The following is a 72,089-nucleotide window of genomic DNA, read 5'->3' on the forward strand; positions in this document are numbered from 1 at the left end:
GAAAAGCATGTCACTGATAATTTTATTGCGATAGCAATTATATGGACACTTCAACCGGATTTCTGCCGTCGGCGTCGCCGTCGCCGTCGCCGTCGCCGTCGCCGTCGTCGTCGCCGTCGCCGTGAGGTTCCGTATAGATAAAATCTTCACCGCGCGCCGTATGCCCGAGCGCAAGCGTGCTGGGACGCACGCACTCAATCCCCCACGCGCAAGCAACGAAGCGGGAAGCCAGCGCCGGAGGGAGCGGGGGGGGGGGCACTTCTACTGTGCCAACAACCGCGCTCGTCGCTCGGCCGCACGGTCTCTTATCTCTCCCGCGCGCAAGCAAGGAAGCGGGAAGCCAGCGCCGGAGGAAGCGGGGGGGGGGGGGGGGGCGCACTTTTTATTTGCCAACAACCGCGCTCGTCGCTCGCCGCACCGTCTCTTATCTCCACACGGCTCTGACCTTTATGAGCCGTGCATTCGCGGCTCAGTTGCTGTTGAAGCGATAGACCGCACGTACCTTCGCCCGCAGCGGCGTATGCTTGCTGCCAGCGTTTTGACAGTCGTTGTCTGCAGTCATTCAGTGTGATCTCTTCATGTTTGTTTGTGCGCGCTCACACCACGCTTGTTCATTCAGTTAGTAATAGTCGGGTCATATTTTCCAACGCACGCTACACATGTAATGCTGCCCGGATCGGCAGTGCAGCGCTACAGGTGTGTCCCTTCGCACGCGCGCTGCCCACGGGAAGCGCTTCTCATCAACACCACCGTTTCACACGCGCCTTCTCGTGGTCATCGAGTCTCTCTTCATGTCGGTCCACTTACGCCGCAGCACACCTGCTTACTTAATCAGCTCATGTTTACTACAATTCATATTGTTACCAAAGCCGCTCACCTTACTTCGTATGACATTGCTGTGTTGCTATCGCATTCATTGCTTCGCCGTTAGGGCGAAACTGTGACATTTTTTACGTAATAAACGCCACAAAGGCAACCATTTTGATTAATTCTCTAAATAACTATTTTTTGTGTACCCGCTCACCCACTGCCCTCCACTGTGCTCCATTCGCTCAAACACTGACGCTCTTAACGCAAGTGGCTCGAGAGCAAGAGAGAGCGACTCACTCGAAAAATTGTAGCTCTCTCCGCATCGCTATCTCTGAGAAACGGGAAATCTGCGCGCACAAGGAAGAAATGTGACAGGCGCTTTCAGAAACCAAGAATAAATGTTTATTTTTCTTTCTTGTTCGATTTAAAGGCGCCGATGTCATGCAGCACGAGGAAGTGTCGATCGAGAACGAGGCTGTATCGGGCACTGTAAAATTTTCCGTAGTCGCTGCCCTTGCCTTTGCCCGCGTGACACGACGTGTTTATTCTAGATAGCTGTCGCTTATCCATGGTAACTCTTTAATGCGTGTGCCGCGCAGCCAGCAGCGTGTTGTGATGCGCCGCTGAAAGTGACCTTGTGTTCTGTTTCCCTATACGAAAGGCCATAATTCGCGTCATCGTCATTAACACCCGTTTCCAAGTCAGCAGCTACGCGGAAGCGTAATTTGGCGGTGAATAAACATGTGAGCCCACGTTCGTTTAGTCGGAATGTAGACCAATCGTACGCGCAGTCAGGCAAGGGCTCTGTAAACGCAATCCTGGAAACAGCACTGTCTGAGTCTTGGATGTATAGCGTTTTAAATATGCGGCTCATTGGTGCACCACCTAATACCGACACATGTACGTATATTTTTGGTGGTGTGGATCGTTGACATGCTGCTTTCATTTCCACTGTACTGAAAAAAAAAACACGTTGTTAGCGCTGCGCAAGAAATAATTATGCTCTGCTTGAGAACGTTGCAACCAATGATACACTTTTTATGCTTATTCTGACCAATCTTTCTACCATTGTTGTCTACCAATGTGTTAAAGTTTCTCTCGGCATTCTGCTTTTCTTACCTTTTTTTCAGAGATGGATGGCTGAATTGCGCCATTTTTCCAGGCATTAAAATGTCGCTTCCACACGTATGTTCGGGAAGCGAATTTTGCTGTATCGATCTTTACTGAATAAACAAATGCGTGGTGTAGCCAGAACTTCGTTATAATTAGGCTTTGGAAGTTTTGGTAGGAACTTTTACAAATCAGCTCAAGCCGAAAAGCAACGAGTTTTATACATTTTCAGCATTTCCAGGGCTCCTAACCAGGTTTAAGCATTACAAACAGACAAACGCGGTGCGCAGATCGCGCGCTGATGATCATGTCTGGAAATTATCCGACCGCTGCATGGTCTGGAAAGGAGCTGAAATTTCAAATAAAAGCCCTCATGCTCTTCCGGTCGAGGGAGCTCAGAGTCAAGGTCACGCGCGCAAACGCCTCTACGTAAGACACACTGCCTGCAACGACATTCATGCGGACGTGTGACATCGGTTAATCAACTAATGCTGTTGTTGTTAATTTTTCTATGTGTCCAAGTTGAAATTTATTGTTATTCATCACACGGGCATGAACAGGTGCCCATTATTTATGGAGCAACAGGACGTCCTAAAGTAAAACATGCTAGGGGGGCTTCCTATTTTAGTGCATACATAAGAATATTAGTGCAGCAAGCAGTACTGGTACGGACATGAAAAGACGTAAATGAAATATGGAGAGACAAAAATATAAAGAAAAAGTGCGCAATTAAACAAGTGGTAAAATAGCGAGAAGAAATAACAAATTGACGCTTTGTAAGAAATACATTCAATACTAAGAAAATAAGATTGCCTGCTAATGAACAAAATAGTTTACGGTGTTCCACATATCAACAACAGCAATAACGACTACTACTACTACTACTACTACTACTACTACTACTACTACTACTACTACTACTACTACTACTACTAGCATTATTATTACTACAAAAGCTTTACAGTGTAATGTATAAATACAGTGTATGTATAATGTACAGTGTAATGACTTAAATCTGATGCGGCATTCTGACTCCGGTATAGGAGAACGCAGGGAGAGAACCCAGGTGGCGGAGGCTGTGTGAGGCAATGGGAGAGTAGCGCGTGTCTGGGCACCACCACTGCGCGACATTTCAATTTCTCATTTGTTCACTTTTAATGAACCAAATTTTAAAAAAATAATTGGGGTAGAATGATTCTTGGATGGTGCTTTTCACATCATAGTGCGCTAGCAAAATTTCAAATGGGGCCTGGTTACGGGTCCTTTAAATATGTTACCAAAAAGGGTACCCTATACTTCAGGAGCCACCTCAAGAGGCACCGAGAAATTTCGCTAATCAAACAGCTTTCACTGAAGCAACTTCAATTGAGTTGCGAACCTAGATTAATAAAGCAACATAACCCACAAACTACAAACACCAACACTTTTACGGCGCTAAGCAGTTATTAGATGGGAACAGGGTTATCTCTGCAGCATCACATGCCGTAACATCACGCTCGAACGTATACGTTCGCTTTACGAGAATGGTAGTAGATAAGAAGGTTGGACTTACACGAACGGAGCGACAGGTGTGCGTAGACAAGACACTAGAGAGATAGTCGAGAGGTGTCTGATTATACTACGTGAATATACTTTAATGAGGCATAGTTGGCGAAGACGAAAGGACATGCGCGCATACAGAAGGGAATGTGTGGCGAAGCGTGGAACAGAAGCACATTTGTGGAGTGGAGCCAATACACTTTTTGAAAAAAAGCATCTTCTGGAAACTGACGACCGCACTTGCCATTAGAGTGCACTGGCTTTCACCTGACGTCATGTCTCAAAGCACACAATCCACCTGTTATCTATAAGGTATTTGCGTAGACCGGACCTCGCGATAAGGCGCCTTCTGTTTTAATTCCGTCAAGTACGTTAGAGGGGCATGTACAACACTTCCGTTCACCCTTTTCTGTTGGCTTCAGTCATTTCTACTCTTTTGCGGATAGGTTTGGGTAAGGAAGGACACCACCGCATCATTAAACTTGTAACACGATTTGTTGCTGTTGTCGTTGTCGTTGTTGTTGTTGAGAGAAGGGAGAAAGCACGTAATTGACGTAGGCACCAGCGCGAAGTAAAGTTTAAAGATATTGAAATATTGAAGGATTATTTCTGGCGATGAAAATGAAGCACCGGTCTCAACTCAGAGCGCTTGCAAAGGCGAAAGCAAAGAGATACAAACGAAACATGCACGTAAACGACTGGCGTTGGTGTGACCCGTTAAGACAAAAGAGTCAAGGTTCTTCGCGACATCTTCAACTGGTCGTTTCAGAGCACTCTCGGATCACTCGAATGAGAGAGAGAGAGAGATAGAGAAAAGGGAGAAACGAAAGAAGCGAGGTGAACCAGACGCACTTCCGGTTTGCTACTTCTGCTTCGACCTGGTTTGATGGAATATACGAGCGCATAGTAACAGTATGATAGAACTGTAATTCAATTGAGTTATCTTAAAACCTTCAAAGAGGAGGAGGCGTTTACCATGTGTAGCAGCTGCAAAGTGAGGCCATGAGACAATGCGAGTTTATTTAAAGAAAACTCCGCATTTTAAGAGAACTTCTTCCAGGCCAGGCAACCGGACTCAGTACCACCGTCTGATTTAAGCAGTGGCTCTGTCAACTGGGTTTACTCGGGGCCTGGTAGTTTCTAGTGGAACGGCGAGTATTAACACAATTCTGCAGCACTGTGCTGTCGTCAGTTGGGTGACGATTTTGCTTCTATGCATCTCCACGGTCATGTATATTTCCACAGAACCCATTTGATTAATTATTGTACAAGCATCCGTGCTTCTTGTTGTAGATTAATATTGTTATGGTGTAGTAAGCTTCGCTGTCAACTTGTACTTCCTGGCCCAGTCAGTACTACGACCGGCTGGCCCAGTCAGGTGGTTCTCCGGGGTTAGATTCCCAAATCAATCGTAATTTTTTTTCTCTTTTTTGAGGGTATGGCATGGTTCATTTTATAGCCTTGCGCTACATTAGGTGGAAAATGAATTGCACTTCACATATTAAAGCAGAGCTGTAATATTACGCCTTTCAGTTTGTTCTGTGACTGTTGCATGCAGAACAATCAAATTAGCTCACATATTTACATTTCTTACGCGAACGGCAGTTCCTTGGTGAAAGTAGCATAAAAAATAGTCTACTCAAGGTCATCTCGCTGGAATCACTTGGCACCCGCTTACATATTGGGATCAGGTACAAGTTATCGAGGTGTTGAGGAAGTAGTGATAACTCAGCAACCGCCATACAAACACATGCAGCCTCACTATAATTTGCTCCGAGGTATACTACGATCTTATGAACTCGTTTTTTTTGGCAGCACGTGCAATTGCATATTTAATGACGGAGGATATTCAAGCAGCACGTTCGATTTATGCATGTTTGCTTTAGTTCAGCTACTTGCTAAAGTAAGACACGCCTTCACTGCTGCGCAGCTCCTGAGACAGCATAAGTGATGTGCCCTATCAGATAGCAGGCATCAAAGCGAAGTTTAGATCGAAGCTAGGTACAGATGTGCCCTGTTATATATACCAATGGCACCAAAACCGCCGCATTTGTGTCCGCTCAAACCGGAGTCGGCTTAGATCCGAGTAAAAACGCTAAAAAGCTATTTCTTCGTGCTTCAAAAAGAAGAAAAAAAAAAAAAGAAAAGATGTTTAGGAATATCTGACAAAGAACGGATCATGGGAAGGGGGGGGGGGGCTAAGTTCAGTCAGTGCTAAATTATCCGGGTCATAAAATATTATCAGTAATCTGTCTAAAACACATTGGCGGCCTAGTTGTTTAGGATTCATGCTACATTTACAAGCGCGCCCGGACGAGGACAGAGATGTGCGTGTCTGTTTTCTAAAACAGTGGTCACTACTGAGAAAGAAACAAAAAGAACGGCCCAATGTACTGGAAATATACTTCAATACGTCCTGACTGTTGTGTTAGTTGATCGATCATGTTCGGCATAGCGCAAATTTTTTAGCGCTACGTTTTCCATTCAATTTGATGGATATATAGAAAGATTGATAGATGATGTTGGCATACTCTTGGCGTCTCCAGCGATCCTTGTGGACAGATGCAAGCCACCAGTACGAACCCCTATGCAAAATAGATCCATCGTGTGACTTTTACATGCCACGAGGCCTCAATAGACGATATCAATCATGCCTTCACTGCATCAGACTCAACGTCGCCTACACAAACTCCTTCATGTACAAGATGCAACTCACGAACTCTCCAATGTGCTTTGAATGCAATGCCCCTGATGACCTGCCACACGTTCTGTGCTAATGCTGCCGCTATGCGTCAGAGAGACAGTCTTTGAAGGCGGCACATCACCTTCAACGGATCTCCAGCTTGGAATTGCGGCACATTCTCGACCCATGGCAAATCACCGCCTCTGCGTTATGCGCCACTAAAGCGCTGCTGAGGTTCTAGTGGGTGACGACCCTTCGTGAAACTTTGTAAATATCTCTACAGTGTATATATACAGGGTGACCATTCTTAAGTTTTACGGAATTTTTAAAAACAATCTGTTGCAGATAACATAATTCTAATCCTTGAGCTGGAGTACTCAGAGAGGCGGACAATACTTGCACGAGAATTCACAACACAAATTAAACTATTGAACAAAAATGCACTAATTAACTTCATAAGTAATTACTTTACGGCACATATTGCAATTTACTAATTGTAGCAGGTGAGCTTACAAGACGAATCCACTTGAAACGAATTTCCGGAATGACACCAGTTTCGAGATATTATTTCGCAAAGTGTGGGACGAAATACGTGGGCGTTCCAGGTACTTTTGTGATTCAATGCATAAAAGAGCGTTTTCTTTTAAAAAAGTAAGTGGAACAATGCATTTTGATGGTGAGTTTGATGGCGCATATCTCCAAACTTGTGTCCTTCTTGAAATTCATTCCAAGTGGATACGCCTTGCAAGGTCACCTGCTACAATTCGTGAAGTGCAATATGTGCCGTAAAGTAATTATTTCGAAGGTAATTACAGAACTTTCGTTAATTAGTTGAATATGTGTTTCGATTTCTCGTGCAAGTAATGTGCGCCTCTGTGAGTAATCCATCTCAAGGACTACAATTGTGTTATCTGCGGCAGGCTATTCTAAAAAAAATCCGTAAAACTTGAAAGTGATCACCCTGTATAGTATATGTGTGTATGTGTGACTGTATGTGCGTTAAGTGTTTCTCACTGTATATATGATAATCATCACCCAGCACACGGAGTAGCATGGTGAAGAGCCAGGCTAACATCTCCAGCATATCATTAAAACATGTTTCTCTCTCTAGTACAATGGTCAGCCATTTTGAAAACATTCGTCATTGAGCGCTTCTTCGAATCATGACAGTTTAGCGCAGCTGTAAGCGACGCGCCAGTGAGCAGTGCGCTTCCTCTGCTGCTGCACTTCATGGCATTGAAGTAAGCGGCGGCTCTTCCCCTGAATTTCACTTTCTAAGAAAGTACAAATATTAATTAAAAATACCTTTATTCCAAGCACCCAAAAAAGCTGAAAGCAGGAATTAGTGACTGATCAAGCAGACAATTCATTACCTTAGCGTACATCGTTAATATCCAAGCGCCACTTTGAAGTCCACATCCTTGAGCGCCAATATCATTCTACTCATTCTACTTCCAGCGTTGATATAGGTCATTAGCTTTTGCGAGCAACAGTTAATCTTCACAACAATGAAACCATTTTCGCCAATATAACGAATTATTAGAAACACCGTTAACAGCCACGCTGAATTTGCTTAAAGAAGCGTTTATGTTGCGTTATGTAGGCCAAATAACCAACCTGCATTCTGACTTCGCTCAAGAAACTTGAACTGCCTTTGGTTAACCTCCCTGTCTTTCCATGCATCATTACTCTGACCCTTTCTCTCGCCGGTGCAGTAATAAAGATATAAGAAACACAGAGGTGGTATTTAACACCAGCCTCTTCCACCCACTATCCCATTTTAATACGCTTACATACACTTATATCTTAATACACTTACAAGGACATAACTTTAGCCATGTTAGAGGATGAGTTATTTTGATAAAATTCATGTCACGCACACGCATTTCCCCTAACTTGTATTTTTATTGCGAAGGGCCTCAGTATAGTTTCGTGAGTTCAGTTCGTCTGTTGTATCAAGTAGACGACGTAACCTAAAGCCTGAATGCAGTGACATCGCTTGCGATGCTCAGCCAGGTGACTTCAAAAATTTTTCTGGGCATAGTCAAACCCAACCGCCAATAGCCAACCGGCTTAACCGGTTTATTAGCCACTCCGGGTAACCACTCTTGTAATTAACCGGTTGTTTGGGAAGCGTACCACATTGGTCGTCAAGTGACCGATTAGCCGACTACTTGGCAGGTTAACCTGTTAATCATTGAGCGCTATATGTGGTGGTTGATGATCTGGTGCATCTGGTGCTGTCGCGTTAGTCCAAAGCGTATTAATAGCTATTCGTGGTGCGTCCGGTGTGCCCTATATAGGGTGAAAGACTAACGTAAAGGAAACCATTCCTGCCTGTTTACCAACGCTCACGATTTCAATGGCGCAGCGCAATCGGGGCTGCACCCGCACGCTTCAATCCACGCAGGCGCCCACTTTGAGAACGGAGGAAACATATTAATTCTTACGAGGCGCTGACTATGCCTAAAGCAGATACGCGCTCCACGTGCTGCTCCCGGCGCTTTCGGCGTACTCCGCGTGCGCGCTTGCACGCCAAGGACCTTACGGGGAAGGCGCGCTGCCAGATGACCCTTCACGTCGTCCGCGGCTTCCCCAGGCCACACTTCAAGCGCGGCGCCTCACTCCTCGCCCCTTTACGGTAAGGACGCGATGAGGCATGCGCGCGGTGGCCGATGGCCCTTTCCCTTTGACCGGGCAGCCGACGAAGGCTATATAGGACTGCTCACAGACCCCGAACCACCCGTATAAACTGACGCGACCCGATCATCTCCGACATTCAGGCGTTCCCAGGAACCAGCCACTTCGCTCTCGCTTCACCTACGCCGGCAATGATGACAAACTTTCGCACGTGTTCGTGATGCAACGCTCTTGGTGACACGCTTCTTTCGGATATGCATTTCCCGTTGAAGTTTCACTCGCTACAAGCTTGGATCGAGAGATGAAACCTGGCCATTGAAGTGTTCCCGGCACTTGATTTTAATTAGGCAGCTGGAAGCGATTGAGTCGGCGTGAAGCGCTGAACTACCAAGGAACGTTCTTCATACCAACGAACGTGTTCCAGTAGACGTGACTGAACGTAGCAGTTTGAAGCCATGAAGGTGACGCGTGTACTAGTCCTGTGCGCCACAGTGTGCTCCGTAGCCATACCATGTGCGCGTGCAGTCACCGAAAACTCATCGCCAGGGGTAATAGACAAAGTGAAGGCATTCGTTGGCAAGATGTTGAACAGCAAAGACAGTGCTCTAACTCAGCGACTACTTGAGGCAGATATTTCGACTTCCTGCACGGTCGGCCTCTTGAAGTTGATGCGCGGCATCCGAAACTTAGACCCGTGGGTAATAAGAAGTAAGCATTGCCACTTTGGTATCCTCTTTTGATTTATTTATTAATGCTGACACGTCTGATGAAGTTGCCTTTTTTCTTTGTTGAATGTTGGTAAGTCCGCGTTTGCGTTCAAGTGCAATACTATTTTGTCACAGCAATGATTGTTACCAGTAGAAAAATTGAATAATTGTGCTTGGCACTGGGAAATCGTACTCAAAATGCATGAGCTAAGAAAAAAAAAGGGACGTCAGCAAAGCTCAGCTATTTAAATGTAGGGCTAACTTATCTGGTTTTTCAACTCTATTGTCCTGTTTGCTTTAGCTCGTATTGAGGATGAATTGAAAGATAACGGAAAGTGGTGAACAAAAAGCTACGGGACATATTTCCGTCAGTAAGACTTTAAAGCCACTTTTAATAACAACGAAAGAAGTCCGGTGTGCGCCCCCTTCTGTTGTAGTGACTGCCAAGGAAACATTATTTGGAACATAGGGTTTCCTTGAGTCGCAAAGTAAGTGCCAAGAGGAAAATTTCAAGCCTCCAATATCGCTGAACGCACGTTCAGCGACAGTAGAAGCTTGATAAAGCTCAAATAGACATAAACAGGCTTCAAGAAACATGTTCTGTGCGTAACGCGAACTTTCCCTGCAGTGACGGCCACACCGCCCATTACAGTGAAGGAGGTCTCGCCGCGCAGAGACAAAAGAGCACAATGATCATCAAAATTTGGCTAGAAATCAAAAGAGGGAGACTATTTTTTTTGTAAATATTTAGACAGCGTCATTGCAAATATTTTAGTTACATTTCAGCAAAAATTTTATTTATCTGGAAATGCGATATTCGAAGCGACATGTCAACCACTCTACTCATTTAGTAGATACACACCAGAGGCGCCCATCATTTAGCTTTCACAGCGTGTCTTTGTTCGGAGAAACGCATCTGGCTGGACCAAAATAGGTTTAATTACAGTGCCTAACAGTGTCTTACAACAGGCGTTCACAACATGCTACCTAATTCTGACTGATGGTTGTGTATGTGTTAAAAACGATACAGTGGTACCACTCGATTTTTTAGCTCAAGAAGATTTAAAAAATGCCTGCTTCAGTTAATACTGTTCGACCCCTTCAGGTGGATCACCGGGAAGAGGTGGGCATTCATTATAAGTTGCAATAATTTAGGAAGATGTCTAGAAAATCCAAATAATTCTAATTTTGTTATCTTAAGACACATGGGGAAATTGTAGAAATGAAGCCGGTGAGTAATGAAGTCATATTATTGAGCACAGATTTCGAAACTAGCGTCACTTCCGAAATACCTGCCTGCCGCCTTTTATTGAGAATTGATTTATAGAATAAATAATTAATTTATCTGTAAGTTCTCTTGATTTAAACTGCCGATGTGGAATGGTCTGTGGAATGTTCTGATCATGAGTGTTCAAATAAGGAAATTTCTTAGTGGAATCGAACACAAATAATCCAGAAAAACAACCTTTGAATATCGCATTGAATATCGAATATTATCTCATTACTAAAAGAAAGTGAAATATAGGTTTGCATGAACTCCGTTTGGTAAAAGAAAAGCCTTTCTTAAATTGTTTGATACAGGCATGTAATGCCGCACGAAAGGGGACGTCCAGTCAACTGAAGAGCTTGTAAATTATAAACCGCTACATTCAGTTATCTAGTTCGACATGACAATGACAGCAACGAACCAAAGAATCAAAACGTCACCAGATGCACGGAGAGTGTTGTGCTCCTTGAAGGAGATAGATAAGCATTATACCACAGGCACCGTACAAGGGAAGCGAACATGGTGAGACTGGGTAAATAATAAATTGCGTTGCCTAAATCGACCCAACAAATTTGTGAGCTGCCTAAAGACGATGCGTCCTTATTGAACAGAGATTCGCAGGAAGATTGAGACTTGAAGGATGTGTCAGGCTGGAGGCAAGGTTTCGACAATATTTTAGAGCTGGGCCAATATTCGTGAGTTCGAATGCGAATCGAATTGTCCTCGCTTTTCGATTCGTATTCAATTCGAACATTCACTATTCGAAGTTGTAAAATATTCGTTCCTGTTCGAGTATAAGAGATAATAGCATTTTTTGGAGTCTCGAGGTAGAGAGGTCGATGACAGTGAGGGCTGTACGATGGATTCTTCTGCAGCAAAGCCGCAGGTGTTGCCCAGAAGCAGTGGTTCCTGAGCAAACGAACTCTACAGAAACTTCTGCTCAATAATTTCCAGTCATACAATAAGAATGCTTCACACTTAGGCAGCCTGCATTGGAAGTGATGTTTCGATTTAGGCAAAAGATTTCATTATTTAACCAGTCTCACCTTATTTGCATCCCTTCAAAACAATGTGTGGCGCTCTTCGTCAACGAGCATGATATTCTGGGTGCATCACGTGACGCGCTGTTTCCTTTTTTCATTAGTTATTGTCATGGTGCACCAGATAACTGAAAGCAGATGTTTCTCATTTACAAGCTCCTTAGTGGACCGGACGTCCAGTTTCGAACGACCTTACATCAACGTATGAAATAGTGTAAATAAACGACATTTATTTATCAGGTGGTCTCCGCGCAAACTTTATATTGCACCTTGTTTAGAAATGATGACATATTCGATATTCGATTCGATATTTGAAGGTCACCTTTCTCGAGTATTTGTGTTTCATTCGAATCGCAAATTTCACTATTAGAATTTTTCTAGGGACCTATTTTTGTCTCCGACGAAGTCTGACGTCGGAGACGAATACATGTCCCCTTAGCGAAACGTAGGCTCAAGCACGACACACCCCTTGTTCGACCACTATTGATCATCCTTAATGACACCCTTAATGAATAACTGAAAATTATAGAGCCGATGGTAGCTACTTACGTTTGTTCATCAACTGGCGCCTCTGCCAAGTAACCACAGCTCTTCCGCAGCAGAAACATTCGGAACTGTTCCTACTCCCGCCGGTATTCGTCCCCCCAAACTTCACTAAGATGTGCTATCCCTTATATACGAAGAGAAATGAATATTCGACAATTTTTAGCAGTAAATTCTCGAATCTGATATGAATCGAATGGCCTTCGCTATTCGATTCGTATCGGATTCGAGAATTCACTATAGACATTGTCGAATGTTCATTGCTGTTCGAGCATAGACAACAAGGTTTCGCCTGGCCAACCTCTTTTGAGCTAAATTTGATCGGTAAAGTTAAGGAAGAAGGGTCAGCATGAAAATTGCAGAGGACTCTCCGTGACTTACTTGACCACCATCTTTTGAGATGCTAGCCAAGGTCAGTCATGCATAAGCAGCAGCGTGCAATATACAATGATGTCTATCTTCACATCCCCTTGATAATTGTTCAGGAAAGGTGCCGCAGCAGGCATTTGATACGTACACGATTACTTTTTATTCTTGCCACTTAAATTTTTGTCACTTTGTTATGGCAGGTACGTCATGTAATCCCACTAGACAGGTAATTTAGATGTACACCCGTGAGCAAAAGTATACGGACCAGTGATTGCGCGATAAAGCTGATTTTCTCCTCTACCTGTGAATGTAACTTGAAATCAAAGACTGCAGTTCAAACTTGGCATTGCGAACTTTCCAGTACACTCGTTGATTTCAGTTTATGCCCGTTAATGACGAAGAAATTCAGTTTTTCGGTGACCCTGTGGTCCGTGTACTTTTGTTCATGGGTGTACAGTTCTACAGGGCTGATCTTCAATGTGCGCTTTCTTGAAGGTGCATATATATCATCATCTGTCTTCCTTTATGACCGAAACCTCGTGATAAAGTTAGTAACAAGAGATATTTCATATGCGCATAAAGAATATAAAATAATAGAGCGAGAACAAAGAACACAAACAGTCAAGATGCCATATAAGAAAGTTCAAGGAAAGAAATTCATGCATATTTTATAATGAACACCCGTTTAGAGATAAGTAGCTACGTTATTTACAACCAGCATGGGGAGCAACATGTCTCACCAATTTGCATAAGTTGCCCTCATTCGTGAGAGATGTAAGCAGAGACAATCTCTTAACAACGCGTTCAACCAATTGGATGACCGGCCTCTGGCGGAAGAAAGAATTCTCCACCACAGACTGGACTTAACGTCATAGAAGAAGGCCGTGCAGGCGCTTCTGCGCTTCTTGCAAGCCACCGGCCTATCTGAACGACTGCGATTAAAACGCTCTTCCGGCGTGTGGGTTTTTTTCTTTCTCACTCTCTCTCTGTCCATTTTTGTAACCCCTATTTCCCTACCCAAGTGCAGGGTAGCCAACCGGATTCTAATATCTGGTTAACCTCCCTGCCTTCCTCACCATCTCTTTCTCTCTCTTGACAGTTACGGGACCGCAAGGTAAAGAAGTGTACACCTTTTACCTACTCGGGGCACAATATAGTCGTGAAGGTGCGCCACTCATAAATAGGAGTCCCATGACCAATGAAGCATTTTATTTTATAATTTTTTTGTTCGTTTACCTAATAAGTACGCACATGCAGAGGGGCAAATTGGCATATCGCCTAATATTGTCCCCAAATGCCTTCCTCAAACATTTGGGGAGAATATACCTAGATATTGTTTTTCACCACACATCTTTAGAATTCATGCCTCTAGCATGGCCCTGGACTGAGGGTTTTTATAAACTGACAACCACCAGCACCGAATAGTAGTTGGACAAGTGGTGTATGCCCTAAAAAAACCTCACTTGGACATTATTTTTCTTATTTGAGTAAATTCGCTTGTAAGCTATAGTGAATATTGCCCACCACCTAACGTCCTCTAAATCTGTGCGCAGCAAAAGAATTTTAAAAAATTGTCATTTTTATTTTTCTCCTGGATCATTTTTTGGCGTTGATCTGAACACCACGCAGCGCGTTATATGCGTATTTGTCGAGGCCAAAGAAGCAGTTATAAATATTCTATGTATCAACGCAATAGTCTTGCCATATAGTTTTGTTTTTGGAGGCCTTCTTTATTGATTGTTGGCAGTGTACACGTAAACATTTTGACAATACAAATATTCAGATATGTTTTATCGCGATAATAAGAGGATAACGCACGAAAGTCAGCTGCGTTGGCCAAAGCCACCACCATCACTCCCCCTTCTTCGCTTTCACGCTTCGACAGATGCAAACGATTCAATTTCCAAGTTATTTTCATGAGTACTGCATATCCAAAATTAACCCTTGAAGAGTGTGTCAGATATCGTTCATTAACTATCAGTCGTACATGTGATGGTGTGGATGTAAACATATGTCAATGTCCGTTTCCGAAGTAAGGTTTGTGTTAAGCACAACGACATAGCTAGGCGTCTGTCTTGTGTGGACGAACTGTCAAAACTGTGAAATTGTGAGAATTCGAAGAAGAATGCAAGAATAGGCTCGTGGCTGGAGCAGGGGCTCAGGTGTACAGATCGGCTGCTGCTCGAATGGTGCGTTCAACTGCGCAAATCACTAATGGGTTGGTTGTGCCAACTACCAGTACGACACCGAAAGAAAGCGCTTATACTGCCACAGGGCTCAATTGAGAGGAATCAACAGCGGCAACAACATAAATTAGGAGCACGTGATCAACCTTTGCTTAGTTCCTTGTTGCCCCTTCACCGTTTTTGTGACGTCGCTCACTCCTTCCGCGAAGCGACTTCTCAATGAGCATATCAGCTAGCTTACGTCAAGCTCCCAGCGAAGAACGGAGGTCACTACATTGCTCATTTCAAAATGATTTTCAACCAAATGTTGTGTGGCACGTGTTCTCCGTTCAAGTGAAAGCTCTGAAGGAAATAAATTCTCTAAGGTAGCCGCTACAATTTCTCAATTTTTAAAATTTGTATTCCCCCCACTTTTTCAAGTTCCACCTTTGTTATACCAGATAACATCAATGCTGATAACTAAATCAGCTCGAATGCGTTACGATTGTAGCGCGCCGGCAAACCCCAAGGCTGCTGGTGAAATCGAATGTATTTTTAAAGGAAAAAAAAACCGTTCCTGTATTTTCTCCGAAGAATAACAAAAACTAAGCTTCAGGGATCACCGAGGGGTCCCACCTTCCTTAAGAAGCTTCTTAGTAATACTTATTTTTATTGCCGCCACTATTTCAAAGACTCATTAACACCCGAAGCTTCTGCAGAAACAGCGTAGATTATCACATGACGTGCTGTGAAACTCATCGCTTACCTCCGCCGTATGAGCACGTCAAGGTTTTCCTCAATCTGCACTGGGGGCAGCGACACTGAGATTTCCGGGGGCAGTTAAGCCGTCGCTTTATTGATGCCGCATTGCGCCCTTGGCGGAAAGGAAAACTCTTGTAGCACGTGCTAAAGAAACGGGAGCTTATGCTGCGCACTCGCTAACGATGTCCTTCTGGCGAAGTGCCGATCTGCAAATGCTTCGGGCAATAAAGAGCGCAGCGTGTTGGTATGAAAAATAAGTAAAATGTGGTGGCGTACACAATAATACACGATTTAAAATTTCAGATCCTGGCTTTCTCAAGTGCAGCTAGAATCGTTTGCAGAGGTGAACCACGCTTCATTGTCAGCATTATTTGATCTGAAAGTGATTACAAAATATAAATTTTGTAAACGTTCTCTGGTATTCATGGAATGCAACATTTATTCAATACCCACGATGCCCATACTAAACAGACCAGGTGCAGACGAGACACCAGTCCCTTTCTAATTATATAACCAGTTATTTTTTGCTGAGCCTGTCCTTGTGCAAATGGACAGTTTCAAGAGACGCCGCCGTGGCCTAATGGTTTGTCAAAACATCCCAACAATTCCGTCAGCGCACTTCAATGTTCGATGCTGTAAATGTGCAACGGCGGAAATTGAAACTGTCCATGAAACGCCCCCCCCCCCCCCCCCCCCCCCCCCCTGTCTTTCGCTCCTTCGCTTTTCAGGGCACATTTTTGTATAGTTTTCATCATTGATTCATTTACGTACGCGTACGTGGAAATAACTGTTCTATTATTTTTCATCCAAGCTACCGTGTATACCAGCTAACGTTAGCCACGCTGTTTAAGATTTAAGAAAGATATAAGAAACGGTGTGCAAGTTACAATTGTAAGATTTATGATATTCGGTCGTCCGAGGCCAGACGACCGCGAACACCTTAGGTCTTAAAATCGTATCTTGCATCATGTTCTTCAATCCTTTTTTTTTGGCGTTGAACAGCTTGGCTGAAGTTAGCTGGGGCACCCTACATATAATTTACTACAAAATATGCACTTCAGTTCTAATTGCCTGAGCCCATGCTAGCGGTCATGTTAAGGGCTGAGCTGGAGTCATCAATGTCGTTGTATTACATTTCAAGCGAATAAAACATTAATTCGTTCATTCGTTTTCCGCATGCATGAGACTACAATAAAGACAAAGCTTCTCCGATACGCAGCCGCAAGTGCGTTGTATTCTCATTCCCTGCCCCAGTGTTCGACGCTTCCGGCAAGTATCCTACAGGCCTCTTCCAAGGAACTTTGGCAGACCTGGGGGCGTTCGACGAGTGCGTCGAGACCCTCGTGCGCGACGATTTCGGCAACGAGAAGATTCGGGGCCAGTACTGCAACATGTACATTCCTATGACCAACGACACGCAGCCCGTGGAGTACGTAGCACCGGCTCTTCTCATGTCGCACCCGAGGGTAAGCGAAGAACTCCACCAGAGCACTGCGGCTCTTTCTTAAAGACGACTGCGACCGCCGTTGATTGCGCGGTGAACGCCGTTGTGTGTTTCGCTTGTTGCTCGCTTTGCTTCTTCCTTTCCTGTTCCATTTCCTTCATGCTTCCCCTTCGCCCAGTTTAGGGCAGCATGTACGGCGTGCAACCCCGTTATCACCTCTGCCTTTCCTTCTCCTTTTCTCTCTGGCTTTTCCGTCCCGCAAATAACTGAGGGACGCATCATAACGGCTGGCTAGAACACATCTGTTCGCTATACTAATGCTACAGTTGGACACAGAAAATGGCTTTAGGCAGACTACTTACTAACAGCCACTAATGCGGATCTTGAAGGAAACGACAGAAAAAATAAAAATAAAGCAAAGGTGAGTACGTCCACAAAAGTATGAAAGCGACTGCTCTATGAGACGTAGTCTGTGCCACCTAAGACGCTAACGTGTCCTTTAAATTTACATCATAATAAAAAAAAATGTCCAGTGTGTGCATTAGACTTAACGTCCTTTGTCAGAAGCCTGCATGTCCCAGTGGCTGATGATGCTTCAAGGGCTATAAAATTAGGGGCACAGAAGTATGAATAATGACTTTTTACCGAATATTTCATTCACAGCACAGTCGTTCATTTATTTTACCGGCGCGGGTAATTTTTGTCTATTTGTATATATGCTTGTAACCATGCAAATAGGCCGTGCAGTGTTTATTAATCAGTAATGCACAATTATAGTGATAATATATCATAATCGTCCATGTGGCGAAATTCTGTAAGCAGGCTTTTCCACGCATTTGACTTGCCCTCACCAAGAGAGAGAGAGAGACAAAAGAAATAGAGAAGGCAGGGATGTTAACCAGAAAGTGCCTGGTTGGCTACCCTATACTGGGGGAAGGAAGTGGTAAACATCGCCAAGTGCTACATAGATTCATAGAACTCTAAAAATGTCTGCACTAAAAGTGGCGGTGTTCTTTCATTGAATAGAACTTACACCGCTGCCCGATTTCAACGCAGTTCTCGCTGTGTATGCACTTCAACAAGTGCGCAGGGTCGGGCCCGTATCTTGACCTTTGTGCACGGCGGCGAGCAACTACCCATAGACTACCCATAGCACACATGCACCCGCCATGGTTGCTTAGTGGCTATGGTGTTGTGCTGCTGAGCACGAAGTCGCGGGATCGAATCTCGGCCTCGGCGGTCGCATTTCGATGGGGGCGAAATGCAGAAAACACCCGTGTACTTAGATTTAGGTGCTTGTTAAAGAGCCCCAGGTGGTCCAAATTAATCCGGAGTCCCCCACTACGGCATGCCTCATAATCAGATGGTGGTTTTGGCACGTAAAACCCCATAATTTAATTTTAATTTTTTATAGCACACATGCGTGTGCGATGGGTATTCGCTTTCCTCACATATCAGCAAGAGGAAAGCGGTGAATGCAATGTAAGAGAGATGGAAGCGTTGAATGTGTGCACGTGCGCGGACGGTACCACGCAGTCAAAGGCGCTCGCACATGTCAGTCATTTTCTAAAAGCACAAAAATGCTTTCACTGTCTTTTAGGTCAATGATCCGTGGGTACCATGTTCCCGTAGTGGCTATAGCACGGCACAGGCCGGTTTTCAAGGCTCGGGCCCGGCCCGAGCCCGAAAGTACTATGCTGTGGCCCGCCCGAGCCCGGTCTGGTGATATTAAACCTGGTCCGTACTCGGCCCAGGCCCGAAAGATTCCGGCCCGCTTCTGTTCAACACATTAGCCCTTGGGACTATACGATGCTAGGTCGAGTTCCCGATTATTGTGAAGATGCTGTCATGTGATCAACGGGCGCCGGGCGGACTTCAAGTTGAATCAAAGCAACTTTTGGCCCGGCGTCCCATTTTGCTGGCTGCTTTAACAGTGAGAGACAAACATTTCATTTCATTTCATCGCTAGCCGAACGTGCACAGATTATTATTCGAATAGTTGGTATGAAAACCCACATTTAAAATGGACAGTTAGGAAAGTAGGGAGGGATCAGGGTGGCAACAGCCACCTGGAGTGGCACAATGCCTGCTTACATTTAGGGAGGAAGATATAGAAAAATACATCCGTTGATCACCATGCTCGTGCTTTAAAGTGGGATATGAATGGCCGTACTACCTTTTCTAAATAGTTGTGCGGCAATATACTATAGCGAAGGCATAGGTGAACACTCCAGTACACACTGCCCGCCATTATAACTCACTTTTGAATTTAATATAATCACTGGGATGTACAGTGATAGAATTTGAGCTAATAAATTTTGCGCGAATGTAAATATAAATATGCTGGTCTTTTGGCTTTCAGGTATACCGCAATACACCGCCACCAGAAGCTTTTTTTCATCAAACAACAATGATTCGGGTCTTCCTTTTTTTCATTGGTGATCCGCAAGGCTAACGCTCAAGGCTAGCGCTCAGCTTTGCGTCGGTCGTCACTGTCTGGCATGCGTAATCATGCAAACGGCAATTAAACTTCGCAGTTCCGCGATATCTCAAAGCACGGCATACGCTAGAAGAATTCTGCCAAGTGGAACTTTGTAGAAACACGACTGCCTCTAACTTTTCAATACAAACGTGCCCGCTTACTGCAGCCACTCAAAAGTTAATTATTCAAATTTTGTTAATTGCAGTGGTAACAGCGATAATTATAATCTCACTTTGTGTCCCCCTCGCTACATAACCCTACTGTAGAGGTGGTCTTTGCGTACGTCTCAGTGCCTAATTAAAATAAACCTGTCAACTTAACTTTGATCATCCTGTATACAAGCTTTCGACCTTGTTCACCTGACAGCCTATTACGTAACTTTGTATACAAATTTTCGAACTGAGACATACGTTGGCAGCTGACAGATAACGGTGGTATTTCCGGCAACCGACATGCTAGATGGGCGAGTGTTAGCTCGGTGTATAGGTATTGCCGCCATTTTGATGCATTCACTTACTTTGTTACCTTCCATTTACCAGCCGTGGTGGCTCTATCAGCTAAGCGTTGCGCTGCTGATCGCGGGATCGAATCCCGGCCGCGGCGGCCGCATTTCGATGGAGGCGAAATGCAAAAATACGCGTGTGCTTGCGTTGTAGTGTACGTTAAAGAAACCCAGGTGGTCGAAATTAATCCGGAGCCCTGCACTACTGCGTGCCTCATAATCAGAACTGGTTTTGGCCCGTAAAACCCCAGAAAGAACTTCCATTTAACAGTCCTCGACCGAGTTGTGCTATAAGATTAGACAGGAATACAGGAACTAAACATAAGCTTAATAGGCGGATTTTTAAATTACCTTTTGTTTTCCCCTTTCTTATGCTACGCGCCATTGCTTTCTCTTTAGAAAGCTGTTGCTCTGATTACGACATTTGCACACCAGCTATTTATAACGCCTAAAAAGTCTGTCAAAAATTATGAGTGTTTCTTTCTTCTCTTCTTTTGGAGGCGTGAGGCTTGAAAAGATCCCAGAAAAAATTCACCGACGGTTAAGATTCTTCCTAATGCGTAATTTGAGCACAGCTCTATACGTGTCTTCATTTCGCGATATATTGGCTGGTGCGGACAATATGTCTCGTGCGGCACGTTCCAAACGAAGCGAAGTGTGGCGCGACTGCCTCGCTAAGCGGGAGATCGCGAGAGGCAGCAAGTGGGTCACGCGTAGCTGCGACTCACAGCAGCCGCCGCAGACAGACCTCCGCTCATGCAGCGCTTTGTTTCCATACATGGTATCGTTGGACGCGCTCGCCGCATGCCATCGGTGAACAGACGACGGCGCGCTACTCTGGCGCCATCTCGTAGCGGTCGTCGCCCGTCTTGCGCGGCACTACGCTTATCTTTCTCGCTTTCGCTATACCCTCCTCCTACGCTTTCCGCTTCATGGTTACACTGCACCTTGCTCCTGCGATTTCCTCCTCGTGTTCTCTTCGCTATCGCAGTATTTCATCGCCCGCTGCGCTCCGCGTTTGCTCTTTCACTAGAGTGTTTGATCTGAGTGCTTGCTGTCCCTCCGCTCAGACCGGCATATGCTAGCAAATGCCACACAACCGCTTAGCGGAAACGCTTGTGCGCTTGCGCACAACGCTCATACCGTCAACGGAACGAAGATCGCATCCCTCGCTCCGCTAGAAAGCCGACTGAGTGGAGCGTGACAGCGTGTCTACTTGGCCTCTTCGTCGTTTTGCAGCCGAGTTGATAGCGCGTCGCTCGCGTCTCGGCAAGACGCGCTTATCAAATGCGAAATCTACGCAGTTCCCTGCAGTATCTCAGAGCGTGAAATCTGAGCGGAGCGGAGCACAAGGGGCGCTCTGCTAAAACTGTCAATTCTTCGCTGTGCTCGTTCACTCGGTTACGCCGAAGGACAACGACGACGCCGACGCTCAACTCGGGAACGGAACCCTAAGAGATGTCGTTTGCGTCGGTTATGCATAAGTGTCGCTGCACACCTGACGAAGCATTTGTTATGTTCAACCATGAATCTGGTACAGAATCGACACACATATTGTTCCTAAGTGCTGTTTGCCATTGGCCAGCCGCTTTCACTAATACTATGGCCAACATCACCGTCGGTTGGCGTCTGCTGTTACGACTGATGCCAGCTAAAAATCTTTTTTTTTTTGAACATACGGGCTCTGATTTTCTGTGCGATTCGGGTCTTTCTTTTCCCTTTTATTCAGATAGTGGAGTTCACTATTGGCAGTTCACACGCATCAATGATCCAAGGTGCCCGTATAGGCATCTGCTTCATCAGTGACTGCAACGAGGAAGACATTCAGGCTGTCATCAATGCGAGTGAGTGTATCCGCCCTGTTAAGTTCTTTGCAAACCACTGCAGGGAGCCTCGATTTTAGAGCGAGAATGCGTTCGCAGGACGCCGAGCTTTCTGTGCTCTACTATTGTGCCTTCTTGTTTCGGTTTTCCTCCAGTCTTGGAAGCAGCTTCTCCTGCCTGTGCTAGTGCCACGGCGGCCACATTTCGATGGGGGCGAAATGCAAAAACACCCGTGTGCCGTGCATTGGGTGCACGTTAAAGGGGTACTGAACCTCCCTTCGGGCTCGGTAAAAAAAAAAGAAAAAAAAAAAAGAAAACAGTCCGCGAATAAAATTGACCCTTTTCGCGGCGATCCTGTACGCGCTGCCATGTTTGATCACGTGGTGACGCGTCCATTGCTTGCCTCAAATGCCTCCGTTGCCTCCGTGTTTACAATAAATGTGTATGACGCTGGTGCGGCTTAGCAAACCTCTGTTTCGGGAGATATCGTAGACGGTTACTGCGTGGACGACACGAAGCTTTGCCCACAGCTTCAAAGAACATGCAAAAGCACTTTCGGAGCTGATTAAGTTACGTCGAAACGGCGCGAGCAGCGCATACGGTGCTTGCTCTGAAAGCGGGGCTAAATATGAATTCCAAACTTTACGCTCATGAAATGGATCAGGATTAGTGTGTTTTGCGCTTTGTTCTTTATTTGGCAAATATTTTGAAGCAGCTCATATTTCTGACTCAGTAAAGTTCGTCGGTGCGGTCACTCTCTGATTATTTTCTGCCTAATCACTCGCGGTTGTGCTCAGTTTCGTTAGATTTGTTCTTGCTGCGCACAAGGCTTGAAACGTAGCTGTTCTGCACATTATAATACCTTGTAGCGAAGATGTATTATCGCTAGTAACTCGCTTACTCTTGTGGACCATCACGAAACATTCAGCTTCGACCATTCGTGCGCCATCGGTGTAGTCCGTCATTTATTGTGCGCGTAAAGTGCACATATATTCAAGTGTGCGCCCATTCACTTATTCTTGACACATTGGTGAAAGAGTGGGCGTAAGTTTCCGTGCCGGTTGTGGTAGATGGGTGTAGATACTGTGCGCGAAACCTACTATGACAGGAAGCTAGGCTACCTCCCTTTATCATTGTTTAACGAGCAGTACTCACTCTTGCCAACGTACCGGGGCTGAGGCCCTTTCTTTGAAGGTTAGCGATACAACGCTGGCGGATGAGCAAATTTGTGTATCGTCGAGGAAAGCCGTACATCTCGAAGTGCCGGAAATACGTACGGACAGTTGCAGCAGCGGTCCGCGAACTTGGCCCCACATATTTATTACATTCCTTAATATGCCAGTTACTATTTTTGCAGCCAACTACTGCACGCGTCTTCAATCCACATGATTCAAACCAGCATGAGTGGAGCACAGTGCGTTAGCGAAAATTCAGTTGGATTTCCGAAAGCTGATCGCACAGAAGCAAGGTAGAAGCGGTAATGGTTTCCTTTTCGTGCGCTGTCGCTGAGGCAATGTATGGCGCGCCGCCGTAAGCGCCATCTCGTTTCTCTAGAACAAACTGCTCCGCGAAAAGGGTCAATACGCTGCTGTGAACATCTCAACCAAATTTTGCAGTCGCGCGCGGCGCGTGGAGCTCGCAAGCGGAGCGCAGTCACCTTTTAACAGCGGAGCTGTTTAAGGCCGAGGTTAAACCGTGCCGAGCATTGATCAGCGCCAGCCACAGGTGGTTGGAGAGTGGCGAGAGAGGAGGTGCATAGAGAGACAGACAGAGAGCGAGAGAAATAAAGAAATAAATAAAACAAAATGAACTTTCTGGGCTAGGTGGGATTCGAACCCGGGTAACCACGGTTCGTGGGTGAGCGTCATAACCACAGCTCTTTACACCCTCGCCTGCAGAACATGCATTTATGGGAACCATATGGTTGCATTGTACCGACGAGTGTAACACAACTTGCTATGGGCAAGAGAAAGAGAAAATGAGAGCGAAAGAGAGAGAAAGAAAGAGAAAGGAAGGGAGAAAAAAAAAGCAATATAAACTTTCTTGGCGAGGCGGGATATGAACCCGGGTACTCGGGGTCCGCAGGATACCCACTACGTTATACCCCACGTTTGCAGAGCTCCGCTGTTTTCTCCGATTTCACAAGCGTGGAACTGGCTTAATTTTTTTCTTAAACGCTCTCTTTTCAACAGAAGCGCCTGCTCCTCAATCTCTTCTGGACTCTTTATTTCGTAATATAGCAAATTTCCATACGCGCTTGCTATTGGTCAATAGCTGACATCAATCAAGGGCCGCGATTTTGTAGCGATGCCTTATGACTTATTTTAGAATAGTCTTATCATCCACCGCTCACGGCCGGCTGATCCCGTTGATAACGCGAGCGGACCGTCGCTCTGACCACTGGCAAAGCGCGATAAGCGCGAAAAGGCATTATTACTTTAAAGGCATCGCTACAAAATACCGGCCAAGAAGGGTGTTTGCATAAGTGCGCTTCTTCCTACTGTTACTGCATATATTAACGCGATAGCATTTAGGGCCCCGTGTCGCAGAAAATCCGGCGTTGGCAACCGGCCTGTGATCGCGGGTGGCGGAGAAAATCATCCAACCACATCGACCGCGCAGTCGCCGTCGGATTGTTTACCAATCGGCGTCGGATTGTAATTTGAATGTACGAGAAAACCTAATTCTGCTACGAGGAAACTCAAACACAAACCCCTTTTCCAGCATTTCTACCAGACCTGCGCGCGTCGGGGCAATGGCAAATAATTAATAAAATAATAAAAAAGGTGCTAGGGCCTTCATATTTTAATATAAGACCACTTATATTGCCCCTGGAAAAACGTCTTTCCAGCAATGCATTTCAATTTAAAAGTGAAGCCAACTTTAAGTGGATAGGTGTAAGCTTAGTCTTTGTAAGCTGGCTTTCCCACGTTCAGTGTTGCAGTGAATGAAGCCTACTAGCCGTAGGCGAACGATGCAATGCGAACGAGTCCCGATAACGCTATCGCGTTCTACTCTTATTTATTGACGCTGTTTAATAGACAGGCTGAAGTAAGTGAAAATTTGCTTTCGAATTTCGATAATAATTACGTATTTCCGGAAGAAACCGACTATCGTCTGCTCACGCTCGGCTGTGGCCGCCCGCGTAGGAATAAATGTTTGGCCACCCCGCTGATCGGTGTCGTAGCTGCCGGGTCTTGGTATTTTCGGCTAGTTTTGAACACCTAAGTAGCCTCGCAACACTCGAAACTTAAGATCGGACAGAACGCATGCTTGCCAGCGCGCGCTCACGTGATCCTGGCTGATCCTGGTTAGACGCCTCGGCAGACTTCGCTTCGTATTGATCTATTGATAGCGCTTCAAAATGCGCAAGCAGGACGTAGCTGCTATTCGTCGGTCAAGCTGGTGCAGGACAAAGCCGGTCCGCACCACGTAGCACGGCTAGACTGGAGCATATGAGCGTGAGCGCGCACTCAAGCCCTGTCGTGCACAAAGCAAACGCTGCGCATACGCGCTGCAGTTGCATGTAGCTGCGCCGTGCTACGTAGCGTAGATACCGGGGCCGCCGCGGGGTGCCACGACGAGTCCGCTGGCTGAGCGCACTGCGGCTCGCTGAGGACGACCGCGTTTGGCTAGGGTACCTCGATGCCACGCCTCTCTGTACAGGGTGGTGACACGTCCGGCTGCGTCGTCATTTTGTGCAGGAGCACTTAAAAACGAGCTATGACGGACAGCGGGAATTTAGGTTCTGCGCTCTCTGAAAGTGTAGAAATCTCAAAATTTCCCATTTTGTGCGACTACGTGCATTTAAATATTTACAGAAACGGAGGTAGAACGCTTACAGTAAAGCAATACTAGAAGAAGTTTCGAGCCCAGCAGATACCTACTCTATTTTACAGCGCTTTCGCTTGCGCTGTTTCAAAAGCAAAGTTGACGCATATGGTGTTTACAAAATATTTGAGAGATTGTCCTTCAAAAAGACTGACGCAATTTTTCACCGTAAAACTTTAGCTGCGTAATGCCGGGAAAAGATATAGGATAAAACAAAGTGAATACGGCAGCGTTACCAATAAATGAAGGTACTGTATTCATAGAGATACAAATCGTGTGTGTGAAAGGTAAGAATGATAGAGCACATGGCCGAAAATAATCTCATATTAGCAGAGACACACTCTGCAAGTGTCAAAAAGCAAGCTCGAGGTCGCGGTTTCGATCACCCTGGGCTACCGAATTTCAAACCGGGCATTTTAAATGCAAGAACGCTCGTGTACGTAGATTTAGGTGCTCGTTAAAGAAACCCACGTGGTAAAAATTATTTCGAAGTCCCTCACTACGACTAATAATCAAGTCGTGGTTATGGCACATAAACCGCATAATTTATTCGTTTTAATAAGTCAAAAGCAAGTCACAATGTACGATCTTTAAACACTGATAAATGAACACCGTCATTGTAGCCATCTAGCCTAAAGTATAAGCCCATGCGTGCGGCTTGTGAAAATCTCCGGCCTGTAGTATAGTATAATATTTTAGGTCTGTATAAGTATAGTGCCTAAATATTTTTCTGAAAAACACTTTTGCCTTTCGTTCTGTTATGCAACGACTCATGATTAGCACAGCAAAGTGAGAAAGAGAAGCATAGTGACCCATCTCACTAAAAGAAAGGGAATGTTTATTGCCAAATATATAACTGTCACCAGTAAAACCAGAGGAGGACAGCCCGGAAACTGAAATGTAGTTCAAGGAAGCTCACCAACACGTTCACCTGCCTGAAGCCACAGGAGGCCATGAACATCAACTTGATAGCATTGACAAAGCAAAGCTCAAGTTATATGCTTCTTATAAACATCAAAACAGGTCAGTTGAAGTTTACACCTGCGGTGGTTTTACTTCCATATTTCATCCCCCTCGTTACATCTGGCAAGTACAAACAGTGCAAGTATAAAGACTGAGCCGCAACAAGACAAAACTCCCCATAAACGTTTTTCTAACATTCGGATGCTCAGAGCATGGGATTGTTGGAAATGATACATTGAGTTTGAGCAGGCTTCTCATTACCTTGATTAAATTATTTAGACGGCAAACGCCTATATAGTGCATCAGAAAATTTCCTGAGGACCGTTTCACACGAACACACAAATTTAAGCACCATGGCTTAGATTACCACGGTTTTCGTCCACTTTTTGGAGCGTTCTGGGTCGCGGGAAAATCTAAGACATAGGTGTCATTTTTCCGTTGAGCTGGTACACAAGGGCGCGCAGCAAACGGGCATGACGGAGTATTTTTAGCTATGAAACTGGTCATGCACCTTTCATCTCACGTCGCGAGCCCGAATAGTCCACATAGAGAACACGTGTGCAGCGCCGTGGAAATTACAAACACCAGGTAACACGACCGCGCCACACTGACTAATGCACGCACATGTATACGGCCGCTTCAACATATCTGACACAATATGAAGGAGCTGCGGCATGGGCCTGGTTAAAGGGTGTAACCACTCTGAAGGCGGGAGGCGGCGCTGACATCGAGGCACCTACGTTTGGCTAGTGTCTCTGTATAAGCTCCCTGCGGGAGCATATATAGAAACACTACGTTTAGCGCGTCGTAGGCCCCAAAATCGTAAGTAGTGGCGTCTACGTGAACATCCAAAATCAAATTCGAACTTCGCGCCATGGTGACGTTCAGTAGGCGGAGCGTTGCGGGCACGCCCCGCTCCACCGTAGGCTTCGAAGTGCAAGTCATTGAAGAAGTAGCCGAAGCAGAGGATGCTTGACTGCCAATAACTCCGCATCTGCTGAATGCATTGAAGTACTTTTTGCGGTAACGTATTTCTGACTTACTCGATTTTAACTTCAAGTGCATTTCTCGACTTCGGTAAGGAGTGGTTCAGGGCTCCTTTAAAAAAACCCCGGTGGCTCAAACTTAATCCAGAGTCCCCCACCACGGGGTGCCTCATAATGATATCATGGTTCTGGCATGTAAAACCCCGGCATATAGTTTAACTACAAGAAAGTGAGAATGGTGGCACGAAACTCACCTTATTCGTTTTTTCCCTGCAGTGCTCGGAGGCTTGCTCGACATAAAAGTCAAGGATTGCGTCACCAACGAACCAAAGCCCTGGACAACCACAGAGATCTCAATTGTGTAAGCGTTGCTGTTTCATTCCCAAGGCGATGAAGTACGCTCTCCCCATAAGGATCAAGGAAGTCTTGCTTACTGCTACACTAACAGCGCACACTGCACTGCAACAATCACGAGGCAAAATTGCGTGTGATAGCACGGAAGAACAGTTCTTGATCTCGCGTGTCACTGGGCATTACTTCACTGTTCGATGCCTCCACGGTAGCCGATGAGTAAGGGAGCAGTTACTGTAACCAATAGTTGCCGGCAACGGTAGTAAATGGATACAGACAACGATGTCCAATTGATCCAACTAATCAATACGGACGATAGCTACTCAATTCAAGCAGCAATAGACAACCAGCACTAGCAATATTAACCAATGTGTTCAGGTGACAAGAACCAGGTAGAACACACAATGATAGGCAATCAGTGTCGGTGGCGACAAACAACCAGCGATGAGAATGACAGCCAATCAATTAATTCATTGATAGTCAATTACTACAAGTAGTGTAGACACAACAATATGCAACCAGTGAAGGCAACGCCAAGGCGCCTGACTGTCATGAACCGTCCTGAGCTGCGATTTGCTGAATTCAGCCGCTCACCATCTGAAGCCAGTTTAAGCTTTCTTACAAACCTGCGTGACCCGCCGTGGTTGCTCAGTGGCTATGGTGTTGGGCTGCTGAGCACGAAATCGCGGGATCGAATCCCGGGCACGGCGGCCGCATTTCGATGGGGGCGAAATACGAAAACACCCGTGTACTTAGATTTAGGGGCACGTTAAAGAACCCCAGGTGGTCCAAATTTCCGGAGTCCCCCACTACGGCGTGCCTCAAAATCAGAACTGGTTTTGGCACGTAAAACCCCATAATTAATTACAAACCTGTATGGTCTTTGTGAGGCAGTGTCTGACTACATAACAACAAAGTAAAACTACTTCAACATGGCAGTTAACTAGTAAGAGTGCAAGAAATATTCATCCCGATGATATCTAAGAAACGTTGTGATTCTTACGTTCCTCTTCTCTCTTAGGGCTTTCTTGGGCGTCCTTGCGATAGTGATCGCCACTAGTAGCACCTTTGACTACTACTTAACCAACAAACAAATCAAGAAAGGTAAGATTTTTTTGCAGAGCTTTACACAAAAATACCTGAATGTTATTTCTTCGTCAAAGCTTTCAATAAGCGCAATTGACGCCTTTAGTGATAGATGTTGCAACGTGTAATTTTTTAGCACTTAGCGGTTGGCCTTCATGTATGGGGCGCTCAAAATTGTGCGTGATAACTAGAGGCAGCATCATCATCATCCATCAGCCTGCAGAGGCCTTCGTCCACTGCAGGACGAAGGCCTCTCCCTGTGATCTCCAATTACCCCTGTCTTGCGCTAGCTGATTCCAACTTGCACCTGGAAGTTTCCCAACTTCAACCCCATCTAGTTTTCTGTCATCCTCGACTGCGCTTCCCTTCTCTTGGTATCCATTCTGTAACTCTAATGGTCCACCGGTTATCCATCCTACGCATTACATGGCCTATACCCAGCTCCATTTTTTCCACTTAATGTCAACTAGAATATCGACTATCCCCGTTTGTTGTCTGATCCACACCGCTCTCTTCCTGTCTCTTAACGTTAGGCCTAACATTTTTCGTTCCATCGCTCTTTGTGCGGTCCTTAATTGTTCTCGAGATTCTTTGTTAACCTCAAAGTTTAAGCAGCGGTAGAATGCAATGATTGTACACTTTTCTTTTCAACGACAGTGGTAAGCTCCCAGTCAGGATTTGGTAATGCCTGCCGTATGTACTGCAACCCAATTTTATTCTTCTGTAAATTTCTTTCTCATGATCAGGGTCCCCTGTGATTAATTGACCTAGATAAACATACTCCTTTACAGACTCTAGAGGCTGACTGGCGATCCAGAATTCTTGTTCCCTTGCCAGGCTATTGAACATTATGTTTGTCTTCTGCATATTAATCTTCAACCCCACTCTTACACTTTCTCGGTTAAGGTCCTCAATCATTCGCTGTAATTCGCCGCCATTGTTGCTGAGTAGGACAATGTGATCTGCAAAGCGAAGGTTGCTGAGATATTCGCCGTTGATCCTCACTCCTAAGCCTTCCCAGTCTAAGAGCTTGAATACTACTTCTAAGCATGCAGTGAATAGCATTGGAGAGATTGTGTCTCCTTGCCTGAGCCCTTTCTTGACAGGTATCTTTCTACTTTTCTTGTGGAGAACCAAGGTTGCTGTGCTATCCTTGTAGATACTTACCAAGATATTCACGTATGCCTCCGGTACTCCATGATTACGCAATATCTCTATGACTGCTGGTATCTCTACTGAATCAAATGCTTTTTCCTAATCGGCATAATGGCACCGTAAACATACCTAAGCATGCATGGGGACTGAAACCTCTTTACGGTCAAAGCTCCTCAAATCTGCTAAAAGCTCCCTACCTCAGTGCTCCATAACAGATTTTCTAAATGACTCAAAAACTGCGCATAGTTACTATGGGAATTAACGTGGCGAGTTGGGCGTGTTGGTACATAATAATTACAAGAACTGCAGCGCAATGAAACACAAGGACGACACAAAGAAACGACAAGGACGAGCGCTGAACTTACAACTAGTTTTGAGGAGGTGCTGGGTGCCCCCAGCACCTCCTCATTTCGGTGGCAGAGAGCCTGCTAAAGAAAATGCGCCGTCATCCGCAAACGTGTGAAGCCAGCGCACCGCGCAGGCAGAGGGTAGCTGTGATACCCTATGTTCAAAAGCTTTCACACAACCTGAAAAAGGCGGCCCAGCGGTACGACGTGAAAGTTGTATTCACCGCACCTAACAGGCTGTCCAAGCTCTGCCCAATGACCGACCAAGAGGCAAGGAAGCAGCAAGCCTGCGGCACAACGCATAGGCGCCCTCCCCCCTTTGTTGATTGGGCAGAACGCGTAGTCTACGAAATCCCTCTAAGATGCGAAAAGGTGTATGTTGACCAAACTGGGAGATGCGTCAATGTTAGGTTAAGGGAGCATGCTAACTATGTGAAAAACGCACGTGAAGGGAAAGACTTTCAAGGTTTCCTGGCTAGCCATTCTTTACAATGTAAGGATTGTTCACCTGACCTGCATAACACGACTGTCATTATGAAAAGCAAATCGCGCTTCACTCGAGAAATCGTTGAAGCTGAACGGATTTCCCGGCTAGGGCAAAGGTGTGTTAGCGTGCCATCGTTACAACTCTAAGATAAAGAGATGGCGTGTCTATGCACCTGCAGCTAATGACGTCTGTGTTAGACAGTGGATATATACAGGGTGTTTCAGCGAACACTTTCAAAATTTATTTAAAGTTGCTTGTGGCAGATAGCCTGATTCAAGTTAATGAGCTGGTCTACTCGAAGAGGCGGACATTACTTACACAAAAAATTGAAATGCATACTCGACTAATCAACAAAAATTCATTAATTAAGTTTTTAACTAATTACCTGATGGCCCATATTGCAATTTACAAATTGTAGCCGTGAAGTTCGCAAGGCGGATCCACTTAATTGGAATTAATTCTCAAGATGACACCAGTTTCGAGATATTATTTCCCAAGCTTTGCGGAGAAATGCATTGGCGTTCGAGTTAATTTTGTGCTTCAATGCATAAAGCGACGTTTTGTTAAGAAACTAACTGCAACGCCAACGCATTCCTCCGCAAAGCTCGGGAATTAATATCTCGAAACTGGTGTCATCCCGAGAATTCGTTCGAAGTGGATCCGCCTTGCGAACTTCACGGCTACAATTTGTAAATTGCGATATGGGCCATCAGGTAATTAGTTAAAAACTTAATTAGTAAATTCTTGCTAATTATTTGATTATGCATTTCAATTTCTTGTGCAAGTAATGTCCGCCTCTTCGAGTAGACCAGCTCATGAACTAGAATTGTGCTATCTGCCACAGGCAACCTGTAAGAATTTTTGAAAGTGTTCGCTGAAACACCCTGTATGTGAAATTCGCTACAATGAAACTTGTAAGTTCAGCCCTCGTTCTTGTCATTTCTTTGTGTCGTCCTTGTGTTTTACTGCGCTGCAGTTCTTGTAATTACTATGGGGATGTTATATGCTGTGCAATGGCTATTTATACCTGCAAATTTCTGTGGTGCATTGTTATATCTGTAGAAAGTGAATCTCAGATGTAGTTCAACGTGTGGATTACATCGTGTGTGGCTCGTGGTGGATTACATGAATGCACAATGTGTCACCTCGTTCCAGATTTTTATATTTTCTTGCTTTAAAAATATTTAAATGAATGGGCACACATTCGCCGTATAAATTGTGCGCATTGTGCAGTACAATGTGCTTGTTCGAACTATGCGTAAACGAATTCGACTTTAATTTTTATCCTAACCTTAAGAACATTTTTTAAAGGCAGCCTGTGTTCGCTTTGTATTGTAAGGCTAAGAAAAAAAATTGTTTCTCATTTCTGATACCAATGTCTCCTACATTGCTAAATAATGTTGTTAATGTTGCTAAATAATTTCATGTTAAAGGAAAGGCGCTATTAGTGAGAGGTCCAATAATTATAACCGACATCGTAATCCATAGGCGCCAATGTTCGAAGCATGAAGTTTCCTGAACAAACAACTTTTAGCTTTCAAACAAAGGCATCTGTTTCAAGGAAAGGTTTTTCAAACAAGCATTTCAGTTCTCCAAAGGACAGTTTGTGGAGAGCAGTACAAGGAAGCAGCTTTAGGGAGAGTGCTACCAATCGGCCAATTTCGGACGTCAGTCACTGCGTGAGGAAGCGGTAATAAGATGTTAAAATTGAAGTAGACACTGCTGCTAGGTACTGGGGTGTAGTTATTCTTGCTTGTTTATCACCTCTATCATGAAAAATTAAATACCCGATAGTACTGTCGAGTAATTCTTCAGCAAGTGCCTTTCAGACGCATGATTTTTTTAAAGGTGACTGTGACAAGGTTGTGCATTACAACATGCTTATAGTAATGTCGTCCAAGTGTAAAGAAATGCCTCTTCCTGCAAAAACTGACTGCAGATATATTTTTCTTCAGGACCTTTACAGAGAGCACTGTGTGCTTTTTCATTAGAAGCAAATATACAGCTGTTGTTGAACGTAGAAAATGGTAAAGAATCGGAAGCCAGCACCTACAGGTTTCTTCATGGCATACGTATCTTGGCCATATTCTCAATTGTTTTTGGTCATTCATACAGCTTCTTCGACCACTTAGCTATGGGTAAGTACAAAGTTATGCCTTTTAACTCTGTCCTTTTCAGAATTCTAATAATTATTTCTTTCAGGCTTGCAAAATAAACTTTTGTTATATTCTTCAGAATAAATTTCAGAGGTTTCACTTTAAATAGTTACATATTTATGACATTACGGTTAACCATTTGCTTGAGCGGAACGAAAAAGTAAGCGAACATCAACACTAGCATTTGCGCTTATAAGTGACGTCACATATCAGGGCAAACGTTTAGTATTGAGCGTATTCTTGATCCTGTAAAGCCTCAAGAAAAGTAAGGTTGAGACTAGCCTTCATTGTAGAATATACTGAAAGTGAACAACAGAATTCCAGTAGGCTTTTATTACACATGCTCCAAAATGTGTTTAAGCAGTAAGAAATAGAGATGCTATTTAACGTTCAATTTTGCTTTTTGCTTTTTTCACTGCGTCATGAAGCAAGCGTGAAGAAAAGCATGTTTTCAGTTGAGCAGAAAACATTTATACCTGACGCCGACACGACGAGGCTGCGTAGCAAGATGTTTTTGTATCAGAAATTGTCGAGGAAATTGAACAACTTCAAAACTCTAATTGTTGCGATGTGCAGAGAAAATGGATGGAGAGAAAAACCTCACCTGAACTAAACCTCTTTTTATCTCAGCCAGAACAATCAACATTCTTCGTTTTGCCGACAATCTGGGATTCAGCTTCATTATAGCGGGCTACTGGAGCGTGGACGTCTTCTTCTTCCTCAGGTACGAATCCGCCACCAAACAATGCGTGCCGCAAACTTCGCGGAGACATCAGTAACAACACAAAGGTTGTCGAATTCACCTTTTCAAGAGGTCAGAGCTAATTTTTTCACAAGAATATTTGACAACAACGTCAAGCACACATATCCTGCAAAACACCGAACGCTGTTTCCGAGCGGATGGACGCTCGCTCGCTCGCTCACTCACTCACTCACTCACTCACTCACTCACTCACTCACTCACTCACTCACTCACTCACTCACTCACTCACTCACTCACTCACTCACTCACTCACTCACTCACTCACTCACTCACTCACTCACTCACTCACTCACTCACTCACTCACTCACTCACTCACTCACTCACTCACTCACTCACTCACTCACTCACTCACTCACTCACTCACTCATTGTTACCTTAACAGAATACAAATACAGGGACACTATGACTGCGGAGGTATACGTACCAGCGTGGAATAAAACAGCGTGCTAGTAAAGACACTGTGATCAAGCTATAGTGTAGCGCGGCCGCAAGCCTATTCGCCTTTTCGCTCACGCGACAACAGCAGCGATAGTGTGGAACCAAGAAACTTCTGGTCACGGGCCTTATCAGTCTACTGTGCAGGATCACATACGAACTCCTGCTAATCTATATCACCACCATCGCCTTTCTTGCTCGCTATATTTAGCGGACTACGTCAGTGAGCCAAACTGGAAGCCGTCCAGGGTTAATGTTTGTAAACAGCGAAATCATCTACTGCTTTGTTTATGTGGGGCCGTTTCTCGCTGCGTTACTGAACACTGAAAACTCAGAGGTAAGCCGCACATCACTATGGTGCCGAAATGGGAAGCAAGTTTATTGCATCACATATATCTGTCCACAACACGGGCCTTAATGTGGCTATGTTTCCTTATTCGTTTTCGCCGCTTTACCCTCTCTTCTTCTGCGTCACCACAAGGTTATATAGGTGGCGGCTAGCTTTATCCCGCAATCCCATTTCCTAATGTAACCGTTGTCTGGATATGCAACATTGGCGTTTTATGAACCTTTTATTTGTCTTTACAGCGGATTCCTAATGGTGTACAACATTGATAAATTATCGAGGACGCGCATAAACCGATTTTATATCTGGATTGTAGCAATCATCCGCCGACATTTAAGGTAAACACTTCTCCCTTCTTCCTGTTGGTTATTAGTGCACGATGAGCGCCTTTTACTCTGAGCTGAGCATCAGCTAAGAGAAAAAAAAAACGGCTGCATGGTGACTTTGATGGACTTATATTCCAGAACTACCACCCCGGTGTTTTTTGTCCTCATGTGCTGTCATCTGGGACCAGTGGTCGCATCCGGTCCTAACCTAAAGCCATTGATGGAGAAAATTTATGATGAGTTCAGTAGGGAGTGGTGGCGAATTTTGCTGCAAGTTCGAAATGTCGGTGACCGTACGAAACAGGTAGGAGCATTTGGCCAGCAAACGAGTGCACAATGTTGTCGATTATGAGGCCGCGTCCCAAACGAGGTCCTAGACCACACTCGTTTACTTTTACTTTATGAATACTACTCTTTCTTAAAACAAAGATGCAATAAGGCTAAGTGCATTTCTTTTTCGTTTGTACTCGCCATAAAAAGTGCTGTGTTCACCTGACTTCAAACCATGTGCCTTAGTGTTTTAGTATTGTGACAGCCTTTGTTGGAATACAGTGCAGATGTCATGAAAGTTTGGGAGTGATTTCTGTATGCATGTTTATTTGTATTGTGTTCTAGAGATGCGCATCTCGGACAAATTAACTCATATTACGCTGATTTAATCAATTCATCGCGTGCGAACTTTCTTGTGCGCATACTGGGCGTGCGTTGATATCAAGCAAGCTCGTATAACCTATCGTGGGAATTCTTATTTTTTTCGTTTGTTTCTTTTGATTATTTAGCCCTTCGCATCCTCTGTACCATTAAACGAAAAGGAGTAGCCGGCATGACTTTCGTGTGATTAAATCTCCTTGAATATCTTCATTTCAACAAAAAAGAAGAAAAGAAGAAGAGAGCAGAAAAAATCACGCGATTCGGCCCGCCATTGTAGCTTCTCCCTTTGCCTTTCTTTGGCATTTTCTTTTTCTGCCGGTATTGCACCGGAAACACTAAAGCATCCGTACGTTAAACTAAGGAAAACTACAAAACATGGTTAAATATAGTGAAAGCGGTGTTGTATTTACGCTGTTGCATTAGTTGTGATGCTGTGGCGAATGTCAGTCAATACCTTGGCTAAGCCCCGGTTACGTCTCAGCGTCCATAGTGCAGCTGCGACGTGGCTTTCTTGCCATAAGAATTCAGCCTATTTTAAAGTCTAAGCGAAGCACAATGCTTATTTCTATACCCAGGAGCTGAAAGAGTACAGCTGAAGTTGCTGGTACATAGCACACAGCAAAAAATGTATTGTTTTGTATTCTCGCGTACCAGATGGGCATTAGTCATGTACATCAGTAATTAACGGTAAATAAATAAAGAACTCTTGGTTTAGAGGCTAACAAAGAAGCTGGAGATCAAGTTAAGTACCACGCAAAGGGCGACGGAACGAACAATGTTAGGAGTAACGTTAAGAAACAGGAAGAGAGCGGAGTGGATCAGAGAGGAAACAGGGGTCTACCCGATATTGACAATAAGGGGCCCCTCAACAGGTCTCGCCATTTTGAGCTGACAAGCGCGGTGGACACAATGCGCGCTAATGATCATGTCTGCTAAGTATTACATCCATACGCGTCGAGGAAAGCGCTTTAATTTCAAACCAAACGTTGTTTGCCCTTCTCCTCGCGGGCGCCGCGCTCCCAGCCGGAGAGTCGACGTATATCGCGCAAGTGCGCCTGTGTACATGGCGGTGCTGTGACATCACTCATAGTGACCCATGACTTCGAGAATTATTCAAAGGCAACATCAGTTATTTATTCTGTTGCTTCAATAGACGAATTAAAGGTTAGAGAAATAATAAAACATACATACCGAATGTCTGCGCGTTATTCTTTTATTTCGTACCGTAGCAAGAGAGATGTACTTCGTTTCGTCTGTTTGTTCCCACGTCGCGCAATCGCGCACTCTGAGAACGAAACCATGTCATTTTCTGCCATGTTCCAGCGCCGAGATCATGCTCTTCCATCCTCTCACGCCTGCCTTATTGCTCGTTATTGTGGCACTGATCAGGTGCTCTCGTGCAGAGCGCGCAAAATCGGCCGCTGTGCCAAACGAGACAAACAGCGCTTGTCTCGTCACCAGAAGTGCACCACTCAGCAAAAACGTGAGAGAGGAAACAAAGATAGAAGGAGGGGCCCGTAACGCATTCGTCACGCGATAGTCCGGCTCCGGTATGGGAGAATGCAGGGAAGGAATTTCGCTTGCGAAAGCTAGACGGGGCAAGTGGAGAGAGAGTCTATGTTGGCGTTAACGCTCACCTCCTGTGAAATGATGGGTTCGCTGCACTTCAAATATTACTATCTGTGCTATTAATGAACTAATTTGAAAAATTGTTGCGGTAGAACACTCCTTAGAGGGCACGTAACAACTTCCAGTGTATAACCAAAATTTGCTATGTGGCCTGGTGAGTGACCCTTTAAGAGAAAAAAGCTGGAGCTGGGCAAGTCATGTACCGCGTAGGGTAGATAAACGGTGGACCCTTAGAGTTACAGAATGGGTGCCAAGAGAAAGGAAGCGCAGTAGAGGACGGCAAAAAAAAAAAAAACTAGGTGGGGTTATGAAATTGGGAAATTTGCAGGCGCAACTTTCGAATCAGCTAGCACAAGATAAGAATAATTGGAGATCCCAGGCAGAGGCCTTCATCCCGCAGTGGACTTAAAGAAATAGGCTGATGATGATGATGTGATGATGATGATGATGGTGAAATAAACTAGGTGATACGCGCGAAGTTGTGGCTGCAGCTCGCGAGACGGAGAGAAGTGAAGGACAGAAAGAGGTCACTTGGCGCTTGTCCCGTTTGCTACCCTTCACAAGGGGAAGCGGTTTATGGGATGGAAAGATAGAAAGGCAGGAGACAAGAAAACAATTGCGCTCGCGTCCGGAGCTGCACATGAAGTCCACAGGCAGCCACTAGGGTTAGTCCACTTGAGGAACTACAGCAATTGTACGCGCCACTTTTTCAGCTAGCGACACATGTGGCCAGAAGTAGCTGCTAACAATATACAACTGGTTGCAAGGCCTCCGCAGTTCTTAAGACTTGGTGCGCATTAGCCGAGCGCCTACACACGCGGCTTGTGTTGCGGGAATACCTCTCATTGCAGCACACCGAGGCCTAGAAACGATGCATGTGGCTCTGTCATCATAATAAAGAAATCAGTCTCTGTTTAGGACTTATTCGTCAGAAAATGTGTCACATTCCTACTGTTCTTGGAAGTAATGGACCTTCTCCAGCAAAGCAGCACAGCTGTCCAATTAGGAACAAATTGAACATTGTGATATGACTAGCTTAAATTTCATCTATTTTATTTGAATTTCAGGTAATTTCTCATATAAATATCATAGCGGAACTGTGTTTTCATTTTCTAGGAATTTCTAGGCTTGCTGTGGTTTATATCAGTGGACTTCCAACTCTTCATGGTCGGAATGCCATTGGTGTTGATACTTAAACGGTGAGTACCTTTCACAAAGGTTGCATTTACATTATTCCAGGAAAGAAGTCTTCATAATTGATTGCGAATGTTATGTCTCGTAATTTATCCCTTGTCATGGTAGCACTTCCGCAACCATTGAGAGGGATGCCCTTAAATGCGCAATAAGTGCTGAGTGCATTGACATTTCACGCCCTTAAGGCTGATGACGGACAAACAACTACCTTCATTTTTAAGAGTACCAGCCATTGGGCAGGCCAAGTTTGTCACGATGCAAAAGAGATTCGAAGGCACCAAATTGGCCGGTCAGCCAATTCTGTTACATTCGGTGAAAATGTGCTATATACGAGTAACTTAGTTCAGCATTTCAACTGAGCCCATAGGATACCACACATGGACTTGTGCAATTCAAACACGCTGATGGCTGACTGAAGCACTTCAAAATTTCTTAGAGCCGGACACGAGCAAACTAAAAAGACACAAAAAATTGAACAGCTACTTTAGCATACAAACACATACTGGGTGTTTCAGCCGACACTTCTAAACATTTTGAAGGGTCACATGCCTGTGGCAGATAGCAGAATTCTAGTTCATGAGTTGGTCTACTCAAAGAGGCGGACATTTTACTAATTAGGTTTCTCACTAATTACCTTATTGCCCATATTGCAATTTACAACTTCTAGCCATGGAGTTCGCAAGGCGGATCCACTTGGAACTAATTCTCAGGATGACACCAGTTTCGAGATATTAATTCCCTGACTTTGCGGAGAAATGCATTGGCGTTCCAGTTACTTTCGTGCTTCTATATGCATAAAACTACGTTTCGTTAAGAAAGTAAGTGGAATCGACGCCTGCTCCAAGCAGCTCTCAAATCACTTAGCAATCGAAGCTCGAACACAGTGAACGCTAGGTGTTTGCTGTAAGAGCTCACAGTGACCAGCGAAGAGCATTTCGCGAAAATTCCGAGACACTGCAAATTTCCGGGCAATACAACGGCTGATCGTTGCGCAACAAACGAATGAAGGAAATGCGTTTTCTTTACTTCTACCTCGAACTATTTAGCTGCACTGTCCTATAAGAACTACATTCACTTATTGAAGGAGACTGGACTGTATGAGCGCTTGTGACAGTGGACCTTCCTCTGCGACTGACTCTGTGAATGACTGACTCTTTATTATTTTTTATATTCTCGCTCCTTATCTATTCTTCCCCCTTCCCTCTCCCCAAGCGTAGGATAGCCAACCGGGCACGTCCTTAATTGGTTAACCTGCCTACCTTTCCCTTCTCGTTTCTCTCTCTCTCTCTCACATAGAAACGGATAAGTAAAAGTACGTGGTTTGAGCATAACTCGAGAGTTCTAATATCTTTCATACAATGATTCGTTTAATAAAATGAACCTTCGTTTACGTTATGCAGAAGCTCAGAAGCACTTGTTTACTGCTTGTGCCTAGGTTATGCTTGTGCCAGACACTTATACGTACAAAAATAAAAAAGTGGCAGCGCAGAAAATTGACATTATGTTTTTGGTCAGGATGATCGAGACACACGCTGTCGTCCTCTTGAATGTCTTTGTCGTGGTAGACCAAGACACCTAGATAACTGCACTTAACACTCATCAGTAGCGAAACTGCCCCTACTGTCGCAGCTAGTAAACAACAAGAACAACCCTATAGATTCTATGCCTTTCATCCTGGAAAGCTTATCTGGCATGTAGTCAATAAGCACAATGCAAAAACGTATGTGCTTTGCTTTAAAAAAAATCTAGAAACATAGGCATCCTTGGCTGCTATTAGAAAAGACATTCTGACGTGCCGCTGTCTGAACTGCATTGCACATTGTCCATGCACATGTGTTTCCCGTGTACATTTCTGAGTTAAAGTTTGTAGACAATACGGAAGAGAAAGAAAGACATTTTCCTCTCGCGCAGTCGTGCAGCCTGGAATTGGGACATGCGCTGTATTGGTCAAACACGCACACGTCTATTGTGCGACTGGACTAGGCTGAAAGACTAGGCTGCAAAAAGCTCGCGAGTGTATTCGCATGCAAAGCAGTTTGTTCACACGCTCGCGAGTTTGTCCACATGCAATGCAGCAGCCGGCGCTTTATCATCTTTAGCACCAACATTTATCTTTTATGACCAAATTTTATCTCACGTCATTAAAAACGGTAAGAGGAAATATTGGCGTTTAATGCTGTCCTTTGAGTTTGCTAGTAATTCAATGAACAATATATCTTCGGGAAGAAAAAAAAGGAAAAATGCACAAAAAATTCACAAGGAAGTTTTTACATTGGCGCTTTTGCGAGTGAGTTCTAGGTGACTGGTCACCTGCCTAACACCAATGCCCTGCTTTACTTTTCAGTTACCACTGGGGCAAAATCGCAGCCTTTGGCATATTGGGGACCATAAGTTCGGTCATAGCCGCAGGGCAGTTGCATGGTACCAATTATCCCCCCTTTATGATGCCCATCATCAGCGACATTAGGTGAGCGGGAACCTTGACTTTTTATTCCGAGGACTTGTAGTATATTATTTTCTTAGTAAAACGGACTGCTAGGCTAGTTCACACATGTTCAGAGCTAAACATCTAGCACTAAAACAAGACATCACATGAGAAACAAAAGAGGACAGTCGCCTCTCTTGTCCTGTCTTGTTTTCGGGCTTGGGTTTTAGCTATAGAGCATGGTATTGTCATATATGTTGCTACCCAGCACACACCAAATGTTTCGCAGATACCCGAGAGATGCTTCAGCCGCCATTTGAACGCATACTCTGGGTGTCTATACTGCTCTATGTTACAAAGGAAAGGGCGGGCGCCTACTATAGAGCTGTATTTATCGCGAAGTCAAACTAGGTCAATCAGAAACTGCCACACTAAGCGACTTCGAGTGTATTCTAGCAAAATATTGCTACTGCGTCAAAAATACGTAGATACATGTAGACGATGGTTGCTCCAGAGATCCTAGCAGTCCCCTTGGTACTTAATGTATCTTCTTCTTTTTCAGCATAGCGAACAGCTACTACTACGACGTTTACGTGTGGCCTTTCCACCACGGAATGTGCTATTTCGCGGGCTGCATAGTTTGCTTGCTCATCCAGAGATACCGCCAAGTAAAGATTTCAAAGGTGATTGTCCACATTCCGGAAAGTGCACCCCTGAAGACCCAGACAATTACAGCTGGGTAGCGGAGGGCGATAATTCTATCGCAGTAATGGCTTAAACTCAATTGAGAAGCAAACATTCACATGCGCGAACAGCAGACTACTTTTCTTCCATACATCCATCTTTGCACTTTTTAAGTATGTGATATTACTTCCCTAAACAAGCATCATCATATTTTTGTCACTCCGACACCTATGGGTGACTTCACAAAGCTTTTCGTTTGTAAGTGCGCTCTGTCATTAGCTCGTCAATTCACTAATATGTCGAAGATCGCGATTGGCTAGCAGATTCCCTTGCAAATAGCTTTAGCTTAGTATTTCTGTGAATACACAAAAAAGCTTCTTATGCTAGAATTCTTCGGAAGAGAAATTTCCAGGCAATCACAATGCTCGACACATTACTAGCGAAGGCGTGGCAAGCCAATGGCGAATATCACTTGCGAATGAATAGCTTTGTGAATCCAGCCCTCGGTCCCTGACGCTTTAATCTGAACAGCACGAAATACAAGGGACTGTTCGTACTTCCTAAAAGTTTTTTGCGCAACTCATTATTTTACCACCCAGTATACCGTGTGTCCCAGCTGTCGTTAGCCAAGATGTCTAAAGAAAATTTTATGTAAGAAACACGGTGCAAGATACGATTATAAGACCTATGGTGCTCGCTCGTCGGGGGTCTGACAAACGAACTCTGTAGAGCTTATAATGGTATTTTGCACCGTACTCTTTTAATCTTTCTATTTATTGCGATAGCAATTATATGGACACTTCAACCGGATTTCTGCCGTTGCCGTCGCCGTCGCCTTGAGGTTCCGTATAAAGTTCCAAGGGCGATAAAATCTTCGCCGCGTGCCGTATGCGCGAGCGAAAGCGCGCGGGGGACGCACGGCGGAAAGCAAACGCGACCGTCGCGCGAAAGGCCGGGGGGGTATGGGAGGGAGGGAAGCGGGGCGACGCTGTGCTCCGGCACCAAAGGCGTATATTGCAACCGGGCGTAAGGGGAACTTGCTACTCAATCTCCCACGCGAAAGCAAGAAAGCGGGAAGGCTGCGTGGGAGGAAGGGGGGGGGGGGGCGCAGCTTCTACTCTGCCAACAACTGCGCTCGTACTTTGCCCGCGGCTGTGGCGGTCGCCCGCACCGTCTGTTATCGCCACACGGCTCTGACCTTTGTATGCGCTGTGCATTCGCCGCTCAGTTTCCGTTGAAGCGATAGACCGCACGAACCTTCGCCCGCTGCGGCGGCTGCGCTTGCTGCCAGCGTTTTGACAGTCGTTGTCTGCGGTCATTCAGTGTGATCTATTCATGTTTGCTTGTGCGCGCTGACACCACGCTTGTTAATTCAGTTAGTAAGCGAATGTGTCCAAGTTTATGCAGCCGATAAAACTACTATCCCTACTCCGAATAGCTCTCTACTAATTTGCTATCGCAATTGATGCTTCGCCTTTCGGGCGAAACTGCGACATTTTTTTATCAGCTTGGCTAACGTTAGCTGAGACACGTACCCTATACATTACCGCAATGTCATAGATGCGCTTGAAGCTAGTTTTTTTAATTCATTGTAATAAAGACATAGGCTGTGTAGCACGGATACTATTTTCGTGTAGGCTTGAGGCGTCGCTTTAAAATAGTTGCATCGAAGTAAATAAACAAAACATGCAATATTCGCCAGTGCGTCTCGCCGTTGGAGGTTTAATACGGGGCACTTTACTTTTTTTCTGTTTTCTCACAGCTGAAACAGTTTTCCATGTGGTGCCTGTGTGCAACCTGTGGGCTCACGTGCCTATTTATCAAGTATGACTGGTGCCGCGGCCGCAACCCAACTGAGGAATGGGTCACCCTTCTGGTGTCCATCGCCAATGGCTTCTGCTGCGCCGCATTCCTAGCCTGGCTGGTATTCGCCTGTGCTACTGGCAGAGGAGGTGAGCCTGAACTGAAGTTCTGGTCAATGGCGCCTTCAGTGTCGATTCGTTCACTGGGATAGTTTGTAGTGTCAGCATGCTGGCGATAGCTTGTATTTTTGGCAGCGTACAAGAACGATGCAAAGGAAGCAAAATTATGGCTGATAGGGAAGTCAAAGTTCAAGTTTATTTGACATCACACGTGCAGATGATCACAAGATCAGATCATTTGACATCACACGTACAGGGACACAGACAAAAAGCCTTTAAAATTTGCATGACGAACGTTTGTGCCCCCTAAGAAGGCAGAGAAAAGAAATTAGTGGTTGCACGGGTAATAAATACATGTAGATACACATTTTCGTTCTTCAGCGCAGAGGCTGTATGCAATTTCTAGCAATATAATAATGTATTCGCTCTAACGTTTGTACAGTATACAAACGAAAATTGCTGAACAAGACAATGCATAGTATACATACAGCAAAATTAAATCACAATGCGTGTCGACAGGAGACAATTGTATCATAAACTAGTAAATAGTAAGAAATTAGTTGTACCTTTCATGGACACAGTGAGATCAGAAGCGATGACAGCATGTATTGTCAAATTTGAGTACCGTAGTTAGTTCGTATATGAGAGATGCGCCATGTCTTATGGTGACGCGTTGTGTAGTTCGCAGTGTTTTTTGTTAGGCTCGACAGCTGCTCAAGGAAAGGGTTATTATTGCACTTTCCCAACTCAAAGTGTTTCCATAAAGTATGATTGTACAGTGAATTTATTTTCTGCACGTAAAGTTTAGTAACGAGAGCTTCTGTATGAGCGTCAAATGGTGAGTTTCTAATAGCGTGCATGACGTTTTTCTGATCTACTTGAAGTTTCTGAAGATTTGACGCAGTTGTTTTCCCCAGAACCAAAAAACAATAGTTAATATGGGAAAGAAAAAGTGTATTATAAATCAATTATTTTATGTGCGCTGGGTAGCAACGAATGCAATCTTGTTAGCACTCCGATCACACGAGCAAGTTGGTTAGTAACCAAGTCTACATGTTGATTCCAAGCCATGTGCTCCTGAAAAATAAATCCTAAACTTTTAATGGAAGGTACAGCTTCAGTAATTGTATTACCTACCATAAGGTCACTGCTAACGATAGCATGCTGATGCTTTGGTTTAAACAGCACAGCTTTAGTTTTGTTATAGGGCTTGTATAGGGTGTTCATTTTCAAGTTTTACGGAACTTTTAGAAATCGCCTGTGGCAGTTAGCCTAATTCGTATCATTGAGCTGGGTTATTCCATGAGGTGGACATGAGTAGCACTAGCAATCGTAACACATATTCAAGTAATAACAAAAATTCACTAATTAACTTCTTAGTTAATTTCTTTACGACACATATTGTAATTTACGAATTGTAGCTGGTGAGCTTGTCAGGCGTATCCACTTGGAATGAATTTCCAGAATGACACCAGTTTGAAGATATCTGCCATCAAACTTGCCGTAAAAATCCACTTACTTTTTTACCAAAATGCTGTTTTATACATTGAAGCACAAAAGTAACTGGAACGCCCATGTATTTCGTCCCACACTTTGGGAAATAATATCTCGAAACTGGTGTCATCCTCGAAATTCCTTTCAAGTGGATGTATCATCGTCTCGCAAACTCACCGGCTACAATTCGTAAATTGCAATATGTGTCGTAAAGTAATTAACTAAGAAGTTCCTTAGTAAATTTTTCTTAATTAGTTGAATATGTGTTTCGATTTCTCGTGCTACTAACGTCCGCCTCTTTGAATAGCCCAGCTCAACGATAAGAATTATGCTACCTTCTACAGGCGATTTTTAAAAATTATTGAGAAATAGCCTCCTTAATTTAATTGAAAATTAAATTAAAGAGTATGCTTAGGGCACTCCCCACTCGTGCAATATGTACAATACATGGGTGACGTGATCAACCAGTTTGCTGATATCGGTAGAAATAAATAACAGGGAGGTGTCATCTGTACGTAATTTATAAACTGCGTAGTCTTATCCAGCTTAACAATGTCATTAATGTAAATATTGAAAACCAGAGGACCAAGGATGCTTCCTTGTGGAACTCCGGTTTTAATAGCTTTTAGACGGGACATTGGGCCACGTATACCAACTGCCTGCTGGCGAAATTCTAGGCAAGATTTAATTAGTGACAAAGATACACCCCTGAAGCCATAAATCTCCATTTTTTAGTAACATGATATGATTAATGCGGTCACATGCCCAAGAAAAATCTACAAATATACCTAGAGTTAGCACCTTGTCCTTCAATTTTCTGTTAAATGTGTTGTTTCTGCATTAGGAGTGCGGTCTCAGTTGAGCTATTCTTTCTAAAACCAAACTGGGAGGCCGTGACTACAATATATGTTTCCCGCAGAACGACGGTCATCCTATTGTGAATTAATTTTTCTGGGGCCTTCGAAAATATGGGCAAGACAAAAATAGGCATGTACCTGGATAGATTGGTTGCGTCACCACCTTTAAAGATATAACGCTGACTTTTGCTATCTGCATGCGTTTCGAAAGCTGCCCGTACTCGAAAGGTTACACGCGTGTTTATGGATGGGACAGAGAATATCTAAAACACACTTGATGGGCCGTATCTGCATGTCATTTGTATCACAGCATTTCTTGTTTCGCAGTGACAAAAACGTGCTATAAATCTCTTTTGTATTTGTTAGTTTTACGAAAGCACTTTCATGACGCGTCGGTTGAACATAGCGTAAGCTGTGTGGATTAGGACTCGCATTACCAAGAGATATAAAGTAATAGTTAAAACCGTTGGCTAATTAACTCCCGGAAAGTTGCTCTCCGTCAAGCATTATATCTTCAACGCATCGTTCCTGCTGCTTCCTTCGGCCGAGAACACTATTAGGCCTTCGCCATACAAGGTCCCTTCTTTTCATGACTTCTTCATTGAATAAGTTATGCAAGTAATTCCTTTTAGTTTGTGTAAGATAACTAGTCACCCTATTGCAAAAAACCCTAAGTGCCTTAGGGTTTTAATACCTCTAGTCACTAAGTGTATTCGTGTATTCTGCGGTGATGAAAGAAACTGTATCACTGCAAGAAACATCACTTCGTTTTACAGTAATGCACAGTCGACAGCAAAATTTTACGGAGCCGCGCCGAGGCCGTGCCAAACTATTTAGAGTTTCTGTGTATTATTTGCCAAACTGCCTCTTCGCGCCACCAAGCGGTGCGACACGTGCCGTCGAGAGTAGCGTTAGGCCGGAAATGAGTCCTCTTGTTTTTCGCCGGCATATCAATTTCCATGTGCTGCATGGCGTTTTCCATTTCCTTCTTCTCACGCCAAGCGCGTAGTCCAGCGGCAAGCGGCTGGTATCAGCGATAGTCAGTTCCAGTGATACCACTGTCGACGCGGAAGTGACGGAAGCGCGTCGCCATGGCTGCCGAGGAGCGCGTTGCGTGAGAAAGCAAAAGCTAGAGAAGCCTCGCGCCAAGCAAAAAAGAAAAGTAAAATTAAAAATAAATTGGCACGCCGGCGAACAACAAAATGACACATTTCCAGCCTAGCGCTGCTCTCGACGTCTGCTGACACAACGGAAGTGTCACGGAGAGGCCGCTTGGCATGCGCTCGCGTGGTACGTAAATGTGGTTGACTACATTAATGCAAGAACACTGCGTATCTGCTTTGTGTCTCTTTACTCCTCTGATTGCCTCTCTTTGTTTGCGCCAATTGTCTCGTTATAAATTGTCCTCTTGAGAAGTATGTGTTGCGGCCGATGAACATGTTACGGTTACTGCTCCAATTTAATGAATGCTGTGTTTGTTTGACATTCCGCAAAAGGCCTGGTGTCGAGACTTCTGTCCTGGAAGGCGCTGGTTCCTCTGAGTCGTCTTTCGTTCGGCATCTACTGCATCCACGTGCCCCTATACTACTTCATCTTCGCCCTGGCCCGTGAGAGGACATTCATAGCAAACTTTACAATGGTTAGTTCGCCTTTATACACCCTGTGTAATTACCTGAGGCTATTTCTCAAAATTTAAACATACTGCAAGCCCACTCGCTGCACAGCGCGACAGCCCTTGCGCAGCACTAAACTATTTGGGGCCTCTTAGGGGTGTGCTAGTGCTCATTGGATGGATAGGCAGCCTTGGCATAGCGCATAGCAGTGTTATATTCACAGACTTCGCTTAGTACACACCCGTATAGTGCCATGTTTTTAAGCCTGTTTGCGCGTTGGTTGGTTTGGTACCCGCTTTCCTTGTAGTATTTATGCTAGGGAACACTATGATTTCCTTCACTTTCCCAAAGTCTCTTAATGTGCAAGCAAATGGCGTTATCTGAAGCAGCTATTTGTCTACTGTAAATTAATTTATCACGGGAACCAGCGATGGCCTCAGCCGACCCCTCATTACGGCTGAATTTCCCCTTGGCTTGTGGCTTCAGCCGCTGCTTGACCACAACTATAGCCTCGTGTTAGAGCATCTAATTCATATGCTCGAAATACGTATGCGCCCGGACCACCGAAAACATACCGGGTTTTCTAATAAGATGAGATGTGTGATGCTTGGTTTCTTTTGGGCGTTCTCACATAGGAAGTGTTTTTCGAAAAAAAAATTGTGGTGTGTAAGCAGACCTTTTACAACCATATACGGCATTGCAGTAGAACATTAGCAGCAGGACGCAGTCCGGAGCTTCTGCCCGGAAAATACTGGTAAAATAACTACCAGCGCACACCTGGCCGGTGCTGAGCAATTTCAGGACCTCAAAGTTTGATTAGCCGCCTTAGGGCAAGAAAGGTTAATAATAACAGGAGCCACTGAAAAATTGTGATAATCGATATGAAAAGGTAGGCCTCACGAAACCGGCTCATGAACCCCTACGTAGATGCCACTGGAATAGCTGACAAAGAACGCGAATGTAAGACGGTCCTCGTTAAATAAGAACGCTTAATTGCGTAAACTGTGTGCATCACTTACGCTTAGATTTAACTGTATACGATAGAGTATATGACCAAATCCGTGGCCTAATAGAATTATACGCACACGTGAAACACCTGTGGCAGATAAAGCACTGCCACCAGTTTGGCTGTCTAACATGACGACGCAGACATTATTTGCTCGACAAACTAGAGTGTACAGTTAGCTAATAGAAAGCCTTCAGTATTAAAACTGTATTAATTTTGTTTAGGGCACATGTTTCAAGAGGGTATCGAAATGGGTCAGTGCTCGAGACATTTCCATTCAGTAGGAGTCCCGATAATAGCATCAATTTCTAATTATCATGTCTACAAGCAATCAGGCACAAATGGTGTCATTCTTCTTGCAGCTAGAAGGGATTCTTAAGAATTCTTACAATACCGGAAAAGGAAACACTTGGCGCATACTTTTTCCGTGACTAGACTGCGCGCTACGTCGTTGCATTTGTCAATCGTTAAACAGTGGTCTACTTGCTAATCAATTCCCTCCTGCTTCTTAGGTTTGGCTATCTTGCACGTATTTTGCACCAGTACGTTTCTGTTGTCATACAATATTAACCAAAGTATAGATCCAGCTATTCAGGAAAATGATATCAAACGGGTCGCATACTGCGCAGGTGCTGCTGTCGCTTGGAGTCTTCGTGCTGAGCGGCATGCTCAGCTTCTTCGTGTTCGTAGCCTGTGAAGCTCCGGTAGGTCGACTGGAAAAGCAGGTCCTGATGCCCTCCAGCCTACAACACAAGGATCTCAACGAACGCAAAGTAGCGCCGGTGAACGGCGCAGCACACAACGGCGCTCCGGCCGAAATGGTTCCTACGTGGATAGGCAGCGACCAAAAGCACCTGGAAGCGGTTATATCCATTGCTGACAACAGCCGCTTGTGAAACATTTGTTTGCTACGCCTGCGGTCGTAGCATGTGTTTGCTACACATGCTACGACCGCATGTTCCTGCATTTTGCGTAGTATTTATGAAGCGTAGTAACTACGGCGTCCTACTTTTCAGAAACGGAATGCGCAGCAGCTTAACATCTGAATAAATATTCAGACTTTGCCTTTACTAACACGACAGAAACCACTCAGACCTATCAAAATTCTAAATCACAGAAACAACGGTTGTGAGAATTGAGTTCCAGTAGCAAATTTTTTGTTTCACATTTCACTTCCCTCTACTCGATCAAGCTTTCTGGTCGCCATTTCTCAGCACACTGTAAGGTAACCGCCACTGATCTACGTTGTTAGAAAAAGATGGGTATGACACCGTTTATTTGCACACCAAATAGCTCTGCAGTGTCATCATACTACCTGTTGTCTTAAAGCCATACCTGGTCATTCCTCTGTGAAAGTACATTTTATGTTGTTACGCAGGATTGCAATTGATAAACAGAGGCTGCTATAAATACTCAAAAAAGTTCGCACGGCATGATACATGTAAGTTATTAAGGTCATAGTATATACAACATACGTTAAAGCTCTAATCAATACTCTCGTAACAGCACATAACGCGGGTATCCTGTGTGTTATTCAGATACAGCTTTTCAGCTGACGACAACACATTACGAATTAGCATCGCTAAACTCATGTGTCTAATCAAGTTGTTGGACACTATGAAGGCAACCTGTAATATTCGCCTCTGACATAACCGGAAAACAAAACAAAACAAACAAACTCAAAGAAACAAATAAGCAAACAAAAGCATCCTTGCGCCATAGAAGTATCCAATCAAGTTTGTGTCGTTCTTTGTGACTGATTCAACTGACCCCTTTAAGACGAGGGTATTTCTAGCCTAGAGAACATAGTGCGGGGAACTGGTTCATTAACTTTTCTATGCATCGATGGAGCTTTAATCGCAGTTGGTTCTTAACATATTACTAGGCTGAAGTTGCCTGAGCCACAGAGGGAAGTGTGCCCTCTTAATATTTTCCGTGCATCATCCGTGTCAAAATAGCCCGCCGACTATAACAGCACCATACCAAGTGCAGTTATCACCTTCGCTGGACGGCATCTCTCTAATACAGAATGCTTATGAAATCAATGAGCTTGAAATGCTATAGCAAAATAAATGCAAGAAAATATCACAGTGCACGTTCGGGCCCGTGCATGGGCCATGCTAAGTGAACAGTCTGAAGAACATGAAGTGTGTGATTTACATTCCGTCCGTCTTTCTCTTTCGCGCTGTGGATTCAGGACCGCAACATCGTTCTTGTAGAGCTCATCGGTACAGATGAAATGGCAATAAAAACAGCTATATATATATATATATATATATATATATATTAAATCTACTTTTTGTGCTCCTTTATCTATGCAAACAATTTAAAACATCGGGTTAATAAATCGATGAATTTGTAGGCTGCCAATTATTCCAATTAACCTATTTACATGACAAGTTAACAACTCGCCCAGTTGACAATCTTTCTGCTCTAAGTTTCTTTTTTTTTAACCTGCGTCTGGCCTTGAACGGTGGTATAATAATTGTGCGTTAGTGCTGTATGGTGTGCATGTGAAACAAATTTGGTAATGCTAAACACGGCGCTGTAGTCTACAATCGTATTTTTTATTTTACTTCTTTACAGATACTGCAGGCCCTTTCCGGGGGCCCAAGCAGGAGTGGGTACATGAGTATGGAAACAGTACAAAGCATAAAAACTAATAAAGACAAATACAATCATTGAAGAAATGCTAACACTGTAGAAGTAGTATTTATACTACAAAGAAACGAGATAGGAAAACAGTGAAAAAGAAAGAAAAAACACTCAACTGGTCGGGAATGTGAACTACTACATGTCAGAAAATGTGATTGTCTCTATGTTTTTCACAAATGAATCAAGGGTCGCGCAATTCGCTACAGTGCCCGGTAATTTGTTCAAATAAAGTATGGCCTGCGGGAATAACGAATATTTATGAGAATTTACTCTACTAAATGGTTGGCGGATGGTTTTACAGGGGTTAGTTCTGTTCGAGTGCTTAGAAGGGTCTTGTAAGTAGCGGGAGCAATGAATTTTATAATGCCCATGGTGGAGAAGATATATAAATTTAAGTTTAGAAATCATTCTGCGGTTTCTTAAAGGTTGATTTTACTAGACTAGCTGCAGCTACTGTATCGTGAGTAGTCCGAGTAGATAGATGAAGCGTGCTGCTAATTTCTGGATATATTATTGATTTGGTCAGTTAAGTATTTTTGAAATGGGTCCCATATTATGGCTGCATATTCTAATACTGGTCTTACAAGTGTTTTGTAGGTATTTAGTTTAACTGATGATGGTGCGTCACGCAGTCGTCTTTTCAGGAAGGACAATTTTCTAAGGGCTCGCTCACAAATTGAAGTAATGTGTGGTTCCCAGTTTAGACTACTTGTCAGTGTGACTCCTAAATATTTGACCTCATCGTACATAGAGATTTCTGTTCCGTCCGATTTGTATGTGAAGTTATAGGGTTCTTTTTTATTGGTGACATTAATACATTTTGTTTTATTGACGTTCAGATTCATGCCTGATTTCAAGCTCCACGCTTGTATGTTTGTTAGAAAATTTTGAAGTCTAATTTGATCATCCGGATTGTTTACAGTTGTGTACACTACACAGTCGTCTGCAAAAAACGCATCTGTATGGGTGATTGAATGCAAAATTGTATATCATTGATGTAAAGAAGGAATAAGATGGGTGCTAGAACCGAGTCTTGCGGTACTCCTGAGTAGACGTCTAAATATTCTGAAACACTGTTGTTTATGACAACGCACTGTTTTCGGTGTTGAAAGAAGCGGGAGATTCATTATATAATTTTGCTGTCGATTCTGAAGGCTGCAAGTTTTGTAATTAAGTCATGATGCGGAACTAAGTAAAAAGCTTTCGAGAAGTCAAGGAAGACTTCGTCAATCTGAGCCCCTTTGTTAATTGCATCAAATAAATGATGGGTTATCTCCGCAATTTGTGTTGTGGTTGAGAGACCTGATCGGAAGCCACGTTGTTGACTGAAAAGGAGATTGTTAGTTTCCAGGTGAGTTATAATAGCTTTAAAAATGATATGTTCGAATGATTTACAACACGTACTTGTCAATGAGAAGGGTCGATACTTGTTAAGTTCGAGTTTAGAGCCAGACTTGTGTATTCTAATAATTTTTGCATGTTGCCAGTCTTGTGAAATTTCTAATGTTTCTAAGGATGTTTCATAAATTTTATGCGAATAGAATGCACTGCGTTAGCATATGAGTTCAAAAAGGCGCTTGAAATATCATCGGGACCGGAGGATTTCTTCACATCGAGGTTTCGTAAGAGACATAAAACACCCTCTTGAGTTATATTTAAGCTAGGCATTGCTTGTTCGAACGAGTTAGGAGATATCGAAGTGTTTGTAACTTCCCTTGCAAAGACAGACTGGAAAAAGGTGTTAAATGCTGTGGCAATGGATTCGGGATCCGTGAATCTTTCGTTTGAAGAAATAATTTGTGTTATGCAAGGTTTTCCGTTAGATAGGTATGGTCAAAACTTATGTGGATTGTTGTGCATAAACGATGGAAGGGTAGTGTCATGAAATGGGGATTTGGCTTCTCGAACTTTTTCGTGCATGCTGTTGATAAGGCTGTCGAGATAATGCGTCACGCCTGCTTTGCGCCTGCGCTTAATTTTTTCAGTTGAATTATATCACGTGTGACACAGGGATAATGCCTGTTAGTGCGTTTTTTACGAGACGGAATAAAATTTCTTTCACAGAAGTATACAAGATTCTTAAATTGTGACCACATTTGGTGTACGTCATTTGTAGCGTTAAGTTCAGCGAGGTTGGATTCCAAAGCGCCTAGCACCGCATCATCGTCCGCGCGTGCGTAGTCCTTGACATAGACAAACGACTGTTTGAGAGGCGCGCGTGTTGTTTCCTATGCAGAGAATGTGAACGCCGCTAGCCTGATCCTTGCCGCTCTTCTGGACCAATGCAACCTTTGCCGTGCCCTTCGCGACCCTTTGGCAGGGTTGGAATAGACCTATATGTATACACAGCTGCTGGCAATCGCTGGGTCATTGTAGCTATAGACCACCTCGCGCGGTATGCAGAAATGGCCGCTCTACCAGCCGCGACGGCTCGTGACGTTGCCTCCTTCCTGCTTCAACGCTTCGTTCTACGTCACGGCGCTCCCCGCGAACACCTGAGCGATCGAGGCCGCGTCTTTCTCGCCGATGTCATTCAAAAACTTCTCACTGAATTCCGCATTATTCATCACTGTACCACCGCATATCACCCGCAAACAAATGGATTGACAGAGCGCTTTAACCGAACTCTTGGCGACATGCTTTCGATGTATGTCAACTCCAACCACACCAACTGGGACCTCATCCTTCCCTATGTCACGTACGCCTACAATACGGCACCCCAGGCAACGACGGGCTTTTCTTCCTTCTTTCTTCTATATGGCCGAGAACCGTCATTTCCCATTGACACTATTCTTCCTTACCGTCCCGACTTATCAGAGGGTACACCGGTTTCCGAAGCCGCCCGGTATGCAGAAGAATGTCGGGCAACTAGCTCGATCCCCTACAACGCAAGAAGAAGCGCTACAGAAATTTCGTCATGATGACGGGCGCGTCGTCAGGTTTAGCCAGGCGCCCCAGGAACAGCGTCGAGCCCGAGCCCCACTTCAGTAGCGCTGGCGATCCGGCTGCGGAACTCTGCACGGCGCACTTCTTCCTTACACTTATTACGTCTTATTACGCAAGGTTAGTCAAATAGGCTGTTTATAACCTAATTATAACTATAGTATTTACTACTTAGGAATTCTAAATTTCCTAGGGCGTATGGAAAGTTACGGTAGACGTAAAGATTATGAAAATAATTGCTTTTGGGGACGTGTAGAAAATGTGTGAAAATTAAAAGGTTGGATAAAATAATTTCTTAACGCGCTCGCGTTAAGGGCCCCATGTCGCAGAAAATCCGGCATTGGTTTCGGCGTCGTCGTTAAGCATCGGCGTCTGGCGGAAATAATCATGCCGAACCACACCATCCCGATCCACCCCGACCACACAGGCCCTCCACGTGGCGCAAGGCATTCGTGAACAAAAACTACATTTCTATAAAATCCGTCAGAAAAATTGTAAGGTGCAACTTAACCAAAACCAGCAGGCATGATAGCGTCGGATTGCAATTTGAATATACGAGAAAAAAGCCTGATAAGCAGCCAGGGATCTTTGAAGCTATCGCGTTCCACTCTTAAAGGCGAAGCTTAAGCGTGCTCTAATTCTGATGGTGTTTCGCTGTACTTTGGTTCTAGCAACATTGAGGGGAATGTTGAAAACCAAGCCGTTCTAAATTTTGGACATGGGCGCACCTCGGGGAAACAGCAAACAATTAATAAAATATAAAAAAAGGTCCTAGTGCCTTCACTTTTTCATATAAGACGGTTTAAATTGCTCCTGTAAAAATGTCTTCCCAGCAATGAATTTGTGTTTAAAAGTGAAGCCGACTTTAGGGGGATCAGCGTAAGCTTGGTATTTGTATGCTGGCTTTCCCACGTTCTGCATTGCAGTGAAGCCTGCTCAGAAAGAAAATGTGATGCGAACGGAGCCCGATAACGCTATCGCGTTCCTCTCTTAAAGGCGAAGCTTAAGCATCCTCCAATTTTTATTTAAATGATTAATAGGAGAGGTTGGCGCCTTTATGGCGGCTCCGGCTACTCCTTGTGAATTAGCAAAGGAAACAAATATGCGCAAAAAGAGGAAATAATGTCACAAAATATGGCACTCAGTATAGCACCAGCTGTATAAACGCAATACAGTCCAACATTACATAACTTTATTTATTTACTGGAGCAAACTATTACTAAATCTTTCAGGGAAGGCTTTCAGGGGTCATATTAAACACCGAACTACTTTGATTTGGTCAAGATATAATAAATTTATTTATTAACAAAATGTACTAATTAATTTTTAAATTACGACTCTGGGGACCTGCTGTAATTGCAACTCTGAAGCATGCTTATTTTTCATTAATTATGTTTCAATAAAATAATTATTTACATTAACTAAAAGCCATGGCCAAAATACCTCGCATTTGCTAGAAATCATCTAACTATAACAGTTCTGATAGAGCCGTTCGGAAAGATGCTGCTCCAGTTAAAATTTTTGACTGATTATAACATATTACATTCATGACTGATTATAACATATTGACCTTAACGTTTGCGGCCGCGAATGTTGTTTTGTCCAGAGTCTTTTGTGACAGTTCTGCTGCTTTTAATAATCGCTCAAAATATCATGTAGATATTAGATATCGCATATTTTCATCTCCAAACCCTAAAACAAAAACGGAAATGTGGCCCGAAATTCGCCAAGGCCAATGCAATAATCAAGAATGCTCAAAGTAAGAGAATAAATGTTAGGAGTGCTCGCGGAACATCGTTTACGCTTCTTTCTTATGGGTACATTCTGATATTGATAGATGCACTGAAATACAGAAACGTCAAGCTGGCGCCATCTGACATTTAAAGCCAGCGTCTGCAGTAGTAACGGGTGTTAGTGTGTGTGTTTACTTACGACAGCGCCGTCTCAACCAACATCCTTGTTATTCTCAATGTGTGTGAACTTTGTGTGTTTATTGTGAACTGCTGTGCTAGGGTTAGCTGTGCTGTTGCTGTGAAATATAACTATGGACTTAACCGAACGCACTGGCTCGTGTCAGGTGCCTTGTGTAGCGTGCACTTGCCAGCGTTACGGAGCGTTGGCCGTTGGCGACCGAGTACACCGAGACAGCGTTTCGAGCGCCTCAAACTGGCATGCGGCACCTGTCGACAGAGAACGTAAGCGCTGAGACTGCAGCTCCTGCCGCTGGCGAAGTGGGTAGTTACATTTGCTGTCGACAGGTGACGTTGTCCTATAGCGGCCAAGGTAAGCCGACCAAGGCCAACGAAGTGGGCCGACGCTCCCCTGCGGCCAGACATTTCGCGTGCGGCGCACTCCCACCTTCCGGTTTAGTCTGTGTGACAACGGCGTACGCACATCGCTCGGTGAATGCTCAGAGAGATGCATCTTTATCAGCTCTCCAGTTTTTCATGTCTTGCATGTAGGAGGCAATAAGAGTTGCTGGTTTTATTGCCTTTACTTTCATGAAATGAGAGGCTCTTCAAGTCATCTTTCTTTATATTTATGGAAAGCTCGTCGGACGACTTTGCCCCTCATGGTTCGTTGTTTATTATTATTTTTTTAATCACTGAACGTGCCTCATGCTCAGGTCCGCCGATCGTGGCCCTCTGCCATTATATCTCACCGCCATGATTGTGTTTTGGGGCATGTATATTCTCATCAAGAAATAAACAACCGTTGAAACCGTGACGCTCTTGTGCCCTGAACGTTCCGTGATGTTTTCACTGACAAGAGGAGCTGGCGGTTTCGTACCTGCTGGCAGTTCAAGCACTTCCTGTTATAGGAGTAACTTATTGGTAAAATTGTTTAAGCATAGACAGCCTTTTTATGTTCGTTTGCGGTGATTTGGCACAAATTCCGGCATGTAATGAAGCATGGCGAAGGAGATTGAATGTTCACATCTTGCAAGAGAAAATTTCCTTTGGAAAAGTTCTATCTCATGAATGTTGTAATCTTGGCGTCAGAGAGTGGCACAGCAAGCTCAATGTGACCATGATTTGACCAAGTGAGCTGTCGTGGGACTTCACAATCTCATTCACGCAAGTATCAAAATTCTCTGCACTAAAAAATGACTGGTTGTAATAGCTTTGATGAGCGACAAGACCCATTTGAGATATTGCAAGAAAGGCAGAGAGAAAGAAAAAGTAAAGCAAAACGGCAAAAGAAGTATATTCTGTCCAATATTGTTACGCGAACGAAGGATTAAGTACAGGAGACTATTTACAAGTATACTTACAAATGATAGCTGCAGCGCTGGCCAGATCAGCCGATAGCTCGAGAGCCCAGAGCAGTTCGTCTTCTTCGTCTAGGCGCCCGCGCGCCTCGTTCAAACAACCAAATACCACACGCGTGTAGCATAATCCCCCGGCGGCAGAAGCGACGTCCCGGAGCGTCTAAAGGTCATCACTGGGAGGGTGATACTGCTTCAGTCGTGTAACGTGCACGATATCACTGGACTGGGAAGCAGATGGGGCGTCAGGGGCGATCTCGTAGGTGACGGGAGTCACGGCACGAATCACTCGGTAGGGGCCTGTGTAACGAGACAGCAGTTTTTCTGACAGGCCGACCTGACGCGACGGAGACCATAGGAGCACCAAAGAACCAGGTGGGAAGTGCAGGTCGCGGTGTCGCTGGTCGTACAAACGCCGTTGACTCTCTTGGGAGTGCAGAAGGCGGCCACGGGCAATTTCCCTTGCGTGGGCAGCGCGGGCGACGGCGTCAAGTGCATATTCACTGGTGGGTGCTGCGTGAACAGGGAGGCTTGTGTCGAGGGGCAGTGCTGGTTCTCGGCCGAACAGAAGGAAAAATGGCGAATAACCGGCTGTGTCGTGGCGCGAGGAATTATACGCAAAGGTGACAAACGGTAGAGCGAGGTCCCAGTCAGTGTGGTCGGAAGACACATACTTCGCGAGCATGTCTGTGAGAGTGCGATTAAGACGCTCCGTGAGGCCATTCGTTTGCGGATGGTATGACGTGGATAGCTTGTGCCTCGTGGCACAGGACTGCAGGATGTCCGCGATAACTTTCGACAGGAATGTCCGGCCACGGTCTGTGAGAAGTTGTCGCGGAGCTCCATGTAATAAAATCACGTCGCGTAGAAGAAAATCGGCAACATCTGTGGCGCAGCTTGTAGGGAGCGCTCGGGTGATGGCGTAGCGCGTGGCGTAATCTGTGGCCACAGCGATCCACCTGTTCCCAGAGGTAGAAAGAGGAAAAGGACCAAGTAAATCTAAACCAACCCGAAAGAATGGTTCCGCGGGAATGTCAATTGGTTGAAGGTACCCAGCAGGGAGCGTCGACGGTGTCTTGCGTCGCTGGCATTTCTCACACGCAGCTACGTATCTTCGAACGGAGCGAGCAAGCCCTGGCCAAAAGAAGCGTCGGCGGATCCGGTCGTAGGTACGTGACACACCGAGGTGACCGGCAGTGGGGAGGTCGTGAAGCTCGTGGAGAACAGCCGAGCGAAGGTGTTTAGGGATCACAAGGAGTAATGCTGGGCCGTCGGGGTGAACGTTGTGGCGGTAGAGTACGCCATCTTGAAGTGTGAATAAGCGAAGGGAGCTGTCGGCAAGTGACGATTCCAGGCGGTCAATGATGACACGCAAGGACGGGTCACGGCGCTGCTCGTCGGCGACATGGACCAGTGGAAAAACAGAGAGAACGCAGGCGTCGGTGTCAGTATCAGACGTAGAGGTCGGGTCTTGGACTGGGTAGCGAGAGAGGCAATCTGCGTCCTGGTGTTGGCGTCCCGACTTGTACGTCACTGTGTAGGGATATTCTTGTAGTCGGAGAGCCCAACGACCGAGCCTACCAGTAGGATCCTTGAGCGACGAAAGCCAACACAGCGCATGATGGTCTGTGATTACTGAGAAGGGCTTGCCATATAAATATGGGCGGAACTTTGAAACAGCCCAGACGAGAGCAAGACATTCGCGCTCGGTAATCGAATAGTTGCGCTCTGCAGTTGTCAGGAGCCGGCTAGCGTAGGCGATAACGCGGTCGTGTCCGTGTTGTCGTTGCGCTAAGACTGCGCCGATCCCATAACCACTGGCATCGGTTCGGACCTCTGTAGGTGCGGACGGGTCAAAGTGGGCCAAGATCGGTGGATTGGTCAGAATCGTGATAAGGCGTGAAAATGCGGCAGCCTGAGGGGAACCCCACGTAAAAGGCACGTCTTTCTTCAGAAGTTCAGTGAGTGGTCGAGCGATTGCTGCGAAATCTTTCACAAACCGTCTGAAATAAGAGCAGAGCCCCACAAAACTCCGGACGTCTTTGACAGACTGAGGTACAGGAAAAGCTGTTACTGCTCGAACCTTCTCCGGGTCGGGTTGTACTCCGGAAGCATCGACGAGATGGCCGAGCACTGTAATCTGTCGGCGCCCGAAGTGGCACTTCGATGAGTTTAATTGGAGCCCAGCCTTGCGGAAGACGTCAAGTATAGCTGCGACGCGCTCAAGGTGCGTCTCAAACGTAGGAGAAAACACAAGGACGTCGTCGAGGTAACAAAGGCAAGTTGACCATTTGAAACCTTGAAGCAGAGAGTCCATCATCCGTTCGAACGTGGCGGGGGCATTGCATAAACCAAACGGCATAACCTTAAATTGGTAGAGGCCATCTGGAGTGACGAAAGCGGTCTTTTCTTGGTCTTGCTCATCGACGGAAATCTGCCAATAACCAGATCGAAGGTCAATGGACGAAAAGTATTTGGCACCGTGAAGACAATCAAGAGCGTCGTCAATTCGTGGTAACGGGTAAACGTCCTTTTTAGTGATTCGGTTTAGGTGGCGGTAATCAACACAGAAACGCCACGTGCCATCTTTCTTTTTGACGAGCACCACCGGCGACGCCCAAGGGCTCGACGAGGGCTCAACAATGCCTTTGGCGAGCATCTTGTTGACTTCCTGCTGAATAACTTGCCGCTCTGCCGTGGACACGCGATACGGTCGGCGATGAATGGGAACAGCATCACCAGTGTTTATCCGATGCTTAACAAGGGACGTCTGACCAAGTGGGCGATTGTCAGTGTCAAATATGTCGCGATAGGAGAGCAAAAGGCGATACAGGGCGGCTGCTTGGCCAGGGGCGAGGTCCGGAGCGACCATGGGACGTAATGGGCCGTCGAGGTTCAAGGCATCCTGCGGGTAATCAGGAGGATCTGGAGACGCGTCGGCTGCAAAAGCAGTGACGTGGTCGTCTGTCACTGACCGGAGCGTGGCCACCGCTATGCCTTCAGGTAACACTTGCTTCGTCAAGCCAAAATTGACAACGGGGAGACACATCCGATTAGCGGCAAGGGTAACGACGGAGTGTGGCACAGAGATGTCGCGCGCCAGGAGGACATCACGAATAGGGGCGACGACATAGTCGCCATCAGGCACGGTTGCCGTCGAGGCCAATTCGACGAAGGTTAGGGCTTTTGGAGGTAACCGAACAAACGCTGTAGTGCATAGGGTGTGCGGTTGTTCGGGGCGAACGTCGGAAACAAGAGGAAGCTCGAGGCACAGCGTACCGGTGGAACAGTCGATGAGGGCAGAATGCGTCGTCAGAAAGTCGAGCCCGAAGATTAGGTCATGAGGGCAACTGGTCAGCACGGAGAACAGGACGGGAACTTGGCGGCCAGCAATTCCTACGCGAGCAGTGCACATACCACAGACGGCAACAGTGGCGCCATTGGCGACAGCGTACGGCTCGAGTGACGGCAGGCGTAAGAACTTTTTTGAGGCGACGACATAGGTTAGCGCTCATTATAGACACTTGGGCTCCAGTATCAATCAATGCCGTCAACGGGACACCATCTACATCTACTTCAATTAGGTTCGTGTTCGTGAGGAGCGTCAACGGAGGATTTGGACAGGACGAACGTGATGCAGCACTACCTCCAAGAGCTGCATGGCCTAGTTTTCCATCCGGGAGGGTCCATATTGGGGCGGCGACGAATAGCGGCGTGGCTGGGGCGACGGGGACCGACGGCGCTGAGGTGACGGCGAGCGAGTGGGACGACTGTCATCGACGGATACGTGAGAGCTCGAAGGCATACGGCGAGGCGAGTAGCGGCGAGGGTCGGCATATGGGCGAGGAGACGGCGAAAAGTAGCTCGAATATGGCGATGACCAGGAGGTGCGGCAGTGGCGAGCGACGTGGCCAATGCGGCGGCAACGAAAGCAAATGGGCTTGTCGTCCGGAGTTCTCCATTCAGTAGGGTTGCGGTATCCGGAATACAGATCGCTGCGAGGCGCAGCTGTCGGCACCAGTCGGGCGTCAGGTCGGGAGATGGAGCAGGCAGCAGGAAAACCGAGGTTGGCAAACTCTTGCCGCACAACCTCCTGAATGAGGGAGATCGCTGGGGCTGGTTGGTCAATGATGGGGTCAAGTGGGCGCGGATGGAACGTGGCAGGACTGGCAGCCTCGATCTCACGGCGAACAATACGCGTGACGGTCTCATTGGAGAGGGGCGAAGTGGTAAGGGCGACGCAGGACGACGTCGCAGCTGTGTTAGGGAGCCGGGAGAATTGTGGAATGACGCGGCGGCTTTTGGCGAGCTCAAAGCGGCGGCATTCCTTGACAATGACGTCGATGGTAGACACATTGTTGAAGATCAACAAGTTGAACGCATCGTCCGCGATCCCTTGAGAACGTGGCCAACCTTGTCAACTTCGACCATGTTCTCGTCGACTTTCCGGCAAAGAGCTAGGACGTCTTGTATGTACGAGACATACGATTCAGTGGAAGACTGCACTCGAGTAGCAAGCTCTTTCCTTGCAGCCTGCTGCCGACCGGTCGGATTTCCAAAGAGGTCGCGGAGCTTCTCCTTGAAAGCGTCCCAGCTAGAGATCTCCTCCTCGTGTGTCCGGAACCAGACACGAGGCGTTCCGCCCAAGTAGAAGAGGACATTAGCTAGCATTATGGTAGGGTCCCAGTGGTTGTTGCGGCTAACAAGCTCATACATGCGTAGCCAGTCATCAACGTCGACATTATCTTGGCCGGAGAATATGCCAGGATCGCGGGGAGTGGCTACCGTGACGTACGTTGTAGTTGGAGTTGCAGTAGCAGCAGCAGACGAGGTGTCACCGGGAGCCATGGCGGAAAGCTGGACGGTGCGGCCGCTGCGGAGCTCCGTGGCGAGGACGGGGAACGGCACGCTCCACCAAAATGTTACGCGAACGAAGGATTAAGTACAGGAGACTATTTACAAGTATATTTACAAATGATAGCTGCAGCGCTGGCCAGATCAGCCGATAGCTCGAGAGCCCAGAGCAGTTCGTCTTCTTCGTCTAGGCGCCCGCGCGCCTCGTTCAAACAACCAAATACCACACGCGTGTAGCAATATGATGGCAGTATTGAAAACAATTTTTTTATGACAGCGGCATAATTTTTTTATGCCGCTGAGTTGATTTACCTAAATTGACGCAATGTATGTTACAATAGGCTCAGTGACTAACCGGAAACTTCATCTTGTTAACCTCTCTGCCATTCACCTCTTGTTTTGTCTCTCTCAAACCCTCTCCGCCAGAACCTACGCCTTGTGTTTCCCCAAGACACAATCCAGAAACCAGCGTTGCTCGTAAATGGTAGCAAAAAAAAGAAAAATACGGAAATGTCATGCATCTGATCAATAAATCAATCAACGAATCAACCAATCAATCAACATTTTATTTAATATACGCAGGAACAACACTGAGGTCCATGTGCTGGTGCACACACGCACACAAAAAAAATCCCAACAAAAAATGTATTAAACGTAAAACTACGACAAAGAGTTATGGGATAAAAAATTGAATCACAACAAAGACAAAAATAAACTTGATAAACAGCTGCAGGATGAACAACAATACATAACACACAATTGAGAGATGGGGAACACCCAATAATAATAATAATAATAATAATAATAATAATAATAATAATAATAATAATAATAATAATAATAATAATAATAATAATAATAATAATAATAATAATAATAATAATAATAATAATAATAATGGGTCCGGCTTCTAGGTGTCTCACCTTTAGCTTTTTACAATAAAGAGAGAACTGATCCTTTTTTTTTTAGTTGAAACGGTACAAACCGATGTAGCCACCTTTGAAGGTGCTAACTGTAACACTCCTGTTTCTGAGGAAACCTGAGGCGACTACTGCGCTCATCAAGGCGCCACTACCTGTCAAAAGTGGGGCTACAGCCAAGCCACCCACCTGGCTGCCATCGATGAATATATGGTAATGACCTCCATGATTCCGACCATAGATACCTGCTGGATTTCACTGAACGTAACAAACTATACAAGTGGAGAGCTCAGCGATTCAAACGCGGTAATCGGCCCGCATGGCAGCCGGCGCTTTTTGCGCTGGGGACATTGAGCTGATATACATTGTGGTATGCGATGAAAGCGAGGGCCTTTGTAACGAATTGTGGTGGCATTTGGCACTCCAGCGATCACCCAGCTCTCATTGGTGGCGCAAAGATCGCCGGCCGCCATGCGGGCCGATTGTCACATTTGAATCGCTGAGCTCTGTACACATTACATGCATGCTTCACACGTTTTATGCCATGGGGTAAACTTTCGCACAAAAAAAAAAAACACTAGCCTTCCATCGACAACTAAACCTTTATCGATCGCATCGCTTTCAGGCGTTTGGGTGAGAGAACTTTAGCAGGGTAAAAATCCTAGGACCGTGGTCTGGTGGGTTAGCGTTCATAAACGCCTTCAGTGCTGCTGCGTTTTTTTTATTCCGCAGGTCTATATAGTGAGTGCTTGTGACTGAGTGAAGAGCCCTTGAATATGCATGCGCGTGTGTGCACTATTTCTGCTTCCATACTCATATTTTTGTCCGATGTCCCAATGTAGCGTAACCAATCTGACTCCCTAGGCGGCAAACTCACCCATGAGTCGACTCAGTCAGAGTCCGACTCACACCTACTACTCGCATATCACAATGCATATCATTTCAATGTCCCCAGCGCAAAAAGCGCCGGCTGCCATGCCGGCCGATTTAGGTGCACGTTACAGAACCCCAGGTGGTCTAAATTTCCGGAGTCCCCCACTACGGCGTGCCTCATAATCAGAACTGATTTTGACACGTAAAACCCCATAATTTAATTTAATTTTTTAATCGCGTTTGAATCGCTGAGCTCTGCACATGTATAGTTTGTTACGTTCAGTGAAGTCCAACAGGGGTCTGTGGTCGGAATCATGGAGGTCATTCCATATATTCATCGATGGCAGCCAGGGGGGTGGCTTGGCAGTAGCCCCACATTTGACAGGAAGTGGCGCCTTGATGAGCGCAGTAGTCGCCTTACCTTGACTAACTCAGACTCATACCTATCAGAATTCACATGGGCTCACTAAGATTCTGACACAAGCCCGCTCGGACTCACTGTGGCTCCCTCAGACTCGTGACTGCGAGTCTGAGTCAGCCTCGATGAGTCAGAGTGAGCCAGGCTGTGCTTGATAATGATGAGTCTGCGTTCGGTTGAACCCCGCTGAGTCTGCATTTGGTGAACCTGCACCTTAGCGAGCCCTACGTTAAGAAAATTCAGGCAGATCCTATCTCAAGATGGTTATCGACGGTAATGCAATTAGCGTTCAAGCAATGTAGAGACACACCGCATCTTTATTTGCAATCTGTAGTGGTCCTTCTGAGATTTCCATTGCTTAGGGTTTGTTACCAGATGCACGAAGCCCACGCTAGGTATTAGGGTATTAATTTATACCTTAGTATAGGCATTAGGCGAAGTTTTGTTTGATGTTTTCACAAATGTTAATCGTGAATGTTATGCAAAAGGAAACGCTTATGACGGAAATGTTTGCACAAAATGATCTAAGTGGAGTGTACTTTACGCACTTCTCTGTAGCCGACTTCTTGACTTTTCTGTTGCTGACTTCATCACCTTTGTGTAGCTCAATGCGTGCACGCGCAGGCAGGGCAAAAGGCAAGAAACCAAACTCGCTCAAGGCACGCTGAAGTCCCACTTGGGATACATACCCATTCTGAAGCATTGGTGAAGAATGAGCACATTCCCAGTAGCCCAAGTTGTCATGCGATAATGGTTAGATAGCAGCACACCACAGCGGGGTTAGCAAGTAAATAATACTAATCGCATTGAAATTATTTTTGAAAGTGAGTCTGAGTTCTATTCAACCAGGTTGAGCCCAGCATAGGGCTGATCCTGGTTCATCTCTCTCATTCCTTTCCTTTGCTAGTTCTCTCTCACACGCTCAAAGGCGACATCTACCCCCTTTCACGTGGAGGTGGGGAAAGCAATAATACACGATGGAGAGATTCCAATCAATAAGGAGAACTAAAAAGAGTAAATGTTGTCCGAGGTATATCCACGAGGACGGAGTGAGAAGAAACGGTAGAATTGGAGCTGAAAAGGCATATGAGGTCTTTATGTTGTCCGAGATGCACACGTTGACAGATGAGAGCCCGTGTGTAAAGCATTCCTGGAATTCCCTCTTTGTCTCATTGTGGTTTTGATGACAGCTCAAACTTATTATGTCCTGGCACTGCTCATCTCCCCTGCAGCTAAAGCACCGCTTGCGTTTCCTTCTACAGCTAGACTGAGGCATGTCATATGCTACCTTCTATAGGAGCGCTGTCTCTGCTGCGATGTTCATATTTGTTTGTTTTGCAAGAAAAAATACATCGCCAGCTTTTAAGTATTGCTTATTTTCTCGTGCCATTTTATTCCCTGGCTTGTTTTGCTGATTGTGACATTTGTTTGTAGTGTTCCCAAATTTCTGGCTATTTTTCAATCACCTTCTTGCGTACATGCTATTCATTAAAGGGAGAATAACAACTCACGCCGGGAACGCCCTGCGCACATGTGATGACGTAAGTTTGTAATATTACTAATACATATTAGTTATTAACACTAATGATGCTAATATAGTGTACCTTTCTTTTTGTGTGTACCTTTCATTTCATGCGACGCTACATATTTTATGACCGATTTCTGTTTCCACAAGGAAGTTTTTGTGTTTGTTCATCCTTGTAACTTTCGCGACTTTACCTTTTTAGCAAACCTGTTCATTTGAACTTTTTGTAGGCTCTGTTTCTCGATGAGCTCACGATGTTTCAGGGTGTGAACGTCAGGAACGTATTAATACAAATTTCATTTCGAGCCGTCGGGAACGTTTCTAATAAGTGCAGCTTGTGGCATGCATCTGCCGCAGTGACTCAAGAATAATGGCCTTCTCCTGCTATCTAAGAAAGATATCACGAGTGCAATTCCCTGTCGCGCGGACTCATTCCGATGGTCATGAAATGCAGAAACGGCCCTGTACAGAACATGGAGAGCTCGTTCAAAAATTACAGAGTCGAAATTAACCAGGAGCCTTCCGCGGCGAGGTCGCCCGCTTAAGACATTCAATGAATGAATGAATGAATGAATGAATGAATGAATGAATGAATGAATGAATGAATGAATGAATGAATGAATTAATTAATTAATTAATTAATTAATTAATCTACTGTGGCAGCTAATACACTGTGCTAAGGCTGTGTATAAATGCGCTGCTCTCGAATACGGCACTTCCGCGACTGCACAACCTCTACTGACGCCTTGCTGTCAAAAGAAAACACGACGCCATTACAAGTCTCACACAGGAGCTGTAAGGACAGGTAGTTAATATCTTCTCTCACTAACCGCAGAAATAACAATTTATGGCAAAGTATAACATATAGATGTATCTACTGAAAAGTACCTATACAATTATGAGATTAAAATGCTCATTAAAGGCCAAGTTCAATTTCATTACATTCAATTTGGTTGAATGATATTAATAATAACAATTGGTTGGGTTATAAATGAGTAGAATATACTACTGAAGCAGTCTTGGCAAAGCTGCAGGGCTGGTAATTGTCCAATTTTAGATAATTAGCCTTCAGATAGCGCCTAAGCAGATGACGCGTGCAGATATGACGTAAGTCCGCCAGCACGTCACCTACGCCAGTACGCCGTGGTTCTCACCTAATCTCGGATGTCGTGCCGCGAAGCCGCGCGTTTTAAATCATGCGTCACTTGCGGCCAGCGGTAATGGTGGTGTTTATTTTATTTTTGAACTTTTGTACGTATCAAAAACGTCTACCTTTGGGAGCCTTTCTGGACGCATCCGCTCGTGTTTGAAACGCAAAATCTTGCATTCATGTTGCTCTGTGTCTAATATATCGGGAACTCTGCTTTTTCCACGGCCCAAAATTTGGTTGTAGTTGTCCTTTAAGAGGACAGGGTATCGCTTCTAATCGATGATTTCAATGCATGAGTTAGAGTCCACATTGTTGTGTTCAATGAGTTCCCATAAACAGAAATAATTGAAAGAAGTGGATCAGCATGGGACAGACATCCTTGGTTACATCGTCTGCATCCTGTTAACGAGAAAAACTTGGTTATTTATCTTTGCTGTATTTTTACTTTAATTGCGATAGTAGTTGAGAGCTAGTAGCTGGGTTCGTATAGCGACTCGCGTTCGGTGTTCTATTCTCTGTTGTATTTTTCTCACCATCTCTCTTGCAAGTATGTGATAGTGTTTGCCGCGCGATAAAAGGGTTCTTTTACAATTATTATTTCATTTTTCTTCATTTTAAATTGCATTTTATCACTAAGAAAAATGGAGTAGCCGGAGGCATGCCACAGCCAAACACTTCAGCTGGCTCCCAGTCTATGCCTATACTGGGCTTGCATTGCCCACCCATCCTCCCGTAGGGCCTTTTGTCCTTCCAAACGTTCTATTCCGCCGCGGCGTGCGCCGTAGTCGTCGTCGTCATGCAGCCGTCATGCCATGCCTACAACCTCATCCCTTCCTAACCCTTAGCTTCACTCTCAGCATATGGCCAATCATTATAAAATCTTTACCATTGCCACGACTGTATACGTATTACCCTCGCATGAAGAGTTTTCGTCAAACTTCGAACTATGTTTCAATCCGAAAGAACCATGGGGCGCCCATTATTATGCATATTCGATTATATCTTTCATTTCCTTTCACACCTTAGGCGAACGCCTGTTTTATTTCGACAATTCCATGGCTGGAGATTGAACTGATGCCAGTGCGGAAATGTGTACTTAAATGAGGGGCACCTCTGAGCTATCGTGCAACTCTTGGTATAGTTTCTGCGAGGTTTGCAGCACGCTCGAAGCGAACCTGGAAAGGGGTGATGTCAGCACGTCTACTGTTGGTTTCAACAGTAGGCGCTATGTTTAACGGCAGCATACCTTATGCGTGACGGTTATTCAAAGTGCTCCTCTCAGCGCAGCAGTCATTCTCAGCGTTAGCGCTCTTAGATGTCAGTACACGAAGCGCCATCGTCATGCCGCCGTAGTCAACGTCGTGCCACCATTCTTTGTGGACGTTGCATACAGTTGAGGTTGTCTGGGGTAGTATAACTGCTGTCGCAGTAAATGAGCTCAGAGTGAGTGAGTACGAACTTTATTTAGATCCTGAGAAGAAAGAATTATAGTGGGGCCGGAGGCCCCGCCAATCAATCCGGTGGCTCCACCCAGGTCGGGGCCGGTAGACAGAGTCCGTCGGCGACGGCCCGGGCTAACATTTAAACCGAAGCATTCCTTGCTTTATAATTCAGCATATTTTACTGTAATTTGGAGACTGATGACGTATAGATATATAAAAAAAAACGTCGTCCGGCCATTCTAGTGCATACGGTGCTCACAAACTGTCTGGAACTTCTGCACGGAGTCCATGATGTTGGCACAGTTGACGTACATTAGGAGACGACGGTGGTGATGAATATTCAAGCGTCTCGTAAACAGCGAAACCGCTGTTGAGAGAGGAAAGGCGGCGGGTGTTCCCTTTCCCGCGATGCGGCTCCGAGATAGTTGCTTTACCGACCAGGACAAACGCGAGCGCGGCGTAGTCACACTCTTCCAGGAAAAACCCGCTCCGCGTATGCAGACACTCAAGGACGTAAACATCATAAATAAGCGGCGGTGAAACAACTTGAACACGTTCGCCAGAGGCACGGTGCAAAACGCCGCGGTCGCCGGGATGGTCCCCCCTACCTAACTGCGCATCGCACGTTGCCCTTCGCGATGCTCTCGAGTGAACTGTAAAAGAAAATAGCGCCCCACTCTGAATGTCCACGCTTTTATCACGCTGCATAACCTCCGTTCCCGATTGAGAGGGCGATTACCGCGGATGCCGCGCTGCGCGCAGGAGAGCCATGAAACGAGAGCTAGGTATTTGGTGATGCCGCGTCTGTATATAACGTTGTGCGTAGAATATGGGATCTAAGGTAATGGCCGCGTGTGTGTTTTGAATGCGTATAAATTCCGCGCCTCGGCTGTGCTTCAAGGTTTTTACTGAGAGATAAGAAAGCGGGAAGAAAATGTTATGAAGGTTAAAGAAAACCAAAATGAAACTGACCGTTCCCCTTCGCCTACTCTCTCCCACTCGCTTCCTCTCCCCATTCCATGTTTGGGAGATACCAAATTCTGAGACTGGGGCTTGATACCGTGTCCCAGTCAAATTGGTTTGCTAAAGCCCATGACAGTTCTGAACCTTAGATGTAATGCACCGTAACGGTTTCCCAGAATATGTAACTGTCTGTGTTTCTGAGTTTCTGGGAGCTGGAGAGCTTTGTTGCTCTAAGCCGCTGTTCGACGTCGAAATGCAGACGCGAGGAGTTACTTAAGCAGCTTTCCCCCCTGTTTTGTTTAATATATTGATGAACGCTATCACGTCTATATGCTCGTGGTAATTTTCAAGCAGATGATAGTCTGTTTTTGATGTCCGCGAGCAATATACATAGGCTCTATTAAATTCTACCTGGTTTCACTTGCGTCATAAATTAGTGAACTTCATATGGCTGTAAATGTCAAGAAATGTATTCTCATTTATCCCATGTCCCTTGTATATTGTAATGCCAAAAGAAAAAACATATCTCAAGCGGAATCGAAAATATTGAGGTGTGGTATATAGCATGAAAAGTTGAACTGGCGTGCTCACATTGAGGATGTCGCTACCAAAACAGCGCCTGATTTTCCACCAACGTTATGGTTTGCGTACGAACGCTTTCTTCTTAACCTGAAGAAATGTGTGATCGACCCATATTAGATTTCAGTTGCGACCTGTTTTATGGTGGTCCAACATGTAAAATGGGGCTAGAAAGTGAAGTTCTGCTCGTTTGCTTGAGACTTTCCAGGTTAGTGGCAAATAATGTGGGTCAAGGGTCCCTAAACCACCTGTGATAATTAAAAAAAAAACAGGCTTGCTTCAGGAAGGAATATTCTACGATGCATCATATCCATGTCATAAATCAGGTAATAGAGGTATTTGCGGAGTACAATCAACCTCTCTATATGGCTTTCATAGATTATGAAAAAGCATTTGATTCAGTAGAGATACCAGCAGTCATAGAGGCATTGCGCAATCAAGGAGTACAGGAGGCATACGTGAATATCTTGACAAATATCTACAAGGATTCCACAGCTACCTTGGTTCTCCACAAGAAAAGTATGAAGTTACCCATCAAGAAAGGGGACAGGCAAGGAGACACAATCTCTCTAATGCTATTCACTGCATGCTTAGAAGAAGTATTCAAGCTCTTAGACTGGGAAGGTTTAGGAGTGGGGATCAACGGCGAATATCTCAGTAACCTTCGGCTTGCAGATGACATTGTCCTATTCAGCAACAATGGGGACAAATTACAACAAATGGTTGATGACTTTAACCGAGACAGTCTAAGAGTGGGTTTGAAGATTATTATGCAGAAGACAAAGATAATGTTCAATAGCATGTCAAGGTAACATAAATTCAGGATCACCAGTCGGCTTTTAGAGTCGGTAAAGGAATATGTTTATCTAGGTCAGTTACGCACAGGGGACCCTAATGATGAGAAATAAATTTACAGAAGAATAAAATTGGGTTGGAGTGCATACGGCAGGCATTACTAAATACTGACTGGCAGCTCACCACGGTCGTTGAAAAGAATGCAATCATTGCATTCTACCGGTGCTAACGTATGGGGCAGGAACTTGGAGGTTAACAAAGAAGCTCGAGAACAAGTTAAGGACCGCACAAAGAGCGATGGAACGAAAAATGTTAGGCCTAACGTTAAGAGACAGGAAGAGAGCGGTGTGGATCAGAGTGCAAACAGGAATAGCTGATATTCTAGTTGACATTAAGAGAAAAACATGAAGCTGGGCAGGCCATGTAATGCGTAGGATGGATAACCGGTGGATCATTAGAGTTACAGAATGTATACCAAAAGAAGGGAAGCGTAGTCGAGGACGGCAGAAAACTAGTTGGGGTGATGAAGTTAGCAAATTTGCAGGCGCAAGTTGGAATCAGCTAGCGCAAGACAGGGGTAATTGGTGATCGCAGGGAGAGGCCTTCGTCCTGCAGTGGACATAAATATAGGATGATGATGATGATGATGATATATAAATGAAATGACCAATTCTCTTCCCTGACTACCGCAACAGGCCTTTCCGCCTTTCCGCCTTGCCGGTTACGGCTTACATGTCCTTATCAAGGTACAGAAATTTTCACCTAAATCAGATTTATTCTAAGCACAAACTATTATCGCATTCTGACTGCCAGCATCTGAAGCTCCCTTGTAATATTAAATATTGTCCCACAAGCTAATACAGAGTTATGCACACAACACTACGATGACGCGTTCCAGACCTATATGCATAATGAGTCTTGTTTGAGGCCGCGTCGTTTATGTCATTTTTGCAATGAACCTGAAACTATTAATTGAATTCCCATGCATATTTTAAAGTTGCCTTCCTTCATTAAAAAAATTCAAGGTCCGCATTAACAAAGCGTCTCTTTCCTAACTGCTGCTTGCCATTTGTCGTCCGCGTTCGCTCATGATGTGCCGAGCATCAGAAT

General features: G+C 45.0%; 1 protein-coding gene across 1 annotated transcript; it reads left to right on the forward strand.

The window, feature by feature from the left end:
* The first annotated feature begins 8,849 nt into the window (after positions 1-8,849).
* Positions 8,850-56,919, forward strand: LOC119434856 (nose resistant to fluoxetine protein 6). Its single transcript, XM_037701907.2, has 15 exons — positions 8,850-9,490; positions 16,890-17,101; positions 21,793-21,907; positions 27,943-28,027; positions 29,039-29,121; positions 33,048-33,230; positions 33,879-33,972; positions 35,036-35,131; positions 35,258-35,423; positions 38,516-38,598; positions 40,938-41,060; positions 41,581-41,701; positions 43,465-43,654; positions 47,472-47,614; positions 49,224-56,919. Exons 1-15 carry the CDS (start codon positions 9,238-9,240, stop codon positions 49,488-49,490), a joined length of 2,214 nt encoding a protein of 737 aa, XP_037557835.1. The 5' UTR covers positions 8,850-9,237; the 3' UTR covers positions 49,491-56,919.
* The last annotated feature ends 15,170 nt before the right edge of the window (positions 56,920-72,089 follow it).

Source organism: Dermacentor silvarum, chromosome 1 (assembly GCF_013339745.2).
Source record: "Dermacentor silvarum isolate Dsil-2018 chromosome 1, BIME_Dsil_1.4, whole genome shotgun sequence".
In the NCBI taxonomy this organism is placed as follows: domain Eukaryota; kingdom Metazoa; phylum Arthropoda; class Arachnida; order Ixodida; family Ixodidae; genus Dermacentor; species Dermacentor silvarum.

Excerpts from the sequence above, each read along its gene's own strand:
- LOC119434856 (XM_037701907.2), top strand. The coding sequence starts at position 9,238 with ATGAAGGTGACGCGTGTACTAGTCCTGTGCGCCACAGTGTGCTCCGTA. Across the intron at positions 33,973-35,035 it reads GACGTCTTCTTCTTCCTCAG|CGGATTCCTAATGGTGTACA; the intron begins GTACGAATCCGC and ends TTGTCTTTACAG. Across the intron at positions 43,655-47,471 it reads CTGTGCTACTGGCAGAGGAG|GCCTGGTGTCGAGACTTCTG; the intron begins GTGAGCCTGAAC and ends ATTCCGCAAAAG.